At 41.0% G+C, this 72089-nt stretch overlaps 2 protein-coding genes across 6 annotated transcripts; one reads left to right on the top strand and one right to left on the bottom strand.

Moving 5' to 3' along the window:
• Positions 1-14228: 14228 nt before the first annotated feature.
• On the bottom strand, positions 14229-20480 carry TMEM100 (transmembrane protein 100). Of its 2 annotated transcripts, none has more exons than XR_013991856.1 (3): positions 17826-18178; positions 17391-17539; positions 14229-15905 (listed from the first exon to the last, which is right to left on the bottom strand). XR_013991856.1 is itself a non-coding variant. In XM_081027460.1 (3 exons), exon 3 carries the CDS (start codon positions 15837-15839, stop codon positions 15435-15437), a length of 405 nt encoding a protein of 134 aa, XP_080883586.1. In that variant the 5' UTR covers positions 15840-15905; positions 17391-17539; positions 20355-20480; the 3' UTR covers positions 14229-15434. The 2 variants fall into 2 exon arrangements, 1 of the variants encoding a protein (XP_080883586.1); XM_081027460.1 differs by lacking the exon at positions 17826-18178 and adding an exon at positions 20355-20480.
• A 23586-nt stretch (positions 20481-44066) lies between these two features.
• On the top strand, positions 44067-69606 carry PCTP (phosphatidylcholine transfer protein). Of its 4 annotated transcripts, none has more exons than XM_081027458.1 (7): positions 44067-44315; positions 58947-59028; positions 60379-60496; positions 63056-63135; positions 66063-66234; positions 67141-67208; positions 68358-69606. In XM_081027458.1, exons 3-7 carry the CDS (start codon positions 60454-60456, stop codon positions 68421-68423), a joined length of 429 nt encoding a protein of 142 aa, XP_080883584.1. In that variant the 5' UTR covers positions 44067-44315; positions 58947-59028; positions 60379-60453; the 3' UTR covers positions 68424-69606. The 4 variants fall into 4 exon arrangements, with proteins under 4 accessions (XP_080883584.1, XP_080883583.1, XP_080883585.1 ...); XM_081027456.1 differs by lacking the exon at positions 44067-44315 and adding an exon at positions 56769-56935; XM_081027457.1 differs by lacking the exon at positions 58947-59028 and having other exon boundaries at positions 44072-44315.
• The last annotated feature ends 2483 nt before the right edge of the window (positions 69607-72089 follow it).

Genomic DNA, 72089 nt, shown 5'->3' with positions numbered 1-72089 from the left:
GGCCTCAATCCGGTGTCATTAGAAGAGTTTACTAGAGGTCAAGGCAGATTTGCTTGTTTGTTAGACGGTTTTACCAGCAGCATTGAGAAAAGACCAGAGCAAAATCCTTGAGTTCTAATGTATGTTAAATTCACCTGGATTGCTTTAAAAATAAAGAACCAGGGTTCCCAGTGAGTTAATGGAATTGAGCAACGTTCATCAATCGCTACTAATATTATAAAAAAGTATCCAGACATTTAGTGCCCCCAGATGGAAGTGTTCAATACTTCATACCACCTATAAAGTGTTCTTGTCAAAAACATAAATCTGAATCTGATCAAGGCTTTACATTTAAATGATAATAAAAATTATGAATAATTATATGATTATTAATAAGTAAGTAATACAACACAAATAAGTAAAATATACAATATGTTGTAAAATTAATTATTTTATAACATTATTATATAAATTACAGGAAATACAGGGTGAAAAGAAATGTTAACTGATATCACAAGGATATAAACAAGAAAATACAGGTTGTGGGAAATTCTACAACTTTATTTAACAAATAAGTGGGAAGTGGTTGTAGTGGAATGAATGATAGAAGAGGAAAAAACGAAACAAAAGTATCAGCCAATTGCAATGTGGGGAAGTTACTTTGGTTTTTGATTTAAAAAATTATGAGACAACATGGGAAATTCAAATACTGACTAGATGCTTGATATAAAGGAAATATTTTTAATTTTTAACGTATAATAATTATATTTAGATTTTTTTAAAAGTCTATCATTTAGAGATACACATTAAAATACTTACAGATGAAATGGTATGATATGTGGTACTTGCTCAATGAATCAAGTAAGATTGGCCATGGGTTGATAATTATTAAAGCTGGGTGATAAGTACATGGTAAGTCATTATATTTTGCTTTTACTTTTGAATATACTTGAAATTTTCCTAATAAAATTGTACTTTAAATTCCAGTCCCTGGCTTTTACCCTGTGAAGATTCTGATGCTATAGATCTAAGGATGTACTCAGAAATCTCAATTTTTAACAAGTGCCCTAGAGAATTTGGATCAGGGCCCCTAGATCATAATTTGAGAAAATTAGACTAGACAGTGCAGTGTGGTGAAGGGAAGATCAAGTAAGAGAAATTGGCAGTGTCTTTAATGGAGTCCGTGCTCAAGATAAATATTTCCCAATTTTAGTTGATGATTGTTTACAAATAATTGCCCCCAATCTTAACAGTGTTTGTGTATAATAATCACTCAGGGTGTGATTACTGGCACTATTTCCTGATGTGGGCCTTTTTTTTCCTATTAGATTTTTGAGTCCTCTAATGCTTGCCTCAGAACCAAGGCGAATTCCCTGATTAGATAATCATCCTTGCAAATGCTTTCTTCTGAATCACAATGGTAGGAGAGATGTTGCCAGGCCTTCCAGGAAGGGAGAGACACCCAGTTGTGACCCATTAAATTGGCATCAGCTCTCACTCCACCCCTTCCAGGAGGAAAGGCTCTTATAACCCTGGGAAGGGGAGGGAGCTGAAAGGTGACCCATCCATCCCAGTGCTGTCAGGTCACATCACATCTCACACGCTCTCCACCTCATTTCTCTTTTCACGTTTGAGACTTTTTCAACTGCAAAGTGCCCTAGGCCCTGGGGTGTGTAATGAAGACGGGGCTGGCTGCGTCATAAGGCAAACTAACTACAAATCGGAAAGTCCTGCCAGAGCCACTCTGAACATGGCTCCCTTTCCAGCAGTTAACCTGCCAATGACCCTCCCAGCAAAATCAACACAAAACATTGTGGCTGGCTGAGCCTCCCTGGGACTGCAAGTATGCTTTCCATCCAGGCAAAACTCTGCTATCTTGCCAGCAACTGAGAAACAGTCTTCCAGAGGACTCTCTTCTTTATCGTGAGACATTGCAGCCTTCAGACCTGTCTGGCATCAGCTCCCCTCACAGTAGGTAGATGGAGTGGCTGCCTTCCGTCCCTCCCCAGTACACTGTGACCTTGCTTCTCCTGCACAATCCAGGGAAACCTCAATGTCCTCCACTGATAAGGCAATGAGACTACAACAACCAGAGATGGACACTGCTCATATCCTGATTTTATAGACAGAGACCTTCAAGTTTAAGTTTTCAGTGATTTACCCAAGATCGCTCAGCTCTGGGTAAGAGCTAGAATCAGATCATCTTGCTTCAGGTTTTGTGCATTCAGCTCCCTCAGAGATTCTTTGTTATCTGCCTTAATGCAACCAACTTGCCTTTAAAATACTATCTGGCTCATCCTCTGTAAAGATAACCTACCTGCCCGCCAACATGGGCTGTGTGCATTTCCCTGAATACACACCCCCTTGTTCTCATATAGTTCCTTTTTCTTTCGCTTTTCCTTCATCCTGAAGTGCTTTCTTCTCAACTCCAATTTTCCTAATTAAAACCCTGCTCCAGTTTCAGATCCTTTTAGGATTCATCCCCTCACTCTCTTCAAAGGGACATTTCCTTCCTTTGTATCTCCATCACTGTCTGATAAAAATTGTAACTTTTTTTGTTACTCACATTTGTTTCCTTTTCTTGTATTTTTCTTATTGTGGCATATGGCCATATGTATACTTGCCTTAAGATCCTGTCACATTGCAAACTCTTTGATCCCAGTGACCATTTATTATTCAACTTTTTATTTCCTCTAGCATTTATAACAATGCTTTGTATATACTAGGAGCTTTAAAAAAATCTACTGAATTGAATGTATGCAATCCTGAAATATATATAGAACGTACTTTTCATTCATCAAAATGTAATTAAATGTAGAAGGGACGTTAGATGCTGCAAAGAATTAACCCTCTGATGAATCCTTACACACTTAAAACAAGAACTCCTTAAGCAACATCATAATTTATGTCTTTGCTAAATCTGTTTTTGCATATACTGAGCACGTTGAAAATGAATTGCCACTGTGTTTTGAATGTCTGGTTCAAAACATTCTCCATGTTATGTAGATGAAGGAGTAGAGACTAGAAGACAGAGCTATAGAGATGCCTGGGAAAGTAAGTATAGTCAGATGTTCACCCCAAACTCCCTTGCTCTTTTGTGATTCCGGATTGGATTGCGTGTGTGAGGAGGGAAAGGGCAGCCCTCTGGGGAGATTAATAATAAGGTCTGAAGGATGAAGATCAAAGAGCAGCTTTGGCTGCAGACCATGTAGTAACCGGCAGTGGCTCTCTGATCTCCGTGTGCCTCCATACCCCCTGTAATCTCACACTGCATTTTGCACCCATTCTTGGGGTCAGCACTCTTCTCAATTACTCTCCTCCCTGATGTCTCCAAAGTCCCACCTTCTGCAAGACTATAGGTTGCTGTTTATCTGCATATAACCCACTGCCTGGCCATCAGACAACAACACCAAGAAAAGTTTTACAAGCCAATATGAAACCAATTTTTAGTTAGGATGAAAGTTCAGGGACAGTTTGTTTAAACTTTTCTTAAGGCATATATCCAAAATGAATGATCCTCATTAGTCTTCTGTAGTATTTACCTTCACTAACCTATAGCCACGTCTTAAACCTTATACAAATTTGCCTCTTAAATCATCTGTTGCATGTTGTCTGGAATTTATTCCAAAATAACCTGGTGGTAAAGAAGAGTTGGGGGGAGGGTACAAATGAACCACAAGTGGCCTTGAGTCAATAAGTGTTGAAGCTGGGTGAGAGGTCTCTGGGGATTCATTATACCATTCTCTCTTGCTTTGGAATATGTTTGAAATTTTCCTTATTAATTTTTTATTAAAAAAAAAGTCTATTTAGTCTTCAAATCCTGCCCCCACAGAATTCTGGACTGGTTCATTTTTCTGTTTTAGAAGATAGGTTTCACTAGGTCGGGTCATCTGCTTCCTCTGCTTTTGTTATTAGTCCAGCTTGTTTCATCTTCTCTTCTTGACCTAGCTTGGTAGAGCAGGGGTCCGTCTGCTGGATGAATCTCAAGTACTATCCACAGAGTGGCCCAAGAATCTTGGGCTGTGCCAACCTGAATGCTCAGACTCCTTTTGTAACCATTTAAAAATATGCCATGGTAGCGGGACTTCCAAGCGGGGTTTTATTTTCACTGGGGATTTCAAATACTGCCCCTGGGCTGCAAATAGAAACTAGGACGGTGGCTTGTTTGCAAAAGTTGCTGAATTCTTTTTCCCTTTCTTCATTTCTTCTCTCTCTCTCCTTTTTCCTCAATAGGAAAAGCATCGATTGGTGGGCAGTTCCCAATGTGAGGATACAAAACTCTCCGCTGTTAAGTATTTCCAGGATAGCAATAAGCAAAGCTGTTTAGATGACTCTGAATGACACAGTAAATTGGCACCCTGTTCCCCCTTTTTGGTCTGGGAAGACCAAACTATATTGTTGGTCTGGGCAGAAAAGATGCTCAAAAATCTAACTGTGAGACCCTGTATGAAAAGGTGACATTCACGTCGTACTTCACAGGTGTTTTGGGCACTAGCAAATCAAACGGGGAATTTCTTAAATGATATAAGCAGACAGACTTGCTATTTGATCCACAGCAGAGTTTGCCCTGCACAAACCAAGTCCAAAATATGATTCCGCTCTGTGGGCAGTTCCTTCCAGCATCGGTCAGGGACAGGTGTCCCTTGAAAGCTGCTCTCACGAACGTCTCCTGAGCTGTGGCCTTTCTCTCCAGCTTGTCTGGTTCCACGAGGCTAAAGAGACTCCTTGAACAACCAAGAAAGGCAAAGTAAAGAAAAAGAGCAGTCCAACTGGTGAGAACCCTGAGCTGTGGAGGAAGAAGGCCAAAGAGGCTGGATTTACAACTGTCAATCACCCCTCTCATTTTGCACAGGAAAGACATTTCTTTAATCCACCTGTTCAATTATTTATCATGCTCTGTGTTTCCTCTTAACTGTCACTCAGGCAAAGCCTTTATGTTGTAAGGGGACACCCTAGAATTTGTTAATGACCTTAGGCAAAGTGATTGACACTACATCCTGGAGTCAGATGTTCCTAGTGACGCAACTTGTCCTGCCAGTAGCAGAAAAGCTTCCTGCCATGATTAAGTTAGAACTGTGAAAGTGCGAAAATGTGTTGTCAGCCGTCTTCTGATGCAAGCACTTTTATTATAGAGTCTAGTGAAGCAGCACAAATCTTGCCTCTAAATATCCCTCTTCTCTCTGGACTAGCCTCTGTGTACAGAAAGGCAACCTGCGCCGGACACTTGAAATACCAATGGTCACTGTCACGCCTTCTCCAAACATACACTTTTTCTGATTCTGCCCCTTCCCCGTTTTCTGTTCCTTTTTCTGGCTTCATACAACAATGTGATCACAACTGGTTTATGATAGGCAGGCTGCCGGTCTCCAAACTCTCATTAACTACACCAGTCAAGCAAAACAAGAAGTAACCTGTGCTGTTTTTGAACTTGAAATGGAAAATCATCCGTATTTGCTTTTCTTGATAGGAGGCTGAGGTGGAACGAAAGTATAATTCTAATTATTTTTGGACATGGCCTACATGTCCCGATAAAAATGCTTGAGGACCTGAGAGCAATGGGTGTCAGATCTGCTGTGACTCAGATCCACGGTGTTCTATTCCATGTTAGAACAACACAAAGGGCTATCTCTACACCCCATACTTGGGATATCTCTACTACTCTTTAGGGTTTCTCAGCAAAGAGACTTTTGGGATGTGGCTGCCTCCTGAGTGAATAGTCACAGTTATTACTGATTCATTAATTTACTAATGTTGTAATACAACTAATGCAAGGAGACTAAAACACACATAATGCTATGACCTATAGAAATTTGTGATTAACTTAGAAAGGCAGGGGAAACCAATAGAAAATATATTGCATTCCTAGTACTTCTACACTTGAGACTCTAATAGGTTTTTATTCCAAGTTACTGTAGGCATTTTGTTCCCATGTGATCTTAATACCAGAGGTGCTGAAATCACTCCCACTATATGTGGTTAAAACATAGATGGGAAGTCGACCCTTTAGGCTTTTAGTGCTTTTGTACGATTATGCTTGAACTACCTTAGCCAGACTTATTTTAATGCCATCACAAAACGTTTCTTTTTATTGCTTACATTTCTACTACGTAGGTGTGCTCAACACAATGTAGGTGCTCTGTAAATTCTGGGGAAGTGAGTGAGCAAGTGATTGAATGAGTGGAGAGGAACCCAGTCTCAGAAGGGAGGTGTCCTGCATCAACAATTCCCTGACATTGCTGAATCCCAGAATCAATTTTAGCTCTTTATCTTTATTTGTAGTGTTTCTCCATTACAACATTGTTTCTATCCCCCTCATTCCATGTCCTTTTAAAGTTAATTATTGCTCATTATAATAGTTCAAATAATATAGAATCTAAAAAAAATTCTCCTTTTCCTTAAAATAACACCCCAATGAAGTAAATGCTCTTAATGATTAACCATATAGTCTTCCATAATTTCTCTTGGTTTGAACAGCCTCAAATACAATTCTAACTTATTTTATGAGTGATACCACATGTATTAATTGATATGATACTAGTTGAAAACTTGCTCTTTCACATACTGTAATGCAGTTACCCTTCCAAATTAATATTACTGCATCCCAATCTGCCTCATTCATTTTATTAGCTACATACTGTATGGAAGATAGATGTACTATAATTCATTCAAAGTTTGTTTTGTGTATGTGTGTGCGAATGCTGGACATGCAGAAATAAATATTCTTGTAGTTCTGTTACATCTGTGACTTTTAGATAAGTTTTCAGAAATGAAATAAATTGGAATAATACAAATTTATTCAACAATAAAGTTGGAGCATACACATTTAAGTTTTAATAAAATATGGCTGTATTACCTGATTCCTCTCCCTTACCAACACTATATTATTCAATCTTCTACTTTATTGTGAATCTATTGAGAAATAAAAAGGTATCATTGTGGTTAATAATTTGCATTTCTTGGGACATTTTGTTTGTTTTTGTTTCTAAATATGGATCCTGTGTCCCACTTTGGGTCTGGATCTACTGAACCAGAATCTCTGGGGTCACCCCCTGAGAATCCTGGTCTTTATAGAGCTTCTAGGTGAGTCTTATGTGGTCAGCACTTGGATAGGTCACTGAGCAAGACTATCTCTTGAACGAGACAAAAGCTCTATTGAGATGTAAGCTTCCATTATTTTAAACAAAACAAAACAACTCTTCAAAGCAACAAGAGCTGGTTAGAAAAAAATGTGCATTGTATAATTATGTTATATTTTCTACATGACTTAAAACTATCCACTTTACTTCAAAAGTGGGTGAAAATCTCCGTTTACTGCCTTCAGTTTTTTTGTTTTGTTTTTTTAAATGTCTGTGTCCAATCAGGAAGAAAAATACAGCACAGCTATAGGTATAACCAAATTCGAGACGTGTGGACACATCCTTAGGTGTGTGGCCAGGGAGCACAGAACCTGAAAGGAGGGCATTCTGTAGGAACTTAAAGGGCCAGGTTAGTGAGGCCGTGGCAAGATGGAACGGAAAGACAGAAGACCTGGATCTGGTGTCAGACTTATTTCTGTCATGTATGAGCTGTTTGATTACAAGCAAACCATTTAACATATCAAGACTTTGTTTCTTCATCTAAAAATGAAGGTAATATTTCATAGAGCTTCTGAAAGGAGTTAGTAAGGCCATGTAGGTGAAAATGGCCATGTAGGTGAAAAGGCTGTATCTACATCAAAGCACGGCCCTCTGTTAGTGAGATAGATAGCATCGAGGTGATTTCTGAGATGCGTACATTTGGATATAGACACACTGAGCAGAAACCACTTCTGGCTGAGAAAACAAAACACTCTTGTGTACCTGCATTTGGAAGGGATATGTTCCTGTCGTATATACGACCAAATGCAAATTTCTGTGTCAACACATTTTCTCTCAGTCTTTACAATTTCACTCATGAAATAAACTGGTGTTTTTCTACTAATATCCCATTTTAACTGCTGTTTTTGGGGTGGCTTCGGTAGTTTTATATGCCACGCATACTCACTCAAAGCACATGTCAGCTATGCTTTAAAATAAACTTTTAGATAATGGTACATGGACATAAAGCACTTTCTATCTATTAAGTCAATAAATACTGCATCCCTATGCGATGTACCATTACTATTCCCATTTTGTTGATGAGGAAACTGAGGCATGGAGAAGTTGACTTGTGCATGGACACACAGCTAAGAAGTAAAGCTGAATTTCAAGTCCAGGTAGTTTGTCTCCAGAATTCATGCTTTTAACTACAGTGCTTCACTGTCCTCAAGGAAGATAGTTATTGTTATGATCACAAGGAGGAAGATTTTATGATAGTATTTTTTATTCATGATCCCTGTAGTGCTCGTAGATTGAAGTCAAGTGATTCTGCTTGATTAGACCCTGAACATTTGACTTGCTAGTCGTAAGTTTGAGTCCTATGAGTACTGGAGTGACTAAGCCTCTTTGCTTGGACAGAATCTTGCAGTTGATAACAAGTTATTTCATTTTTGCCTCACAACAATCCAGTGAGGTGGAAAGGCCGAAGACTAGCTTTCTTCATTGCTTTTCAGCATTGACTCATGGTGTTCCCTCTGGCAGTGTCCCTGATTACGCCTCCTCTTTACTCCCCTTACCTGACTAACTCCTCTATATGTCCTGGTCTTATCGAGTCACCACCTGCAGGAAGCCTTCTTTGATTGCCCCTGAAGTGTGGTACGTTTCCCTGCTATGCACTTCTGTCACACCCTGCCTCTGGTTTCGGACAGAGACTAGCTGATATACTGAGTCTTGTATTTTCCACAGAGGAAACTCCAGGAGACTGAGTGTGGGAGCATCAGCTTTGGTGGCAGAAGATGTGGCCAGGGTCCTGAGTAGTCCCATGTTCACTAACAGGAGTGTCTTGATATATGTAAGATGCTACAAACATGTGGAGGTTGTGATAAGAAGACCTGGCTTCAGATGGCAAATGATTCAGTAGTCATCTATGTTTTTAGTCCTGGTTTCTCAAAACTGTTACTCACTGTAGCTGCAGCTTGAATTCTTGACCCTGTGTTGCTCAGCTTCTGCTTGAGACATTTATTTAAGAATCAGGTCTTGAAAGTTTACGGTGTACCAGAGAATATAGGATAATGGTTAAGCGAGTGGGTTCAAGAGTTTGAACTCGGAGCCTACTCTACTAGCTCTGTGATCTCAATTAGTCGGCTTTATCTGTGGCTCAATTTCATTACCTGTAAAATGAAGATAATAATAGTACTTACTGCACTGAGTTGTTGTGAGAATCAGATGAGATTCATTCGTGCAAAACTCAGAGCATAATGTTTGGAGCACAGTGCTATTGTCAGCATTGTGAGCAAAACTCCCAGTCTCTAGTCTGGTTTCCTGGTCTCCAGAACACTTCCCTGAGAATTTGTCTTTTGCTGCTTTGCTTCTTCAAAGCCCAAATCAGAATCTTATTTTTCCACTCTAATTTGTTCTCCCATCTCTAGCCTGCTCTGCCCTGTCACAGCCCAGTTCTGGGGCTGCACCCCCTTTCTTAAATAGATCCTTTAAAAGCAAGTGTTACACCGACCAGAATGACTCAAATGGAAAAGACAGAAAACATTTTTAAAAGCGATGTAGATATATAATGCATCCAGCTCTTTCATGTCGTGCAACCATGTTTGAAAACTGTCTGGCAGTAAAGCTGAACACATACCAATCCTTTAATCCAGGAATTCCACTCCTAGGTCTATGCTCAACAGAAATATGTATGTGTGTACCCCAAAAATCATGGAGAAGAAATTTCACAATAGCACCATATTAGTTATCAATTACGGAATAACAAATTACTACCAAACTTAGCCCCTTAAAACAACACACATTTATGATCTCACCGTTTTTGTGGGTCAGGCACCTGCGACTGATCTAGCTGGGTAAAGGGCCAATTTATCCATTGGGTACAATATGTACAGGGTCCACAGTATGTGCAGCCCACATACCTGTCAGTACAATTTCCTTCATGCAATAAGTGAAGCACATCCTCCCCCTGCCCCAGTAGAGAAAGGGTCCATGGAGACAAACGTGCCTAGGGCCCACAAAATTCATAGAATGAGGCTCTGGCGGGCTCGCTCTGGCTTTGGGTTTCTTAATGAGGGTCCAGCCAAGCTGTCAGCTGGGGACACAGGCATCAGAAGACTCTACTGTGAGAGGATCCACTTCCAGGTTCACTCAGGTGGTTGCTGGAAGGTCTCAGCTCCTCTCTGGCTGCTGGCTGGATGCCTCAGTTCCTTACCATGCAGGCCTCTCCATGGCTACCTGCACGTCCTCAGGATATGGCAGAAGGCTTCCTCCAGAGCAGAGAGAGAGAGAGAGAGAGAGACAGACAGACAGAGAGACAGAGAGACAGAGAGACAGAGAGACAGAGAGACAGAGAGACAGAGAGACGGAGAGAGAGACCAAGGTTAAAGCCTCAGTGACTTTATAACCTAGTCTTGGAAGTGACATACCATCACTTCTGCCATATTCTACTGGTCACACAAACCACACCCGGGATGATGCAGGAGGAGTGTGACTACCAGGAGGAAGGGGGTCATTGAGGGCCATTTGGGGTGCTGGCTACCATAAGAACTATGTTGAATAGTTAGAAACTAGAGACTAGCCAAATGTCTATCACCAGTAGAATGGATAAATAAATGATGGTGTATTTCTACAACGGAAGTCTACATAGTAATGAGAACGAACCATGTATAATTCCATGCAACATGGAGATAACTCCCAAACATCAGGTTGCATGGAAGAAGCCAGGCCCAAAGAATACATACCATATAATTCCACTGACATAAAATCAAAAAATACTAGGCAATTCTACTTAGCATTAGAGGTGAAGAGTGTGGCTCCCCTGGAAAGAGCACCACTGGAAGTGGATTCAAGGGGGGCTTTTAGTGTCGTCATCTGGGTGTTAGTTCCACAGGTTTGTTTGTGAATTTGATTGAGCTGTACACTTTTCTTTATATATTATACTTGAAAAAAAATCTTTCAAAAGTAGGTGATAGAATACCTTTATTGTCTTCCGTTCCTAAAGAGACATCCTGTAAATGATTTTGGTTATAATTAAGCATATATCTCCGATAACTATAGTATTCATCCTGGCTGTAGGTCTCACTTGCTGTGAGACCTTGATTTAACAAGTCTCTTACCCTCTCTGAACTGTGGTTTGCTTCTCTGCTGAGCTGGGTAGACCCTCTCACTTCTAGCCGCCACGTGTGGTGGGGAATATCCGGGAATATCAGGTATAGTTGAGGAGTGTTGTACACAAGATTAAGTACTAGAATCAGGGAGTATTGTAAAAATCAAGTATAAACAAATTACCCTTGAAATTCCTTAGATAAGCTTTAAATCACTGGGATGTCCTTGGAAGTTCAAAAGCTGGGAACCAGAAATTTACTTCTTTTGTTTCTCTTTAGATTCTGCCCGGAGCTTCCTCCCGGTGAGACAATGTAGGACAAGATTGGCTTAAATGGCAGTGGGTGTAGGGGAAAGGATTTCTCCCTCTCCTGGTCTTCTTGTTGTTGTTGTTGAGGGCACCTATTAAATATTAAATACACCTTTACAATGACGCTAATGTATGTGAAAACCCTGAAAATTATACCAATATTAAGGAAATGTAAGTTATGACTCATCTTTGGAACAGGTGCTTTCCCCATATTATCTTGGGTCTAGAAAGCCTTGTGGATAATGTCAAGGTTAAACACAGTGACTGATTAAAGCTGTTTAACCCAAACAAGGGGCTGCTTGATGCTAAAAGACAGATTGGGAGAATATGAGGAGAGAAAGAAGCTGAAGTCAGTATTAGATATTATTACAAAGAGCGATTTTACAATTATATAGTACTTCATAGTTTACAAAATCATTGTTTTAAACTTTGCTTTTTTTTTTTTTTTTTTTTTTTTTTAATTTTAAGTGTGTTTTTCCAGGACCCATCAGCTCCAAGTCAAGTAGTTGTTTCAATCTAGCTGTGAAGGGCACAGCTCACAGTGGCCCACGTAGGAATCGAACTGGGAACCTTGTTGTTAAGAGCAACGCACTCTAGCCAACTGAGCTAACCAGCTGGACCCAAAATCATTTTTTAAAAATTAACTTTATTTTAAAGATGAGGCTTAACTTCTCAAGATCACCTGACTAGTTTAACAGGAGAGCTAAGATTCATAACCAGATCTTCCAAATTTAAAACCATAATACTTCCCAGGAGACCAGTATCTGTCTATCTCAGTCTCTCTTGTAGTATGTGTGTGATGTGTGGAGGGACAGGGAGATTTACAAACAGGGAAGTTTGAGGATTAGTGACCTGGCCCTCCTGGGTTTACCTTCTGGCCGCTTGCACGATCTACCTGAGCTTCACCACCTACTCTAGGCAAGACTCCCTAGACAGTGAGGTAGGAAAAGCAGTTACCTGGCTGGCTGTGGTTCTCACCTGGACAGAGATCTGCTGCACAGGATGAGGTTAAAAACTGTTCCTGTGCATTCTGTGATGTGTGGAGTTTAGGGAAAATCCTGCTGGGTGATACAGCTAGTTTCTGATGCTCCAGGATGGGGTCAGGTTATCTTTTTTCATACGTATATGCCTGCATCATGCTTATGCATGCATTTAACATCTGCTTATCACTATATCATAAAAACATTTGTAAAGACAAATCTTGTCTACTAAAGACATATGTTATGAGATAATTGCGATATTATAATTCAAGTCTAGGTTGGACTAGGACCATTTCTGTGAATAGGACTATCTATTTGCAGGGGTGTTTTCTCTCTAATGTGATTGAAGTCTCCCTTGACAGGGCAAGTCCTTTCCATACTTTCAAGGAGAACCCAGAAATAGCCTTGGTGAAGTGGCTTAGGGAGGAGGGTAGGGGTGAGCTCGATGGAGAGTCTTCTCTGAGTCCTCACATCCAGGAGAAATATTTCTATTTCCAGATAGGATCCCACAGCAGTCATTACAATTTAAGTCATTCCATGGTGTTTCTTTTGGGGCTCGGGTAGCAGCATGAGGCCCCCTGGTGGCCTGAAATAATTCATGCGTTCACTTTCCAGGCGTTTTGAAGGGCAGGTATGGCTGGAGAAGTACAAGGGTAGGAAACATTCAGCTAAACCTGGTGCTTTTACAGGGAGAGGCAGACCAGAGTAGGATGACCTATTTTGGGAGAGTTGAGAACCAAAGTATTTTCTTGTAAGAGATTAAAACAAATGGACTGTAATTCTGGATAAACCACTCACTTTCTGATTTTTCATTCTTTAGTTCATTTCACAAATAACTTATTGAGTGCCTACTCTGTGCAAGACATTTTATTAGGCATCACACAGGGGTAAAAAGACACAGAGACACATCATGCACATCTAAGGAGCTTTGGAAGAGGATAAAACACTGATGCCACCAACATGCTAGAAAATGAAAGTTGCCATCAGAGATAAGTAAAGACTCTTGAAGGAACAGTTACTTTCAGATAAAGAGGAAGGCTTTTAGGAAGAGGTTACATTTAAGCTGACGCTCTAATGAGATGCCTGATTGAGATATATTGAGACAGAGAGGGAAAAGATGGCATTCTGGAGGAGGAAAAACAAGTATGAAAAGATATGGAGGCAGGAAAACGGAAGTCTGACCCAGGAGGGGTGAATAGTCTGGTGAACTCATAAGGAGTTTTTGGGTTGGAGTGAGAGTGAAAGCTGGATACATCTGTTTGGATCAGACCATGGAAAACCTTGAACACTTGCCTGAGAACTTTCTGCATCAAGCAGTGAGGAGCCTGTGAATCTTTGAGCAGAGTAGAGGCATCAAAGCACAGACTCCCTCCCATTGAAATAAACACAATGCCACACTCTAGTATTTTGTCCAGAGGAGTGTTGATCTCTGTGTATTTAAGATATTATGGTGGATTCTACTATATCCAGATTTTTACCATCTGATCTTCAAAACCAGGAGAAACTAGGCCATTAAGGCATCTCCCCTTAACAAAACTACCTGAGTACCGGGGAACAATCAGTGCCAGACGCACCTGCCATACTTAATTAAATTCTTTGCTAGAATGCCTTTCATCGAAAGTGCTAGGCTAGGCTTGTTTTGTTTTGGTTTGTTTCTCCAAGATATAAAAGTGGCTTCATACCTCATTCTCTTTCTACTCAAGTTAAGTGTGGTTTAAACTACATGGACCAGGAATGTTTCTGGCTAGAGTTATGGGGTAGAGTCCTAGCTGTATGTGGATTAGTGCGATGTCCACAGAATTGAAGCAATAACCTTACTGAAGTTTTATTAAAACTTACTCAGTTGAGCAGCCTGAGAATCTACACAGTGCCGGGCATGTAGATGGTGCTCAAAAATATGTTAAGCAAATAGTTCATGACTGAGTCAATAAACATGTAAGACACATTTAAGAGCATGTTATAAAATTCCTGACCCCAGGCATTGATTTCCTACTTGTAATAATGTAGAAATCTTTTAGAATACCGTAAACATTATTAGCAGTACTCTTTAGAAGTCATGAAAAAAATCATGTGATAATGATCAAATAAAAATCTTCCAGTTAAGTTAGGAATAAGCAACATGCCCAGTTGAGAGAAATACAATTGAGACATTGCAGATGAGTCATGGTAAGATGGGCAATTAGTACTGAATAAAAATAACTACGGCAGAAGTAGCCATTTAAGAAGTTTCAGCAGCAATGAGTATGTATTATTTCGAATGAAATGTACATTAAACTTTTATGTAAAAATCATCAAAAGTGCTATATTAGATCATTTTAATATTAACTTAACCCCCTCCTCCATGTCATCTAGCTATGCCTTTTACCTATTCTTTTTTGACTTCTGACACATCATTATCATCATCTAAAATTGTCCAATATTAAAACATAAAAAATATTAGTTTATTCTTCAAGAAAAAGTACCACCAGCTATGAGTTATTAAAACTGAAAAATAAAACAGATGCCAGAGAATCAGCTTATTGACAAAAGAAATTATCATAGAATTTCATAGAAATATGCAAAGTCCAAGGCAATTTAGACTCTTAGTAGAACATTTTTATGATACAACTTCTTAGCCGTGTGGGTTATTTCTCTTGGAGGCAGGTCACGAGTATGCCAGAACTTGATTATTTTCTCATCTTTTCTTGGCTACTTTCCAAGGTGAACTAAATGTTGTCTAATGCTGCACGCCTCCCATGACCCCTCAAGTGTTTAATGTAGAGAAAAAGCTGATGTTTCAGTCTTAGAAATAGCCCTTAAAATTAAGTTTGTCATTAAAAAAGATACAAGTCATTCCTCACCAATGAGATCTCCCCCCCCAACCCCTGTCCACCTTCCCATCATCAATCCACCCCCGTTCCTCTAGTCTGCTCCAATGCCAAGTTCGTTCTCTCCCACACTAATTCTGGGTGAACTGGCCAACCCAGGGAGAGGCCACATACATATCCCATTTGGTCTCATTTAGTCCTAAGCAAACAAGCTTCTCTGATTTGCCACAAGAACCGTCTGACTTTCCCTTCTCTTGGCTTTCTTGCTCCTCTGTCTCACCTTCCAACACAAGGCGCTGGAGGCTAACAAAAAAAGTCCTGATGACAGAAGGACCAGGCCTAAGATGGAGATGATGGAGCCGTGGGAATTGAAGCTGTAAGCCACTGCAGTGACCACTATCCCGGTGATGAGGACCACCACAGCAAAGGGGATGATACAACGGTAGCAGGAAAGCTCAGCACCCCCGGTAGCGGCCATCAGCTGAATCTCACTGACCAGGGGGACTGTGGTGACCACAACTTCGCTCTTGGGGTTCTTCTCCATTGTCCCTGGCTTGGAAGACTTTGGGGTCCCAAGGGTCTCCTTGACGGGCTCTTCAGTCATTTTCACAGTAGAGTTTTTGTAGCTGAGTTCACCGACTACACCTGGGAGGCCTCACCCGGGTGGAAGCTGTGGAGGAGAAGATAGGAGATGTCAGCGAGAGGCCTCAGAGTGAGCCCGGCAAGAAGAAGTAAAGAGCTGGGGAATTACCACTGGGTTCTTTTCCAGGAGGCATGGATGCATGTGAAAAATCAACCGTAATTTCTTTTTCTAATCATTTGCCCTGGGCAAAAAGCAAGATAAAGCAGAGAACTATAAAGAAAGGGAAGATATGAAAAGCAGGAAGCACTTCACAGTGTTTAATACACCCTGGTGGTCTACAAATGATTTATTAGATTTTCCACTTGGTCTATTGCTTCTTTTTCCTCCCAGCACACAGAAAAGCCTCAACCCTAAGCCAAAACGGCCCCATTCAAGAGGCGACTGCATTATAAACAATACTTCGCACAGTTCGTTCCACAAATCTTAGCAACTTAGACTCTGCCAACGTTTCCGGGCATAACACACATTCTTTCCAAACTCTCACCCATTCACTGCCCACCAAATCAACGTCAAGACCTGAGGCCAGCATACGAATGATGTTCGTTTACATCAACTTGACAGTCAACAAGTCTTTATTGTGTAACTATGAGACACAGTGCGACACGCAGCCTGGGACCACGGGGTGGACACTGTTCCTCAAAAATTCGGTGACAATTAGGATAGGATTTGTGGATCTAGAATGTGGCAATATCCTCCTATCCATTGGAAAGGAATGGAGAAAGGAAAATTAAGAAAAAAAAATTCAACAACTTTGTAGGATATCATTTTATGATTTTTTTTTAAATCAACGATTCGAGTAATCAGCTGTCAATTCCCAAATATTCCATTCCAGTCAACAAGGAATTTTGATAGTACGTGTACCATGACATGTTGAAAATGATCGTCATGCTAGATTTTCAGTAAAGTTTTACCACTTCATGGTTTTTCCCCCAAGCCCTTGTGTAAAAGACTTGATGCCGTGCACTTTTCTAAATGGTTTGACCCTGAACATTTCTGGACAAAACCTGAGATTCTTTTTCAAAAGCATCTGGTGGAAATGCCAGCTAGGAGAAATCAGTGACAACTCTTGTCTGCCACTCAGACATGTCACATCATTCTCTTTTGTCCCCGAGAAGCGGTCTAGAAGTTAAGGGATTAAGCAGTTGTAGTTACCAAACGAGTTTCAAGGAAGATACTTAAGTCTATTTCAATGAGATTAATACTTTGAAAGTGTTAGGCATCCACTGAAACCAAATGCAAGCCCAAACCAAACTTCATAAGTTCTTTCCTGCCTTGGGAGGTCAAAAATGTCACTCCCTGCGCAATGAAGCTAAATAGTAGAGCTGCCTATTTGCATGTAACTTTTAGTCACCAAATTAACCACTGCTATCTAATGATACCCTCAATACTGGCTAGGCCAGTAAAAAGATAGTAGAGATTATGTCTGAAAGCAAAGAAAAAACTCTTCACCCCAAAGCTGAGACTTAAGCTAATCTAAAAATGAAGTTATGTCCCCAAATTATGGACTCGTACCTCAGAGAGAAGAAGCAATCCATTACCAGGGAAACCACGCGTCTTGGGAGGGAAGAAACTGCAGGCTTCAGCTTCTCTGGGTCAACTTCTGGGAAAACAGCCTGCCACAGCACGTTTGTCAATAAAAATGACAGGATGAGGAATCTCCTCTGGGGAAAAGAAAAGATACAAAAAATACTGAACTATATGGTTGGTTTTAGATCCTGGAGTTCTTTTTTTCACTCTACCTCTGTTCCTAAATGACGCTTGTCTTTCCCTCTCTCTCTCCCTTTTTATTTCCTCCCCCTCTGATTGCCCCTCCCTGTCTTTTTTTTTTCCTTCCTTCGTTCTTTTCCTTGCCAGCAGATTCTGAGTTTTGGCTTCCCCCAACTCTGCTCAGTGACATGATAAGTCAGAATCATTCTAGAATCCCCAGAGACAGGAGCCAGCTTTTACTTTTATTTCTCTTGCAGCATTTACTAAGTAGACTGCTTTGCATTACTCATTTTTTCCCCAGCCAACCACCAGATCTTCCTCTCATCAGGCAGTTTCATAGAAAATCCCAGAGTCAGCTTTGCAGACCCAGCTGAGGGGACAGAGCCGAAGGGACAGACACTCTAGGGTGGCAGGAACAGCTGTGAAGTCATCGGGCAGCTGAATTTAGTCTCTAAGCCAGCAAAAATCCATGTTCCTAGTTTTCCCTAGTGTGCTTTATTTACATGTATGTGCTGGCCATTTGAAGCTTAAACCCCCCTCACTTGATGGTAATTCACTTAGGAACGTGGTGGGAAATACAAATGTTTGTAGTTAAGAGGGAAAGCCAGTCCTCTTGATTTAAACACAATTACTTCCTATTTGGGCTAGGACTTAACTTTGGCAATGTCGAAATCATCATCATCATCACTGTCATTCATAGAGTGCCCACTATGGGCATGGCATGTGCAATATGAATGCATTAACATTAATTCTCACTAATTACACATGAGGTTATAACTGAGTTTATAGAGTTTATAAATGAGGCCCAGAGAGGTTAAATAATTTGACAAAGTTCACACAGCAAGAGAACCACTTAGTTTGAACCCCAGTCTTTAATGGGCACAAAAAATCACGTGGCGAGCTTGTTAAATGTAGACTCTCATTCAGGAGGTTTGTAACACACTCCTGGCTGAAAGCTGATTTGCTTCTCATTGGCCTACTTTAAGGAACAAGGTATTTTAAACATTCAAACACATACGGTTTGACATGTCACCTTTTCAAGCAATGAAGTTAAAGGTCTATTTCCCAACCCCTCTCCCCAAATGGCATTATAGGTTTATAGTTTATCAGGCAAGCTGTTTGAAATTTTAAAGCCCCAGATTGTCTTTCTGAAGGGAGAAAAAGAAGATAATACTGGGAGACTACTATAAACTGGTCCCTATACTTCTACAGCGAAACAACCCATCCTCTACTTTTTAATCTAGACAAGTTTTAATAATGTCTCTTTAATTGATACAGCGAGTCTACAAATGTAAATCGAATCTCAGGAGAGATTTGTTTTCCTTCTTTTTCTTGGGTTGTAAGATTTCTCCAACTGCTGGCAGAGGGCTTGGATGTTCTCGGGCATCTCAGCTCTGTTCTACCATAGCCAATAGCTGCTCTTTCAAAGCTTGTCAGTACCAGTATCTTGGTGAGTCTGTCATAAAAGGGAGAGGGATCATAAAAGGGAGAGGGACCAGGGACCAGAGCTTTTTTTCTTTTTTTTTTTTCATTTTGTAAACTAAAGTTGAAAAGTCCCTGAGGCATGGCTGAGTGGGGGAAGCCCAGCCTACTGAGGAGAAGGAGTACCTGGCCGGCCTCAGCTGCCACCACCCTCATACTTTTAAAAGGGGGTACATAAGTAGACACAGCCATCATCCAGGAAGACTGCTGTCACTTGGTGTTGACGACAAGGTATACATAGAAGCAGGACATGTCAGCATTTGCCAACATTGCCCTGAGAAGATGGTGATATTGGGGATCACGAGCTACATAACTTGGAGGTTCTTGAGAATCTCCTTATAAGAGCAACAGTCCTCCCACCTGTGAACTGTGGCCTTTGGGGGAAATTCTTCTCTACTTCCCAGCACGGGCCACTCTTCCCCCAACGTAGTTTGATAATCCCACTGAAGGGTGGAATGTCACCTTCTCCTGCGGAAGATCATGTTCCCCCATTACCAAAGTAACAGGTACATGAATCAGCCTTCTTCTGGAGAGAATCCAGAGGCACCTTTTCCCACAGCGAGCCTTTGACTGACTGACAGGGAGTGAGTGTATCCATCCTGGGAGCCTGGGCAGGTCTGTTATTACTTCTAATACCAAAGCTTTCAAAGCTTTGGTATTACACATGAATACCAAATAGCGGCTCAGGCTTCAAGTCTCGCAGTCACCCTAACTCTTCTCCACAGAGGGTACGTCTGCCTAGATACACAGATGCACATCTCCAGAGTCTAAGTCGCTAATTGGTGATTTATGTTGGTAAGTACCAAGCAGTAGAAAGCTTTGTGATAAAGAAGAAATTGCATCTGAAGAATCCACACCTATCATGACACCCACAGACACATGCAGTTTTAACTGACTTTTACCTTTTCCAATTGAAATTCAAAGAGAATTCATAGTGATCAACGCCTGGATATCTTGGAATGTTTCCCCCCCCCCTTCTTCCACTCTGTGCCTGGAAGATATGAAACACCCCTGGGGATTCTTTAAGGGACACCTGCCCCCAAATGCAAACTCTCATCCACAAGGCAACCAGCCTTCTTTCTGCAAGCCTTCTTTCAGAAGGGAAAGGAAATCTTTCTGGTTCTTTTTAAAAACACATGGCTCCAGGAGATTCCTTTAAATTTGGAAAACTTTTAAGGAAGCTTCCAATGCATAAATTAAATCTATGACCCCTCCTCTCTCCACCCCTCCATAGGCATTCAACATTTCTCTCTCAGATCTTTCAAAAAGCAAGTCAAAGATCCTTACCTTCCCCAGCCAGACTCGGACTGAGACAGCTGCCAGCTCTGGCCAACGGCAACCCAGAGAGGGGAATGCAAATCACAGTCCTAGGGACTGTAAACAAAGTACTCAACAGGCTTACGCACAATTAAGGGACCGGAGAAAAATTGGTGAGAGGAAATCCCTCAAATGCTGCACTTTTTTTCTAGGATTGCCTCTTTGAGAATGCGATCCATATTTGTAAAAAGGGAACCAAGTGTGAAAAGAATGTCCTCCTTTGTTTTTCTCTCTTTATATCCTCATTCAGCCTTTCATTTTCAAGGTTTTCCCCTATCCAAAGCCCCCCTTCCCCCCCCTCCCCTCCCTGTCATGATTCTATCCCTTCTGTATTTCTGTGACCCTGCAGAAAACATTTTAGTAATCCTTGTTCTATACTTCTAGGTGGGTCTGGGGTTTGGAATGTGTATGGGGGTGGGGACTGGGAAGGTAAAGCAATCTCTTTCGTTGTGACATGCAAGTAGTAAGAGAAGTAAAGGAAGAGAGGATTAATGGTGAAGATGGCATTTCGGGCCTTGTGTGGACCCTCTCCCTAAAGTCAGAGGAGTGATCTTATCAGCGCTCTTTATCAGAGAATGGCAAGGCACCACGGAAATGATGGTTTACTGGAAAATGACAGTGAACTGAGAAGGGCACCTTAAACATCAGAGCTAGGAACATTTGCTGTTCCAGACAGAACTCCCCCAAATTTGAAATAGCTCATTTTACTTGGCAACAAGACCAGAAACAAAGTTATTTAGATGAGGGGCTATAGAACAGGAAAAGGGCACAGAAGATAGTTAAGTACCATGACAAAAGGAGATTTTGCCTATTTCCCTTCTGTAGAAGCCACAGGTTCAGTCTCAAGGTTCGAAAGGGTTTACATTCTGATTTTGCCATAAAGGGTATGCTGCTGAAGACCTGGAAATGGCTCCTTGGGGAACACTCAAGCTTTGCACTTTGTGAGGAGCAACCCCATGTGCATTTGATTACTCGCCCCATATTTACTTTCAGTTTGCTTTTGCACAGTGTGGTTGCCTTGGCTAATTTCCAGCAGTCCTGAAGATGCCAGTTCCTGTTCGGCCCTCTGTTCAATCACTGCATGCCTTTGATCTCGGCCATCACCCAGCCCAATTGGATTCAGTGAGATTCGGGAAGCTGGCCAGTTTTTCTCCTTTCCAGTGCTTCTTTTAAGGGTGTGTCTGCATTTGTGTTCTGAAATCATGGACATTTGGGAAAGTGATCTGTGCTTGCGTGTTCTTTTTGGATAACAGGTCACATTATTATTGCTTTCCCCACCCCACCCCAAGGCACTTTACTTTGAGATCTAGGATATTAAAGAGAGAGATCTGATAGTAACAAGAGGAACAATGGCTATGCCTTAGACACAAATACATATTTTATGACTTTCTGGTCAATTTCCATGTACCAGAAATTCATAAAATCCGCATGGCTATAGAAATGAAAACATACATCTTTAAGGTGAACATCCTGGTCACAATTCTCTTACCCATTTTGCTCTAAGTCATTATGAAAGATCACATAAATATAAAAAACAGAGTTGCTGAAATCAAACAGACACAGTGAGATCTTAAGGAGGACTGAGTAAATCATCTCTTATTTCAACAATTGTCATTCTGGCCTCAGATGAAAAGAATTGATTTTCCTGTTTCAAAATCTCAGGATATGCTGAAACTGCTGTGATCCTGGTACATCCCCTTGCATCTTGCATGATCTTTTATATTTATGTACATTATATTTTGGAGGCTTAAGATGAGGAAACTCAAAGGTAAAGAGTTATAGCAAATTGGGCCGACTCTTTCCCAAGACAAGTGCATATTACTAGGGTCAGCCTCCCACCGTGGGTTATGGGTCATGTATTTGGGGCCGTTTTGGAAGCTCACCATACTTGCCTCCCTCCCTCCCGCCAAAATGGAAAGGAAGGGAAGGGAAGGGAAAGCAAGGGAAAGGAAGGGAAAAGAAGAGAAGGGACAACCATGGCCTTACCCCTTTGCCACACCTTTTGATATCTGATAGTTTGGGGCCCTTCTATGCCTTTTTACACACACAATCTTCCATTAGCCTCTGGTGACAATGTCACTTGTCCTGCCCGTAAAATGACATGCGGATTGTGTGATCCCAATCCACCGCTAATCAGCACATCAAGGCGTCATCATCAATCTGGTGCTTCTGGGGGTTTTTACCTGCAACCTGTAAAATTTTCTTTCAAAAAAAAACCGCTAATAATCTATGACATCCTGTAAGAGTCAGGTAGCTTTTTTTTTTGTTCCGTATTCAGAAGGCAGAATATACCTGCTGACCTGATCAGCCATCTCCCAGTTGTGTACCCTGGTTTTCAAATGCCTCACATGGGATGGCTGCATCAGTGCTAGCCCTCCCCCAAATAGCAATAAAAAATACAGTTGAAACCATAGATTTTAAGCTCCGTGCTTGGGTAAGAGAAACGACGAGTGTATTTTCATAATTAGCTTTTGCTGTCTCCGTTTTTGTAACGCTTCTCAAGCACCTACTAGGCAGCGTCTGTAATACAGACCCTATTTCAAATATTTGTATTTTAATTTTATTTATGAAGAAGCTAAAACTTAGCAGCACTTGCCTGGGATCCACTGCTAGGAAAAGATGCACTGCCAAGATTCAGGTCCAGGTGCTTCTTCTCCTATGTTGTGCTAAGAGGACTCTGTTCCTTATTGTTTATTAGATTAAGTATTATTAGGAATACCCTAACTTTAGCCTAAGTCCCATTTTCTTGGATTCAGGATGATGCGCTCACTAGGTTTAGTTTTGGAAAAGCTCTCTGAAAAGGGGCACCTGTTGCTTCTAGGATGATGGAGCCATGTGTGTTGCCTCAGAGTCATCTGGATATTGAAGTAGAGCTTTGTTACCATGCAGATTTGGGTAGGATTGAGACCCAGTCCTGGTGACAGAGTCTATGGAAGGTACCGGGAAACAGGGGCATTTCAAAAGTCACCCAGGCCATTCCTCAGTGTTCAGGAACATTTTACTTCCACTGATATTTACTGGATTCCTTTTGGATGCCAGAAACGTGCTGTGTGCTCCAGCTGAGCAGAGACAAAGAGTAAACAAGAGATCTCTGCCTCAGGGAGCTTACAGTCCAAGAAAGATAAGGGGCTACCCCTGCAGGTAATTTCTTTGCTGGAGGGAATAACAAACTGTTCTGAAAGGCCGGGGAAAGAGTAGATCAATTCTGGTCTAGGCGAGAGGGAAAGCTTTATGGCTGACCGGCATTTGACAGTATAAGTAGAGAAGACGAGAAGATGATTTCTAGGTGGAAGGGATAGCCTATATATAAACCTAGCTCAGAAAAGCGTCAGTCTTCTGCAGCGAGCTTGGAGCAGACTATGTGGCTGAATTTTAGAGAACACGGGGCAGGCAGAATAGTCAAAATAAGACTGCAAATGGTTTATGGTGAGATGATTATCTCACCACACGTCCAGTTTGGACTTTCTTTTGAAAGCAATGTGGTTTTTGAGTGGGATGACATCGTCAGTCTGTGCATTATCAAAAGTAGCCCTGCCTTAGAGTGCTGGGTTGCACTGGGGAAAGTCAAACCAGGGAAGGTGGAACATATGACTGGGACATCACTTAGGAAACATTTGTGATTGTCCAGGTGAGAAGTGCTAGGCGCCTGATGTTGGGAAATGTGTGCAGCTGATAAGTCACTACGATGGGCAGAATCTGCAAAACTTGGTATGGAATATCAGGAGGGGAGATTATCAAGGAAGAGGGAATTGTAAGGTTTTAAAGCCTAAGTGATTAATAGCTTAGTGATAGTGTCAGCAGAAATAGAAGGCCAGGGCAAGAAGCAGGTATGAGTAGAGGTTATACACTTAATTTTGTTAGCACAGGTCTCCACTTCTCCAGTAGAGAGGCAAATACTAGAGAAAGTGGCATCACTACCTGAGTGCTAATTCGTGAAGCATTGTCTAAGTTGCCAAATAATGCTGTCACAGGCTCACAGATAAATTTTCCACTAAAATTATGAAGGAATTTATAATTTACTTTATTCTATACATACATACACTACTGCACACACACGCATGCAGTATACACACATGATTTGAGACTTCTAACTTTTTGCATAGACAAGAGCATACATATTTTAAGAATTCCATTACAGCACTTTAGTTGCACTGACTACCTGCAAAGACTATATTGATCCAATTTTAAAGTTCAATTTTAAACTCATTGAAAACAAGAACACGGCTATGCAATTCTTTCTATACAGTGCCTAGAGTAAAAAAAAATCACCCCAGAGATGTTTTCTGGGAATGAAATATTTTCTCTTCTCATTAATTGCTACTCCAAGGTACTACTCATGTATAAAAGGACATATAGAAAGTTTTAATTTCCCTACTTCACATTTGGAGAAATAACCTTTCCTTTGCCAAGAACTAATTTTATGTTGCCCCACGAGTTAATGCTTTAAAAAAAAAAAAAAAAGTCCAAGTCCACTGTGGATTTCTTTAGAAATCCACTTTGACTGGTAAGTCTCCCACAAATTCCTGAAGGATAATTTGAGTAGTCGTATATGTGTTTATAGAACCAAATAAATGAACATATAAATAAAAGAATGACTCTATATTGAAATAAGATATGAACCTGAAAACTCCGATCATTTTTCAAATGGGTTATTTCAAAGCATTCAGGTATTTAGTGCTAAGTACATTAATTATTCAATTTTATTAAACATTCTATTATTCCCTTTTTTGGTATCCTTTGGGTGGTGGGTACCATGTACATACAGCCACAGGTTCCACCTAATAATAAACATAAATATTTCATGAGCATTTACTTTGTGCTGCACACCTCTTACAGATTTATTATTTCATTTAATACTCACAAATAATCCAAGAGGTAGGTGCCAGATAATTCCCATTATACAAATGAAGAAGTTAAGAGACCTGCCTTGGGAGGTCACCACTTGGAAAATGGTGGAGCCCAAGACTAGAACCAAAGCGTGTTTGACTCCAAAGTTTACCTCCTAATCCTTACGCAGTATTGTTTCTGTGATCAGATTATGTGCAGACTTTCTGTTACTCTTAAGGAGTTTCTACTCATCTCAAAATAAACTCTCGGGTTTTGAAATGATTGTTTTGCCAGACAAAAACATGCAATCACCCTCCCACGGAATCTCTGTAGCGGTCCACCAATTGAGACTAGGAACAGCTCAGGAATCTGGAAGCATTTTTATCTACTTAAAATGTCTTTGATGTCCATGGTATGGGTGGATAGTGGGAAATGGAACCACATACCCAGCAGAACTGAGTTCAAAATAGAACTATTTATCTTATGAACTTATGTTGATCATGTCAATGCAGAGAACAGATCTCTTGCTTTCTTTTTTGAGATAAAAATGTTCAAGTCTTGCCCACAAAAGAGATGGCACTTTTCTTTCTCCTTCTTGTTTACTTAAATAAACTCTACAGGAACTGGGCATTATTGTCTTTGTAAAAGCAATTGTAAACTTGCTGAAAGTAATGATCCCAAAACGGGGCATGGCCACAGAATGAGAACACAATGTTTCCTCCATCGCGCTTAGAGACGCACCAAACCCGCTTTGAACTCCAACAGCCACTTGCACCTGGCCAGTAAATCTGCCGATGATAACGTTGGATGACTTCCAATTTGATGGACTCAATAGTCTCAGGGGAACCTCTCTCCCTGGACTTCTTTCTTGCTATTTATTTTCTAAGTTAAACTTAGTTTGGAAAGTTTTCTATACAGCGCTGATATGATGTGATTGATTTTTTTTCCCTCTAGGGTCACAGGGTAAGGTTTTGGATCGCCTCCACAACAAAATTAAAATTTCTGACTCTCCACTCTGGTTGTGCAATGAAAACAGCCATGAACTGAAAGTCAGGAAACTTGGGTTTCAATCTTCTTTCCTCTTTGTGGCCTTTCCAACCTCTCAGAGTGCCCATCTGTCAGTTCTCAGGGTCCTGTGTGTAGAGCCTTTACTATTCTTTGCTTTTATTCTATTTATAAGAATCCTAGCTGGGCTCATAGTATTAGAGAACTTAAACAAGACAACTTGGGGAAATAGCTAACACCACTACCCAAGCTACCAGCTGTCGGAAGCCTCTTTTTAAATAAATGTTCCCGAGTGCAGCATCTGTCAGTAAAGCCACTGACCTCTTACTGTGGACATTTATCTATTTCCCTGTGAAGAGAGTCACAGCATCTGGCTCAGAGACTGACTGCTGTGCAAAGGTTTTCTTCGCTTCCAATCAGAAATTCCAGCTTTGCGGTGTTTGCACACGCATGTGCACTCTTGTGGATCCAAAGCCAATGCACTAAGGAGGGTGAGGTGTCCAAGGAGATCCATAAAATCATAAATGGCAAATTGAATTTGGAAGTCAAGCAGCAGGAGCCAGAATTCCCACTTGTGGAGCCTTACTCTGCTGTGACTGACGTGACGTGACGTCAGTCCGAGACCTCAGTTCACAGTTTTATGTAACAGGACACAGAAGCAGCCAACTTTAGGGAAGACTGATAGGAAAGCCCAAGGGTGAGTCTTTCTGGGAACAGGAAGCAGGTACCGCTGTACCAACAAGGCTTTGGGATGGAGAATTTTGACAGGTTTTGTCGAAGCAATTGGGCTCCCTAGAGGCTGCCAAGAGGGAGTACTCCTGTCACATGGAGTATGCATTTCCTCAGTGCTTCTCTGCAACCAGGTCACGTAATCCAAAAAGGAACAGCTGTGCAGCTGTGTGACTTGTATTAACGCAGCAGATTCCTTTATAAGGGTCTGAACTCTCACATGATGGCTTAGAGCAGAGAAAAGGAGAAGTCTCTATATTTCTCTCTTTTCAAAATTCCTTTTTATTTACTTTGTAGTGGGATCACAGTCTTACCATCGTCAAACAAATTCTGTACATCAGTGAGGACATTGAGTCCCTGCGTCAGAACTACACAGGGGACTTATAAAAACTGCAGGTTTCTGGGCTCCACCCCAGACCTACTGCATTACTGCATCAGGATAATTAGTGTGGGGTGTGTGTGTGTGTGTGTGTGTGTGTGTGAGACGGAAGGTCAGGAATCTGAATTTTTTTTATCTGCGTCCCAAATGAAGTTTGAGATCTTCTGCTTAGCATTAATGTAGCAAGCTGTCGAGTATACAAGCCTCATTATGCCAACCCTCTGGGTAAAACCCATCACTGGTTCCCCTTTATCAACTATCTGGAACCTCAGCCTTACACACCAAGCTCCATATGAACTCATCTCTTTCTTCCTTGCCAGCCTCACCTCCAGCTTGGATCAAATTACAAATTACAAATACAAAACACTATTTCATGTTCCTCATGTCTTGTTGGCTTCAATTCTGGAGACTTGAGGTGATATCTACTCATCTTTCCTGACTGCCTCAGCATGCATCCCTGCTTTCCTGATATATCCTCTTCCATCATCAGACCACGCAGGCCTGGGTCCCCTTCTGCTGTCCCCATACAGCTCTATGCCGTGGTTTCTCAACCTGGGCACCTGAACATTTTGGGCTGGATGATTTTTTTATTGAGCTATAATTGGCAAATCACATGATGTAAGTTTTAGGTGCATAACATAATGATTCAATATGTGTGTATATTGTGAAATAAACACCACAATAAGCTTAATTACCACCCATCACCATATATAATTACAAAATTTTTTTTTCTTGTGATGAGAACTTTTAAGATCTATTCTCTTAGCATCTTTCAAATATACAATACAATATTATTATTTATGTTATTATTTATAGTCACCATACTATGCATTACATCCCCAGGACTTATTTTATTTTATTTATTTAAATTTTTTAGGACTTATTTATTTCATAACTAGAAGTTTGTGCCTTTTGTCCTCCTTCACCCATTTCATCCATCCCCCACCCCCTGCCTCTGGCAACTGCCAGTCTGTTCCCTGTATCTGAGTGTGGTTTGTTTGTTTGTTTGTTTGTTTTTGTTTTTGGATTCCACCTGTAAGTGAGATCAGATGATATTTGTTTTTCCCTGACTTATTTCACCTACCATAATGCCTTCATGGTCCATCAACATGGTTGCAAATGGCAGAATTTCCGTCTCTTTTATGGCCGAAAAATATTCCATTGTGTGTGGGTGATTCTTTGTTGTAGGGGACTGGCTTATCTATTGAAGGATCTTTAGCAGCATCTCTGGCTTCTCCCTATTATATTGCCAGTAGCAACTCCTCAATTGTCAGAACCAAAAATGTCTTCAGACATTGCCCAATGTCCCCTGGGGAGCAAAATTGTACCCAGTTGAGACCTCTGCTCTACGCATATGTTATAGCTCTCACCAAATAATCTAGAATGTAGCTGTTTGCTTGTTTACCTCCTCTAGGTTTCTGAGAACTTCTCAAGACTAGGGGCATACAAGATGAATCCCTGTGCCAAAGCACTAGATGCGTATAATATGCATTTCCTTCACAAAACTTTATTGAGGTGCTAGATGTCAGAAGACCTCAATTTTAGCTTACCTTGGTTGGCTCTACTGATTAAAATGTCGTGACTGTGGACAAATCAGTTATCCTCTTTGTGCCTCAGTTTCTCTCATTTGGAAAATGGGGATAATAACACCAGCCTTGCCTTGTCTGATTTTTATGTGGATGGAGTGAGAGTGAGTATGTGAATGTGTAAAGTGCAAAAAGAATCCTGGTTAGGACAACGTGTCCTAAGGGAGGCTCCTGTCATGTTTGTATTCTCTGGGCACAGAGTCGGGATGACATTGAATGTTCAGGTCTATTCAAACAATATAATTCTCTGTAACAATATCAGGAAGTTTCCTTTAATTCAAAACATTATAATTACAGAAAACCTTGTTGAAATAATTGAACCTGCAATAATTGAACCTGCAATACGGAATGAGACCAACACAATTACTAAATACCATGTTTCCCCGAAAATAAGACCTAACCGGACAATCAGCCTTTTGGAGCAAAAATTAATGTAAGACCCAGTCTTATTTTATAGTAAATTTTACTATAGTAGTATTTTACTATAAAATAAGACGGGGTCTTATGTAATATAATATAATATATAATATAATATAATATAATATAATATAATATAATATATAATATAATACAATACAATACCGGGTCTTATATTAGTTTTGCTCCAAAAGATGCATTAGAGCTGATTGTCCGGCTAGGTCTTATTTTCGGGGAAACGTGGCAGTTATCTTAAACATAGTGCCTTACAACACCTAGGATTCTCTAAGGGACAAATGCACTACCCCTGATGTCCGTCATGCCTCCATGGACCCAAGAAAGACTCAGGCTTCAGGGAGCCTTTTCTGCTCTAGGCCTGTCTGATGTTCTGTGTTCTCAAGGGGCTGCCAAACCCATTTTTTGTACCCTATTCTGGACTGGTTCTTTTATGCTCTGTGCTGTGATGGGTGTTTCCTTGTTTCCTGACCTTTAATATAAGTGATGGGAAATCAGCAGCTTTTACATCTGCAACAGCTCAGAATTCAGTCTTTGTAGGGAGTCTCATCCAGTCTTTGTAAAGGAGATTTTTTCTTCTAATACCTCCTGTGGAATCCCTCTCCAGTTATTTATTACCTTCAAGAAGGGTCTCTGTCTCTTCCTCTCTCTCTCTCTCTCCCCTTCCCTACTTTATGACTTCCTTTCACAATCTGTGCATTCTATCACTGCTGCCTCTGTTCTCCTAGCACTGTGGTGGGCTGGCTTATATATCTCTCTCCCTCTTTTTTCCAGATTGAGTTCAGCTGAGAAGGACCCCTGTCACGTGGAAGTGTACTGTGACGCTTGGTGTGTGCCACCATCACTCTCCTCCAACTGCAGCTGGCCCCGGCTATCGCATTAACTATTTCTTGCTCTGAACGTGTCAGCTGCAAAAGCACTCACAAATTGTAAAATTCTATACAAATGAGTCAAAAACTCCTATACCCATATACTTTTAGGGCTGCCAGAGTGCTTGAAAAATATCTAGTCTACTGTGTTTCCCCAAAAATAAGACCTAGCCGGACAATCAGCTCTAATGCGTCTTTCGGAGCAAAAATTAATATAAGACCCGGTCTTATAGCAAAATAGACCGGGTATTATGTTATATTTATTATATTATAGACCCAGTCTTATATTATAGTAAAATAAGAACGAGTCTTAATTTTTGCTCCAAAAGATGCATTAGAGCTGATTGTCTGGCTAGGTCTTATTTTCGGGGAAACACGGTAGCTCTTTCATTTTAAACTTGAGAACACTGAAGTCTGAGCAGGTTAAATGACTCACACATTACTATTTTCTTTGCAGTTTCCACCACCTCAGAAAGCCAATCTGAATTACTCTGTTACTTTTTTTAATGCATCAGAGCTAATCTTTATTTTCCAACTATTCTTATACTTCATGATCCTTTCTTTAAGTTTAAAGTGATAATTTCCTTTCAATACAGGGTTTGGGGATGTGTCATCTGAAAGAGGTGATATATGGTTAAAATAGTGAATTCTGTGTATCTGTTTTCATAGTAGCATCTGGTTTAGAGTGATGAACAGGTTTGTGTGTGTGTGTGTGTGTGTGTGTTTTATCCCCAAGACACAATTTCTTTTCATGCAAATTGAGAATAGCTCTAATTCGATTCCAAATTTTTTTCTTATAATTTCTTTTAAAAACTTCTTAGATTACCAGGATTTGTTTGTAACAGGACTGCTGTGTGTGGACATTGGCACTGTTCATTAGCTACTAAAATTTTTCTATTTGAGAATTTGGGACAATTTGCAATATGGATGCACCTGTTTATTAGTTTACCTCAAGAGCTCATTGAGGGCTTTGTTGAGAAGCTTTTGGCAGCCTGCTGTAGCCTGAGAGTCTAGGGTTGCTCATTGCTGATTCAAAAAGTGTTTCCTGGGGGACTTGGATCAGTGACAAGTAAAATAGGTGTGTGTGTTCCGGGGGATGGGGAGGTCCAGGGGAGACTGACATAGGATTTCAAACCTTTGTTTTGCTAAGCAAGTATTTTATTTCATTTTTTTTAAAGAAGACCATCATCATCCACAACCATGACTGTTTCTTAAAAGCGAGAGTTCTTTAAGATGGAAGAAAAAGCAGGGTATAATCTCACCACATGCTTTTTATTTTTGACATTTGAGTGCATGTCTCCAAATTGGCATTTGGAAACCACCAGATTTAGGTTAATTAATCCAAGAATTAAAGATGTGAATTATAATGTCAAATCCTGTACAAAAGAAAATAGAGAATCCAAATTCTTTGATTTGTGTTAGTATTAACGATTGCTCATATTGTGTGTCTCTTTAGTGGGGTCAAGGCATTATTTATATCGGAAGTTTCTAGATTATTAGAGAGAAAATATAGTGAAATCAGTATGCCCAGACACATAGGTCTGGACAAGAGAATTTCTAACTTTGCCACACTCCATCAACCACTTAGCCTGTTTGTTTCTTCATCTTTAAAAGAAGGATCTATTTCACAGGCTATTCTATGAAATGAAATAATAAATTTGAAAGCATTTCACAAACTATAAAGTGGTCTGTAGCTGTGACATTTTGTCAGTATCTCCAAAGTTTGTGAACTTTTTCTTTAGTCAAAACATTATCAAGGCTGTGTTAATCTGTCTACAATGTCTGATGAACCTTATCAAAATACATTTTATGTAAGAGACTACATAAAGTATATGTCAGGCCTGGCATAACATAGGCAGTCGATTATTTTTAATTCCCTTTACCCAGTAAAAGTACATTTTAACTCTCCAGATAATGTAATGCCAAACATTTTGCAATTATAAGTGACAGGCAAACTGCATCTATGATCTTTTTGAACTTTTCTTGGATACATGAGTGAATAGGAAATCAAAATAACCTTTAGGTTATGAAAGCTTTCAACTCAGCTGTACACCAGCTTTTTTACTCCACTTCCTCCTATCTTTCCTCTGCGCCCTCTAGCGACTGAAAGTCTGTATTAAATTAGCAAACTTAATTGTTTTGATCAAAAATACAACTTTCCCCAGTCTGTGACTGAAAGTTATAACACACAAAGTACCACTTTAAGGAATTATGGTATCCTCCTTCCTTTTTAATGGCTCCCAGGAACCCTAGTCATAATGTAAAAATTATATATTATAGATAGATATAAGTAGAAAATAAAAAATGTTAACTCCACTTTCAATAGAAATGTCAACACTTTGCTATGTCTTCAATTTTCTCATGCTGTATATAATTTTTACAAACTTGTTTTTAGCACTATCCATATATGGCAAACATCTTTCCATGTCATGGACCACCAGAAAAGGCTACATGGTGTTCCATTGCAAGAATGCCCTGTAATATCTTTTATATCTTTATAAAGTGCACATTCAATATGCTTTCAGCTTTTCTCGTTGCTGGTTTTGTTTTGTTTGTTTTTTGTTTTTTTACTTTTTCTCTTCTGAGCAATCTAAGTGCCCACCAATAGACAATTGGATAAAAAAGATGTAGTACACATATACAATAGAATGTCACTCGGCTGTAAAAAAGAATGAATCTTACCATTTGCGAGAACGTGAATGAACCTAGAGTGTATTATGTTAAATGAAATAAGTCAGACTAAGAAAGACAAATAACACGTAATCTCACTTATGCATGGAACCTAAAGAACAAAGTAAACAAACAAAACAGAAACAGACTCATATATACCGAGAACAAACTGATGGTTGCCAGAGGGGAGGGGAGTTGGGAGGCTGGGTGAAAAGGGTGAAGGGATTAAGAAATACAAATTGGCAGTTACAATGGGGATGTAAAGTACAGCATAGAAAATATAGTCAGTAATATTGTAATAACTATGTATAATGCCAGGTGGGTACTAGATTAATTGGGGGGATCACTTTGCAAATTATATAAAAGTCTAACCACTATGTTGTCCACCTGAAATTATTATATAAAATAATGTTGAATGTCAACTGTAACTGAAAATTTTTTTCTCTTCTGACCCATATTCTCCATAAAGATATATCAGAAGCTAGAGCCAACAATGATAGTACTCCATGATTAATATTGGGGGCTAAAAATGATGCACCAGTACTCAAGATCACAATATACTATATTGCCAAGTATTTCTCCTGCCTCTCTCCATTTCCAGAACTGCTTATCCTTTTCTACTAACTTGCATAAAAATATATCTATCATAAGCAAAGGGCATAGAATTACATTTGCCATGTTCAACCCCCAATGAAGCAATGACTGACTGTCCTATATTATACGAAAAATCCCAATTAGTGAAGCTCAAGATAAATTTGAGAGCTCTCTCAAGATTCATAGGAAAATAATTAATAATTGAAAATAATGAAAGAGCAGGTAAGCAATAAGGAGTCCAACAGGTATAGTCTGTGTAAAGTAAAAATTCCAGAATAGGAAATGGGATGAAGAGAATACAGGCAAAAATAAGAGCAACAGAAGAAGAAATTATTGAGCTCAAGAAATAATTGAGTTTGAAGTTTTAAAAAGATTAACTGACAATAAATGAAACATATGTCTAAGTAGGTCCAGGTGAAATTCTTGAATATAAAAGAGAAGTCAAATTTTCTGTTTGAGGCTTTTAAGAGAAAACCAGTAGTTTTTCTAGAGAAGGATACAAGTCTAGCTCTTCTCCATAAAGCTAAATGCCAATCCTGAACATTTATAGAACTTTGAAGATAAATCAAAATTAAGAACTCAAGGATAGTGAAGACATAGTTTTTAAGTACTAAAAATGAGGAAAGAAATCACACTTTGCAAACATTTTGCAAGGTAAAAATATTATTCTTGAAAGAGATGTTATGTTGTAAACCACAATAATAGTAATTCAGGTTTTCATGCCAAAATAATACAAGCAAACTCAGGAAATAGCAGAGGTTAGTGAGAGGCGGTACATAATTTTTTATTTTAAATTTTATACAGGGAAAATTGTAATAGCAATTTTTACAGAAATAATTGTTTTGTTCTTGATATTAATACATATGATATGTACATTCAAAAACAACCATTAGTAGGAATTTCTTCTCTCTCTTTTTAATTTTTTTTATTTTTACTTTTTCTTCTTTTGTGAGAAAGGCAGTTGTCTATTCCTGCATAACAAACCATCCCAAATCTTAGTGGCTTCAGGCAACCATCATTGTTTATTCTGCTTGTGAATTCACAGGGCTCAGTGGGGCCAGTTCATCTCTTCTCCATGCAGTGTTAGCTGGGGTGGGCTACTGGATCTACTTTCAAGATGACACACTGGTAGAGCTGGCAAATTAGTGCTAACTGCCAACTGGGAGCTCAGCCAGGGCTATGGGCCAGGGGCCTTTCCAAGGGACTTTCTTCACAGGCTGCTTGGGCTTCCTCCTGTCATGGTGTCTGGAAGACAGGAAGCTGTCCTGATGATCTGGTTTTGGAAGTTACAGAGCATTGCTTCCGATGTGGTCAGAAGCCCACTCTGATGCAGGATGAAGGGGCCTAGATGCTACCTCTTGGTGGGACAAGTGTGAAAGTCACATCAGAAAAGATTATGTGGGATAAGATATCTTGTTGCGGCCATTTTTTTTTGAAAACTACCATTTGTCCACTTTCAAATTACTGAAGGAGAACAAAGTATTTTAAAATCTACTCATCCATGGCCTTATTTATTTACCTTAATAGTTATGAGAAATGGCTAGGATTTAGAAAGATCTGGATTTGAATCCTGTTTGTAATATTTACTTTCTGTATATCTACAGATGTGTCATTTAGGTTTTCTTTTTCTTAACCACCTGTTAAATGGAAAAATTGATATACGACTCAGAGGTTGTGATGAGAAATGTACTTTTAAGTACTGAGCATTAACCCTACTCATATTAAACAGTCAATAAATGGTAGTTTTAAAAAATACAAGGATGGCTGTGTTATCACTGTTTACATTGTACCAGAAGTTCTAGCCCAGTGATTTTCAAGTTTATTTTTAGCAGTAGAACTCGTATTCCCTCATAAACTCTTTTGCAGAGCCCCAGTGTAGAAAACCGGTGAAAGCGTAGCTCTTGTTTGTGAAGCAAGAATTGGGGTCCTAGAACTCTACCTACTAGTTTACCCTCCTTCCCACGATGGAGCCAAAGGCATCTCCTCGGACATGTTGAAAACCACTGTTTCAGCCCACATAGTAACCTGGAAAAGGAAAATAATTGGTACAGCTATTGGAAAAGCTACGGCGAATTTATCTTTCTTATTTCTCCTGAAAATAAGATTGTCTATGTAGAAAATTGAGGAGGACAACTTACAAACTAACGGAACAACTAAAAGAATGTAGTATGGTGGTGGTCAGTTGATATGAATATATATTCACATATACGAGGTCAGAAAATTAAGTTTGCGAACTCACCCTAGAAAAAGAGTGACATACCTCATTACTAAATATCACTACAGTCACCTTCAAAGTCCTCCCCTTGGGAAGCTATGCACCGATGCCAGCATGCAGTTCACGCTTCAAAGCAATTTTGGAACTCTTTTTCTGGCCATCAGAGTTGTCGTCATTTTACCCTTATGTCCTCAATGGCATCAAAATATCTTCCTTCCAATATTTCCTTTATCTTCCGGTAAAGAAAGAAGTCCTTGGGGGCCAGGTCAGGTGAGTAGAGAGGGTGTTCCAATACAGTTATTTGTTTACTGGCTAAAAACTCCCTCACAGACAGTGCCGTGTGAACTGGTGCATTGTCTTGAGGCAAGAGCCATGAATTGTTGGTGAAAAGTTCAGGTCGTCTAACTTTTTCACGCAGCCTTTTCAGCACTTCCAAATAGTCCACTTGGTTAGCTGTTTGTCCAGTTGGTACAAATTCATAATGAATAATCCCTCTGATATCAAAAAAGGTTAGCAACATCGTTGCAACAAGTTCGTGAACTTAATTGTCAGACTTTGTATTTGCATACATATATATATACATGTGTATGTACATCTATGTATGTATACATACAATTCATATGTATATATATGAAGAGCAACAGAATTCTTATATTGCTTCACAGAACAGATACGTATGTGCCAGGTGTGTGTTGGTAACCGGGGAGGCTGGTGAGAGGAATGAAAGGCCTTTGCTGCTGAACTTACGCTATGATGGAGGAGACAGATGCCTCCCGAGTTCCAGATCAAGATCAGTGCTGGAAAGCAATTCGCCTTTGTTTGCTTTGTATTGTTTTCCACTGGTCCCTACTGGGGCACAGGTCCAGTCACATGTGGCAATACATTTTATACATGATAAAAGAAACAAAAGCCTGAGATAGCAAATAAAAGAGCCTTGGGGAGGAGAGTCTGTGGAAAGGAGATTCAGGCTGATACCTGAAGGACGAGAATGAGTGAAGAGCGTGGGGATGGCCGTTGAGGCAGAGAAAATGGCGAGGGCCATGATTCTGAGGTGAGGAAATACCGTGTTTCCCCGAAAATACGACCTAGCTGGACAATCAGCTCTAATGCGTCTTTTGCAGCAAAAATGAATATAAGACCTGGTCTTATTTTACTATAATATGAGACCGGGTATAATATAATATAACATAATATAATATATAATATAATATAATAAATATAATATAATATAATACAATGTAATATAATGCATTATAAGACTGGGTCTTATATTAACTTTTGCTCCAAAAGACGCATTAGAGCTGAATGTTCGGCTAGGTCTTATTTTTGGGGAAACACGGTACTTAGCATGGCCCAGAAACTAAAGAGAGACAGACTGGAGCCCGATGAGTGAGGGGAGGGTGGAGAAGATGGGGATGGAGATACAGGAATGAATGGCCAGGCAGATGGCACAAGATTCTGCAGGCTAGGGTGAGAGGACAGGATGTTATTTAATGCAGTGCAAAGTCTGTGAACTATTATTATAAAGAGAAGAGTGACAGGATCAACTCAGCATTTTACATTTTACTACAGCTCTCTCTGTCTGTCTGTGTGGAGAATGGACTCCAGCAGGGAGCTCAACCAGTTAGAAGGCCCCTGAGCAGTCAGGGGAATAGTGGTGGTTGCTTCGTCTAGGGTGGGCAGTGCAGATAGAAAGAAGTCAATGAATTCAAGCTATGTGGGCAGTTGAAAGAGCAAAAATTGTTGACTAATTATATATAGGGTTTGAAGAAAAGAGATGAGTATCATTGTAAGGTTTTCAAACTTCCAAAGAAATCTGATTTGTCCACATGGACACACCACCCTAGTGAGATAGTGAGGCTGGAACTGGTCTAAATTAAGTCAACTAGTCACCAGAAGCGTCGTCTACATGCCCAGAGAAAGACAGCCAGGCTTCGGATCCAAACGTGAGACCTCCACTGTAAGACAGGATTCCAGGTGTACGGGGAAAAAAAAGGCACCGATATTTATGCTGATTAATATGAGAGTGCAGCATTGCAGGCTGGGGAGCACAGCCACCCACGGGAAACCTTAGACTCTCGGTCTGAAATGCCCTAATGCTGAACTCAGATCCCCTGCAGTGATTAGTCAGGGCAGCGGAAGGGACTTGTAATACAATACTTCCAGCGCTCTCTGGAATCCCCTTACTGGAAGGAAGGTGGATGATGACTTTATTCTCTGATCCCTGCCAAGATCCAAGCATACCTAGTTTTCTGAGCTGTCAATTTCATTCAATAACATTCACAGAAAAAATACGTCACAACAGGCAAAGCTATAAATTCGTCTTTCCTAACACCTGATTCCTATCTTATTTATTTCATTTATACTAGCAGGTGAAATACACGACGGACGCTTGGTCCTTAGGGATCTGCAACAACATGGTTTGCTAACTGAATACCCAAGTTATTACCCAAGACATCGCTTCTTTGTGCCTCAATTCTCTCATCTATAGAAATGGTGGGTTAGATAATGTAGAACACACACATAAAATTATTTCTCTAATTAATGGTGTTCATGTAGATAGCTCGCTAAGAATGAGAATTTGTATCTGATGCATCTTTTTACCCTACAGGAGCCGGGATGGCCATAAAACATCAAGTCTCATTCTTAAGGAAGTTTCAGGTCATTTATTTGATTTATTCTTGTATCTATTAATGTAGTCACTTGTTTGGTAAATATCGATCAATGGTTAATAAATAGTCATCAAACAAATGAGTACATGAATAAATAACTAAGAGAGTAAATGAACTCAATGCGATATCAGTCTTTTTTCAGTATTACATTTTATAGTTTTATGGCTGTAATTGTTCATGGAAAGTCTTTCAGGAGTGAAAACCTTTACAGATATAATTGGGTTAGAAGCTGTATTCACAGCTTCACGTCTGTAGGTCCTATATCATTAACAGGTGACCAGCACGGAGTAAGCAAGCTCTGGAATCATGAACAGAACAGGCTCCAAACCTCAGCTCTGCCTTTGACCTACCCATGTGACCTTGGACAAGTGACTTCAGTTCTCCAAAATTTCAGTTTCTTCATGTAAAATCTGGAGATTATAATAGAACTGATTTCAGAGTGGTATTGTGAGTATTAAAAGAAAACACTTAGTATAATTTCTAGTTCATAAGGAATATTCTGCAGGCTTAAACTATTATTAACCAACTTACAGGTTATTATTTTATAAGCTTTGGAGCCCAGTAACAGCGAAGTCACCCTTCTTTACATCTCCACTGCCCTAGCAAGATAAAACTTGAGCATTTCAGTAGGAACAGACATTCAACTGAATAGAACTGAATGGATTTGGATGGCCACAGAAACAAATTAAAATCCACTCATCTGCAGAATTTAGAGATGCCTATTGAGACAATATATTCCATAAGTATTCACTTTCACTTTCCACGGTGCTTTTATTTGTATTATCTGTGTATTCCTCTCAGCAAATCCTTGAGATAAATATTATCATTTTTATACCACTGTTGAGTAAAGAGTTTTTAAAAATGAAAGTGATTTGCCCAGTTCTTAAAGTGACTAGAAGTCAGATTGCAAAGCTAGTTTTTGGGACCATGACTCTATCTTGGGGAGTCCACAAACCAAATTAGTTCTGTACTATGAAAAACATCCCTAGGGAAAGTGAGAAGTTCTGATCTTTACCCAGATGTTTTATCTATGATACCATGTATTTTATTCGCTTCTCAGTTGCTCCGTGCCTAGTAGCTTTTACTGGTAAATAAGAACAGATGTGCTTTTAGTGCCCCAATTGAAAAACAAATGAACAAAAAACCACTGATCAATCGCAATGGGCAATCTGTGTATGTTCTCTGTGCAAAATTAGGCATTTGTGAACATTCATTCATTCATTTTTCATAGTATACCAGAATGGTGCTTTCATTTACTTCAGCTATTTTTTAATGGCAATTATAGTATTATACCTTTATTAGAATTATTTTGTTTAAATTACAAATATACAGAAAAGTTCAGAGAATAGTATAACACACATGAACCCACCACTCAGCCTGTACAATAATATTGTGCTTTATTTGCTTCATATTTTTTTAAAAGATAAAATGTTACAGCTACTACTGAAGTTAACATGAATCGTCCCCATTCAGTTTTCAGTTTTCAGGGCAGTGTATAGTCCATCAACACTATGAAGTGTCATTATGCAACTTGCTTTCTTCATTTAACAGTGTTTTCAAGATTTATTATTCATGATGTACAAGTAGATTCTTTTTTTAATTTCGAAAGCTAGGTAATGAATATACCACAATTCATTTGTTTATTCTGTGGTTGGTGGGTATTTACGCTGTTTCCAATTGTTTGTAGCTAAAACAATGTAGCTAAAACAATGCAATATTAGCAGTTTTCTCAAGTATACTCACAGAAGTGGAACTATATTGGGCCAGACAGTATGTGTATCCTCAAATTTAATAGGACTTTTCTAGTTGTTTTTCAAACTATTTTTTACATTTTAACCAGAACATTTTCTATCAGAGCTTTTATTTCGCTGTATGTTCACGAACACCCAATTTTTAAATTTTTGTCAGTTTTATGTAAATGAAATGGTGTAATTTATTTTGCATTCCCCCAGTTACTGTGGCAGTTGAACAGCTTTTCACATGTTTATATGCCATTTGGGTTTTTTCACTGTTCATATTTTCAATTGCATTATTTGGGTTTTTCTTATTGATTTCTAGAAGTTCTATGTGTATTGTCAACATAGATCCTTTGTTGGCTGTGTGACTAACAAATATCTTTTACCAATCTACGTGTTGGGCTTTAATTATCTATAGTGTGTAGTGGGATGAGAGTTCTTGCTTTCTAATGTACACAACAATCATTTCTTTTATGGTTTGTGTTGTTCTATGTCTTTAAGAAAAAATTTTTTTTAACTCTTAGGTCATAAAAGTTTCCTGTTATACAATCTTAAAATTTCAGCATTTTTCCTTAGACAATTCTTTTATACACCTGGAATTTATATTTCTGTATGGTGTGATACAGGGATCTCATTTTTGTATAAAGATACCGTTCCAACACCATTTTTTTAAAGTTGTCCTTTTTTATATGTCAAGTTTCAATATACATGAGGATTTTTGTTGTTTTATTATTATTTTTTTCCCTAGACCTGGATCAATATCGCACTATTTTGTTATAATCCCTAATATCTGATAGGCCAGGTTTCTTCTCCCCGCCCTCCACACTTCAAAAAATTCCTTTCCTACATTTTCAAATTGCTTAATCCCTACACCTACCTTTCCTGTAAGCTTTAGAATTGGTGTGTCAAGTTCCTTGAACACCCTTAAGGATTTTTATTTAAATCTCATTGGATTTATAGTTTGGATTGATAGGAATGGTCATCGTTAAAATGTTAAGTATGTCAGAGGGGTAGTGGATAGGGGGGAGGAAGGTTGTCACTGTGTGAGAGATATAAATGATAAATGTCTAACTATTACGTTGTTTTATGCACCTGAAACTAATAAAAAAATGGAAAAAAAGTAAAAAAATAAATGTTAATCCTAATCCATGAGTATGGCATTCATCAGGAGCAAGTGCAGAAAACAAGAAGCCTCTAGGTATTTTAAACAGAAAGGAATTTGATGCAAGGAATTAGCTGCTGGCTATGTTCCTGAAGTAAATGTGTATTTGCTTTGTTTTGTCTTTTAGTTTTCAAATATATGGGGTGCAAAATTGGCTATTTTTGTAACATTTTTCTTTCTTTCGTTTCTGCCTTGTCACCAGAAAATAATATAAATTCTTTCATGTTTATTGAAAACATCTTTTGTGGCTTAAGGGATCATTAATTCTAATGAATGTTTTATGAGAGTTTGCAAATAATATGTGTGTTCTATTTATTAGGTTTTGGGTTCTATACATGCCCTTTAGATCAAGCATATGAATCATATGCTGAAGTCTTCCATGTCTTTACCAATTTTTTGTCTGCTTGATCAATCCATTTCCTGGAAAAGAGCCTTAAAATGTTCTTACTGTAATTGTGAATTTGCTGATTTTTCCTTTTACTGATGACAATTTTTGCCTTACGTATTTTAGATTATGCTGTGAAATGAATATACATTGAAGATTTCAGAATTTCAGAAAATTGTGTCCTTTATCATTAATTCATGAACTTCCTTCTGTTCATTTTTTTTCTTGATTCAAAGTCTATTTTGTCCGATATTTTTAGAGCCACACCAGCCTTCTTTTGTTTAGGGTTTACGTACTTGTGTACATTTTCCATACATTTACCTCTACATTTTGTGAGTAATTATATTTAGTTATGTCTCCTATAAACACATATACCTGGGTTTTCTTGGAATTTTTATTTTGAATAATTTCAAATATACAGAAAATTTGAAGGACTAGAACAAGAAAAATATAACTACCCTTCATCTAAATTAATTAGTTGTTTATACTTCGTCACTTTTGCTTCTTTTTCTATCTACATATCAATTACATATTTTTTTTACTTAATTATTTGAATGTAAATTGCAGAAATCTGGAGTGGTTACCAGATTACCCTTCCTTTACTTTCATGTATTTAAACTATGTATTTAAGACTATTTTTGGTATATTTTATCCAGCATTTCAATGTTTGAGGCCAGGAGCTTCAGCTTTAACTGTTATATTGCTGTAAATTTCTCTATAGAGTGTTTTTCACAAAGGAAACAGGCTGGCCTAATCACCGGCAAACGCTGAAGGAGAACAGGATTTTTTAGACCGCTTTCCTATACTTTTCTAAACCTTTGCACACACAAAAAACTATTTTTTAATATGATTCTTTTTTCCATTAACCGTAATAAAATAAACATGGGTGTAAATCTCAACATACCCCAATATCCAGGTATTCTACCTTCTGAGTTTAGTAGGTAAACACACTTTTAAACACAAGCAATTAATACACCTTAAGTTTCCTGCCTTATATATCTTGCATAATGCCATTTATACTCTCAAGCTTGTCTTCATTAATCTATTGTTATATTGTGATAAAGGTGTAGTTTCATTAAAGCACACCTTTATAATGGGATTCCTTCAAGATACTTGAAAACACTTCAGAGCCAGTGATTTTTGGTGAAATTCCTTTTTTAAACAACCGAATTTTAATTTAAATATAATATAATTTTTATAAAGATGAGACAACTTAAAAGCCTTTCTCCCTTCAAAGGCTTTATAAAAACAGTAGGGAAGTCTGTCTCTAATCTCTTGTGCATTTAGTCCAAGAAAATACAACACCCTTCCTCCCATCCTCATTAAACAAAACAGAACCAGCATTGTATTGAATAAAGCAGTAATTTAACTATGCTACCAAATCGGACCTTATTTCTCACCTTGGAAACTGGCAATAACATAGAATTTGCCATCAACTTCAAGGCTTTCTTTCAGGTACAGAACGAGAAACACTTCAATATAGTCATTAAACAAGTAGGAATTTTTATGGTATGTTTACTTTGACAGGAACTGTGCAAACATGTTCTATGTTTATTTCATGTAGTCTCCTTCATTCTAACTAGTTGCACAATCCTTACCCCATTTTACAGATTAGGAAACACGGGTTTCCAGAATTTATTGGCACTTGTATGGTGTTATATTGTTTTGATGTTTAAGCTACCTACTTTATTCAAGGCCAAGTACAGTCTGGTGGTAAGAAATATAGTAATACTCAAGGGACCTGAGGGAACAAAAACAACTTTGAGTTGAAAAAGATCTAAATTATTCAAGCTGCAGGAATCCTTGATGGATACCACAATAACCTTTAGATCGTCTTTCACCCTTCAGGGTGGCAAATTACCTTGTAGATCCATTATATAGTAGGTTTCTTCATCCTTTCCGTGCCATGGGCCCCTTCGGCCTTCTGGTGAATCTCATGGACACGTTCTCAGTAATGTTTTAAAATCCGTAACAAAAAGAATAGAAATCATAGTGAAATATAGTTCTAGCATCCGACCCCTGTGATTTTTGAGTAAGTCTGCGTTGTCCATCTCACCTCCCCAAACCGCTCAGAAACTTTCCCTATCTTCAGAGAAGGTAAAGGAGAAACACCCAAGCAGGTCTGGAGGGTATGGGGTGGGAGGAGTACGGGCTACTGAAATGTTTCTAGTGTCTGAGATGACATTCGTGTCTTCCTTCTTCCTTCCGTCTATAAAGAAGCCTCCCCCCCCCCCCGTCCCCACCATTTCCTTAGCCCTTCCATCTTTCCCCTGATCAAGTCCAATATTTCTCCTTTTACTTCTTTTCCATCCTCTCTAGTCTCTTGCTCGGCTCCGCCCACTTCCCGAGGCCCGCCCCTCTCTGGCTCCGCCCCCCCCCGGCTTCTACTCCCCATAAATCCCGCCTTCCCCTCGATCGCTTCTCGGTTCTCGGCCAAACGCGCGGGGCCACCCTCTCGCCCCGCCCCCGAGCCGACCCGAGCCTGTGGGCCGCCCTCCCCGCAGGGTGAGCAGCCGGGGCTGCGGAAGGATGGACTGCGCGGCCGGCCCGTTCTCGGAGGAGCAGTTCCGGCAGGCCTGCGCGGAGCTCCAGCAGCCCGCGCTGGCCGGGGCCGACTGGCAGCTGCTGGTGGAGACCTTGGGCATCAGCATCTACCGGCTGCTGGACCAGGTAGCGGCCGGCCTGCTGGAGGACCGCGGGGTGCAGCGCTCCGGGGCCAACCTCCCCGCGGGGAGTGAGGGGCTTCAGCCGCTGAAGTCAGTACCCGGCGGGTCTTCTGGAGCTGGGAGGAGCGAGCGCAGGGCCGGTGCCTCCCGCGGACCTTGTACCTTGTAGTTGGGAATTGGGGGTTGTCCGCGTTCAGCCTCCCCTCTGAGGTCCGACTTGGGAGGGGGGGAAGGTTGTTAGAAGTTAATGACCAAGTCAAAACGTGGGTCTGCTGATTTTTAGCGCCATGCATTTGCTTGCAAGGACTTGGATTCCCCCCTCCTGGCTGGGTGCCAGCGGTGTGTGTCTGTGGGAATCCTAGGGTTTGCATATAGGTGGAAAAGAGACTGGATTCTCCGGAGACTGGATGTGCAGGGTGGCCGGTGTGTGTGGAGAGGAGTGTTGCTGAGAAGGGACCCATTATCACCTCTAGTGACTTGCTTCCTTTGGCGGCTGCCCCTTCCTTGTACATTGCACTTTTTAATAACTTTAGTCTAAAGCTTCAGGGAGGAAGATTAACTGAAAATGTAGGAGGAGTGCAACTGGTTATTAAGCAAGTCTCCAGGCGTTCACTGAGGCCCTTGGAACCAGGTAGCCATCCAGGTGGAAGGGTCACATTGCACCTGAGGCCTGTCATCATTTGTTCTGTATGATAGTAGCTCAAGACAAGTAGGTTAAAAGTCACCCTTAGGCAAGATAAGTGAAATTGAGGTTTCTTGGCAGAAGACCTGAGTTTTATAGTGTTACTAGAGCCAGGAGGAGCTCTGAATGTCTGTGTGTACCAGGGCCATTGGGTAGAACAAGACGAACAAGAAGTTCACACTCTAGAGCAGACAGAATTAATTTCCTAATGTAATTTCAACAGTTACCTTGGTGCAAAAATGGACATGTTTTCAGGCAAAATCCATTTATCTTCTGACGATTCCATTTTCTGTACCAGCCAGATCCAGGCATTTGCCAAGTTTTGTCCATTTGGTTGCTCAGACATATCTGACACCTGGCCCGTTTCCCTTCCCTTTTCTTTCCTATACGTTTGCCACCTTGGATGGCACCTTTCACCTAGAATTGCAGTGACCTCTTAACTAGTTTCCCAGCCTTCCATCCTACACATTATAGCCCAATGAAACACCTGAAAGAGAGGCTGTGACCTTATCCCTCCAATTTCAGTGGTACTGTTAATTGCAGAATTAGTAACTATTGTACTAGCTGATGCATTACATGCTTTCTTATGTTCCAGGCACTGTGTAAGTGTCTGCTGGTATTGACTTACTCAGTCCTCACCTAAGGTCAGGTACTATGATTACCGTGTTTTTACCTGCATGGAAGTGAATTAATGGGAAGGTTAAGTGGAATGTTCGAGATTTGAACTGGGATCAGAACTCAGTTGTCTAACGCCAGACCTGTGCTATAAACACGCTCCTCCATTGCCTCTCTGAAAGAATGCAAATGTAGCCAGAGGGGCTATACTGAACTACTTTGGTCTGAACTCCCATTTCCAGCTTTTTCTCCCATGACTCATCCATCCAGCCAACCCAGACCACTCCCCACATCCTCCCACCCCCACAGGGGCCTGTGCTTTTTTGCTTTTGTGCCTTTTATCTCACAATATTCATGGCCTGTGAGCTGAGACAGTGAGTGGCTTTGTGGTGTATATTGTTTCCATCGCGTATTGTTATGGATCGGGGGTCACCTCCCTCCTCTGGGGAGAATGATAGTGATATTCACAACAGTTCCCGTACTGTATGTCTTATTTCAACCTGTTCTGGTGATGAGGACATTGATGTCAGTTACAGGTGCTCTTTGGAAGAGAGCTTCTATAAGTTGAGAGGGCCATAAGATTCTAGTCTCAGAGCTAGAATGGAGGGCCAGTGGCCATTTTGATCTCCACCTGTATTAAAATGTCAAGAAGCTCTATTGGGTCAGGGTACAAGCCCTTTCCTAGAACCCTTACTGGCCTCTAGCATTATCCAGCATTATTTGCTGCCTGACCCACTTTGCTAAAGCCTCTTTTTCTTTCCAGGTTGACTCTCTTTACCTTCCTCCTGGAAGAGAATTCCTTCTAAGCTCTAGTTAGTAAATCTTTTCTTCTGAACGCCACTCCTCATCAAAAATGAATTCCGCTTGTCCTACACTAGGCCCAATCCTGCACCTATCTTCCCTAAAGCCCCTTTCTGTCTTGTGGGCCAGTGTTGTTTAATCCACCATGCATGTTGTCTTTTCTTCCATATACCCCCAAACCATTTTGCCCACACATGTGGACATGGCCTTAGTTCCCCAGGACACAACTGGGGTCAGACCAGAAGACCCTGGCCTGTCAAACTTCATCTTGATTAATCTACCTGACCGTTGCCCCAGAAGATTCCAGGTGAGGTTTCTCATTGCAGTCTTTTACTTCTGACTTTTGAAATTCCTCCCAATGAGGTAAATAGATTGGACTTGCTTATACCCTTTAATGTTGCAGGGTGGGCGTTGATCCACTTAACTTTGAATAGTGCTGCATTAAAACTTTTCTGCTGCAACCCCATCAATATCTGCTGCATACACCCTATTTAAAGATTTACACTGTGCTGGGGTGAGTCCCTGATTCTCCCCATTTTCTTGTTAATAACTCTTATTTCTTGGCATCTGTAAGACCCATAAGGGGAAACCGAGATAGGTAATCACTTGGATAAGGCTTCTTGGATTGCTCGATTTTGCAGCAGTCAGGTTGTATGAAGTGTACATGCAAAAGGGTCCCTCTTCATCAAAGTATTTACCATGACCTTGTCGCCAGTCTAACATGGCTTCATTAGCTGCTCCATCAGGGGGTACCACCTGCAATTTATAGGATAGGAAGAATCGGACATCCTCCCTGCTCAGGGTAAACAAACTTTCCTATCTCCAAAGGAACACCCACTTTAGTGGCTTTTATCGAGTCCCCCAGAATGGGTGTTTCTTTGGAGATAACCTTATGTGTGTCTGGCTCATGTATAGCCGTCTATGATTTGTCCATAGTGAGCTGTGATTGTGATATAATTTGTCCATAGTGAGCTGTGATTGTGATATAAAGGGTGCTTGCCAAAGTTACTATCACATGTTTTGAAAAGACTGAAATAAGTGTCAAAAGCACTTTAAAACGTTTTTAATGTAACATCAATTACATTTTATAAATAAAAAAAGAGCGTAGGTATTTTTTAGTAGACAACTAATTCTGAATCATCTTCTTGAAAAGATTTTTTGACATGCGATGTTTTGTTACTTTTTCATTTTCTCTTTTTCTGTTAAATCACAGAATTTGAGACTTAGAAATTTCTTTGAAGCCATCCTGTCCAACACCATCACCGTTTTGTTTTTTTTCGTTTCTTTTTCTGCCTTCTTTGCCTACGGTTTCCTTCCTCTCTTCTTCTCTTTTTTCCTCCACAGGTTGTAATGGTAATAACTTACCTTGAGTGGTCTTTTAATTTACATAGGCTGTCACATGTAAGTTTCATTATCCCTCTAAACAAATCTGGAAGATAGGGCTTATTTTCCTATTTTACAGGTGGAAATATAACCCAGAGTTGTTAAGTGAGCCACACAACACCTCATAACTAGAGATACACCTGTCTACTTTGATAAACTCAGAACCAAAGATACAGTTTGCTTCAAGACAAGAGCTATATTCTCTTTCTGGAAGTTAAGCAAAACTAGGCAAGAGCTGCCAGCCTGGGTTTTGGAGGCAAATAGTCCTGGGTTAAAATCTCTGCTCTGCTTCACTATCTCTCACTTTTATTTTAAGGGTGGGCGCAGCTCACAGTGGCCCATGTGGGGATTGAATTGGCAACCTTGGTGTAATCAACACTGTGCTCTAACCAACTGAGCTAACCAGCCAGCCCCAGCACCACTATCATTTATCCATTCAGGAGATACTCATTAAATCCCTCACAGGCACTGGGGATAGATAAGCAGGGAACAGAAAGATGGAGCTGCTGCTTCAGTGAATGAGCCTCTTAAAAAATTAACTACAATCACTGGTGAGAATAAACTCATAGTATATAATGAAATGTCAGATGAAAAATGCTACGAAGCAAGTAAAGTGGGATGAAGGGACAGAGGATGGTATGGGGGGCAGGGGGTAGCCAGGGGTGATGTGATGTGTTTTAGATAAGGGAGTTTGGAAAGCAACTCCATGGAGGTAACATTTGAGCTCAGATAGAAGTGAAGTACAAATACTGGAGGAGAAATATACCGGAGCATGTTTCTGAAAGCTCAGCACATCACAATCACCAAGTTCTCCCCTAGAGTCTCGGGTTTAATTGATCTGGGGTGGGGATTGGGTGGTCCTGTTGGAAAGCTCCCCTTTCATACAGGGGTTGATTATTCTGCTCTCTCTGCGTTTGCGTGTGTTTGAAATGATTCTAATAAAAATGGGTGTGTTTGTTTTTATTGGTGTTGTTTTTGTTTTTAATGTGAAAGCTTTACAGGAGATTCAAAGGAGCATGCTGGGTTTTCAGCCACGCAGTACAGGGAACACTGAGGCCTAAGTCCCTGAGCTAGGCTGTGCTTCCCAGGAAGAGCCAGAAGGCCACGGGACTGAGGTGAAGTTGATGTTGGAGAGTGGCCAGGGGCCAAGCCCCACTTACTCTCGGGGTAATAGTGGTCAGTCCCTTTTTCATGTTGAAATCCCAGCTCCATTTGCAAAACAAGGAGAATACTTACTGTTTCAGGATTCTTGTCCTCTCAACAGTCATTGAGTGCAATGATATGTGGCAGCGTGGTTCTCAAACTTGAGCATACATCAAAATCACCTGGAGGGGCTGTTAAGTTCAGGGTCGAGACCCCACTCCCAGAGTTTCTGATTCGGTAAGTCTGGTGTGGCGCAACCAGTTGCCATTTGGTGTTGATGCTTCTGGTGTAGGGACCATACTTTGAGAACCATTGATATTTAGGGAGCATCCAGCCTGGGACTCAGGAGGGTTTTGACATTGAGAGGATGGAGAGTGCCCTAGAGATGAGAAGCAGTGGAAACTGAAAGGTAACAGTGAGGAAAAAAAAAGAGTATCAAGACAAAAGCAATATTTAAGACTCATTCTCCCTGATTTTTAATTTGGTGACCACTTGGGAGTGAATGTGGTCCCCTGAGCGACGCTGAGAAGTTCTTCTGGCAGAGAAGGGCCAACAGATGGGTTCCTTACAAAAGCCTTCCCAGTGCTCTGCAGTCAGGTCTCGCTGGAGCTCTGGGCTGTGTTACCATGCCAGTAGACACGTGACATGCCAGTGTACAGTGTGAAACCAGCGTGCAGAGGCGCACATCTTCAACTTACCCCAAGTAAATGTTGGACTGAAAAGATTTGGCTGATGACTTGTTATATTTTTCAATCTAAATATCTGGCATTGTGAGAAGGAACTACTTATGTTGTGCTTTTGTCCTTTAATAGGTCTTCTAATCGACCACTTTGCTGAGAAGCAGACAGTCCTTTCCCAGGAATTTCTCTTTCCATGCTGTTGATTTCTTAAAATTCTGAAAGCCTGGCATGACTGGAAAATTTTAGCCAGGCTGGGCTGAGAGAAAATTTGGCCTTTCAGAGGGAAGCACAGATTTCAGTCCCATGAGAACAGATTTACCTCAATGGGTGAGAAGTTTCCACTGCCATTCTATTCTCCAAGTGGGATCATGATCTTCTTTATTTCTGGATTACAGGACTGTTCTGCTCCCTTCTTTCACCATTCCGCCTCTCTCCTAAGGGAGGAGTAGTTAGCAGCATGAGTGATAGAACGCTTATGGAAACCAGGACACTTACTGAGCCATGTTTTACTAGTGGGTGGGGCCGCCATGTTAAAGGTGAGCACCCATGTGTGGCATTCTACTTCCTGCCACAGACCAAGGCCAGTGTTTACTCACTCTTGCGCTCTCTCTTCCATCTTCCTTGAACACACAACTGGATAGCTATGTAGAGCCTCAGTTCTCCCCCTCCTCACTTCTCTCTCAGCGTGAGCCTGTGGTATGAGGCAGGATGAGAATGCTGGTCCTAAGATTTAGACTTGGGGGCATAAGAGGAGAGGGGTGAGTAGGAGTCCCCATTTCCATCTCCGGGTGTAAGCCAGGCTTCGGGTTCTTACCTTTTACCAAATCTCTGCATTTCCGGGTATAAGCCAAGCTTTGGATTCTGTCTTTTACCAGATCTCTGCATGGGGATTACAGGAGGTGGCTAATAATAAAGCAAAACTCTGCGTTTTGTTGGGCCTTGGGAACCCTTTAAGAGCAGAAGAGACTTGTTGGGAATGATTTGGACATTGGATCCTTGGATGTAATACCATACCAATACATGGGTGAACCAGGGGCTAAATTGGGGCAATGCCAGGTGGAGGATGGTTCTTCCTTGGTCTACCAATCTGCTGTTGATGTCAGAGTCATCACCTATGGGTGGGAGGAGAATTCTAGCAGGTTTTCCAATAAGCATGGTTTGTAACTCCAAAGGTTTACCATTCTCTGACATTATGTTGGGAGACTATTTTCCCCTTCAGGGAAATTATGCAAATAAATATATTCTTGTAAGAAAGGGAGAATCCATACAAATATGAACCTTTGACTTTTCTGGAACTTTTAGTGTGTTTTTTAGGATACAAAAGTTTAGAGATAGACATAACTGCCTTCTCTTGCCATTTAGTTTAGCTACCTTTGAGTCAGCTACCTTTAGTTTAGCTACTTTGCCATAGCTACCTTTGGGTTATCTAAATATACACTAATGAAAATTCCAAAATATTTGTTCATGTACTCATTTCAGTAGTCTTTCAGAACCTGTTGTGTGCCTGCCATTGTGTTAAGCCCTGGTGGTTCCTAGTGAATGAGACAAAGTCCTTACCTTTCAGAAGTTGTAAGACAATAAAACAGGCAATTTCACATTCCACAGAACTGAGTTTCTGACCTACATCACATTTTTTCCTCCTTGAAAATCTTTTAACATTTCTTCCAGAGTAGGTCTGCTGCTGGCTGAATTCCCTCCATTTTCATTTATCTGAAAAAATATTTTTGTCATTGGATATAGAATTCTAGGTTGGTGGCTTTTGTCTTTCAATACATTATGTATTTTGCTCCACTTTCTTTTTCCCTGGATGGTTTCTGACGAGATGTCTGCTGTAATTCTCATCTGCATAGGTAAATGGTTCCCCCCAGCTTTTCATGATTTTTCTCTTTATTTTCTGAATTTGAATATGATATATTTAAGAGTTTCGGTATTTATTCTGTATGGTGTACTCAGGATTGGATGGTTTACTTTGAATAGTTGACTGGGCTTAAATGGTGAGCCCCCATGTGATTCAAAGTAAAATATAAATATATTTGGGGCTTAGGACACAAAAATTCCTGTCATCTGTGCGATTGCAATATGACTGTAGTAATTCAGAGTTTTCCTGGGTTGTATGTTTTGGCAGTGGTGGTGGCAGTGGTCTAAAGCAGGGGAAGGTCATGTAGAAGATGTGACTGCCCGTTTGACCTGTGAGTTGGACCCGGGCCTCTGCTCCTTGCCCTAGGCTTGGACTGTGCACACCACTTGCCTTCTTGTACTAGAAGAGGTCCAAGGACACAGCCTTGAGATAGAGATATGATGATGAGACTGTAGACTGTAAGCATGACTGAGCCCCAGTAAGGCTTCTGTATGAACCTTGAAGATTTCGGCGTGCAGGTATGGAAAACTACTCATCTTGCAGCTTCCCCAAACAAGCTTCATCTGTAAGTTCCCTTGCTTATTAAATCTGCCACCTCCCACCGTGGGGTGGTCTGCCTCTTTCTTCAGTCTCTCCCTGCCCTCCTTGTACCAAGTCTGGTTTCAGATTACATCCGGGAAGCTCCTGGCCAGGTTTGTGACCCAATAGGGAGCGCCAAGCCTTTTCTGTAAAGGGCCAAATAGTAAATATTTTAGGCTTTGCAGACCAAGAGGACATTATGTAGGTACTTATATAACCATTTAAAAATGTAAAAACATTCTTAGCTTGTGGACTGTTCAGAAATATCCAGCCTGATAGATTTGACAACCCCGGGTCTAAAGTATAGTTTTGATGCTTAATTACTCTGTCATTTTAGGATTTATGAGCCTAAGAGCCTATCTAAGTCTCATTTTCCGCATCTGTACACTGGATATAATTCCTGTTCTGCCAAAGTTGTACAGGGATCCAGTGGAAGGATATATTTTGAAGCACCTAGTAAATTAAATGGTGTTTTGTTGTGAGCTATATAGCTAGGGTGACCATATGTCCCAATATACCCGCCACAGGCCTGGTTTACAGCTATTGTCTGGGTGAAAATTTTTATAACACCCCTTTCACACTCAAAACTGCTTGTTAGAATGATAAATTATATGGTCACTCTAACTACAGCTATACTTACTCTGACTGCTTATTACTTAACTAGCAATACGTTTGGAGACGTAAGAGACAATTTGGAGGCAATATACACCATGATCTCTGCTGTCAGATTACTTGCTTCATGTCCACGTTCTACCATTATTAGTTGTGTGATCTTGGGTAAGTTTCATAACCTCTCTTTATTTATTGAGGTATCATTTCTATGAGTTTTATTGAGATATCATTTATGTACCATAAAATTCACTCATTTTTAGTACAATTCAATGATTTTTAGTAAATTTATGGAGTTATGTCACCTTCACCACAATCTAATTTTTTAATAGAACATTCGCGTTATCCCCCAAAGAAACCTCTTGCCCATTTGTAGTCATTCCCTGTTCCTATTCCCAACTCCAGACAACCACCAATCTTCTCTCTTTCTCTCTAGATTTGCCTTTTTTCCAGCTAGTTCTCAGAACTTCGTTAAGCTCCAGTTTTCTTGTCTGAAAAATGGGTTTACTGGTGGTCCTTACCTCATATTATTATCATTGTGTGGATTGCACGGGATAATCCACATGAAGCACTCAGCCCAGTGTCTGATATTCAGTAAGCACTGAATATCATTGTTATTTTACCTAGCTATCTGCCATCCTAAGGGGTTAAACCTACCCTGTTTTCTTAGAGAGATCTAAAGCATTAAATTAGGTGTACTGTTTCTTACTTCATACAGTCTTGGCATAACACGTCCCAGTAGCAGCTGCAGCTTTCACTCCTGCCATTAGAACTGATTCTCTTTGATGAAAAACGCTTACTTTTTATACTGTCTAAGTCTTACTTGCCAGAGTGACTGGAGTTGGATGGCTTCTACCATCATAGATGGGGGAGGCTACCGGTCCCCCTGAGGAATGGAAAGCAGCTCTTCTGTGAGAGGCAGAGAAAATTCCATGCACACTCAGGGTGGCTCATCAGGCTATCTTGTAGTTAGTGCTATAAATGCACATAAACACCGTAAATTGAAGAGAATGAGTGAGTTCAAGTGTGAAGTGGGTAGGCGGTGTGGGGGGTCCACCAGGGATTGCTGCTCTGTGGGAACTGCAATGTCAAATGACAACATTATGACATTTTGATATTTCTCACGTATAAACATGTTAGTTCTTCCAGAATTTATTATGCTTCGGATAAATAAATGTACCATAACTGGCACTGATGTTTCTCAAAATATTTTAACTCTATGAATGAAATTGAAGAAAGTGAACCGTTTTCTTTCATACATTTGAATAGCCGTTGCTAAGAAGTAGTATAATATTAGGTTGGTGCAAAAGTAATTGCGGTTTTTGCAATTGTGGTTTTTAACCTTTTAAACCACAATTACTTTTGCACCAACCTAATAACTTGACGTGGAGAACAAGGTATCCAGAATAACAGAGCGTCTCAAAAACTAGCAATTTCAGTAGCAAGTTGCTGAGCCATACCTCCACCCCCCTCCATTTCTTCATTTATAAAAGTGGAGATAATATGATGCTCATGGCACAGAATTATTGAGAGTATTAATCACCAAGCACAGTGCCTGGCTTAGAGCAAGTAATCCATAGATGTTAGTTTCCCTGAAAAAGTGCATTATGTTACAGTTCCGAACCCTGAGTTCTTCAACCTGGAAAAAGGAAATCATCATGTCGACCTCGTGGATGAAAATAGTATCTAATATGTACTAAGTACTTACCATGCTCTAGCACCACAGTAAGAACTTTAGATGGATTATCTGGTTTAATCCTCATAATCATTCCCTTAGGTAGAAACTCATTAGACCCACTTTGCCTCGGAGGAAAGCAAGGCTCGTGGGTAGATTGTATCCCGGCTGTGACTCTGAGCCCTTGCTGTAACCACCAGGCTGCATATTCTGGCTACAAGGTTTTTGAGACAACTCTTTGGAATAACACAAGGAAAGAGCACAGCCCTAGTCCTTTGAAAGTGAGAGTATCCATCCTTTCTCCCTTTATGTGGAACTCTCAGAAGCAGCATCTAAAAAATACCTTTTCCAGTAATCGGAGGCCTGTTGGACAAATACACCAGGCTTGGGGATTCAGGGCAACATCTCAGTGGGAGGTCAATGCTGGGTGGTCTTGGCAGGAGCACTGTCTTGTGAACCTGAAGGAACAGGTTCCCATCCAGGCTTTGCCACCAACAGTGTCGTCTGCTGACTCTTGGCAAGTCACTGACGTCTTTTGACAGAAAGGGTGCCTTTCTGGCTCTAAGATCTGATGTGATGCGTCTTCTTTACCTTACTCATTAACTTGTGGTTCAGAATAATGGTTTGGAGAAAACATGAGGACAGAGTAGAGCTAAATAAGGAGACATTGTGGGAAGTAGAAGGGGCTAGTGTCCCCCCTTTCTGGCTGTCCCAGTACTAACTGTAAGACTCAGGCCGGGGGGTTAGCCTCTCTGAGCTTCGTTTCTTCGTGTAAAGATGACAGTCACAATGATGTCCCTATCTACATCACGCAGGGCTGTATTCAAATTTAGATGAGATCATGAATGAATCTAAGCCTGGAAACTACCCCGTGCTGAGAGACAATTACTGGTATTATTGAAAGTATTTATAGCAGGTTAAAGTGATTGGAAAACTTCAAATACAAGAGTACACGGCTGTTGCAGTGACTGCTGCTGACAGGTCACCAAATGAAGCACATTCCAAGTCAAAAAGCCAGCCCATGCCTGATTTCTTCTCAGGGCCCAGGATGTAGCAGGTCCCAGCAAGTTTATTATTTTTTTTCTGAGTTCCTCAGTGGAAGGAGGTAGCACTTCTTATAACCGAGTGTGTGGAGTTTTAGACCTCTCTGCACAAAATTAAATAGACTTCTATTTAGTGTTCATTAACAGTGTCCGTTACCTATTCTCTTCCTTGCTAATGCATTTTAGTAATGCTTATGTACTTCTGTACTGTCGTAATGAATTTACACATACGTAATCATTTCCCTATAAATATTCCCAAGTCTTATGAACACTTCTCTCTCTCTCTCTCTCTCTCTCTCTCTCTCTCTCTCTCTCTGTCTGTCTGTCTCTGTCTCTGTCTCTCTCACTACTTTTCTACTTCAGAGCAATGTCAACTGAAAAACAAAACTGGACTTAGTAAGGAGAGACTTTTATTCCAAAGCATTATTGCAAATTGGAGGGAGGGATCATTGTAATGAGAACACTGACCGTAAGATCTGTGAGTGTCTCAAGAGTTAGGCAAAAAGAGATTTTCTTTTACAGGGAGGCGTAAACAAGACCAGAAACCACATGTGGGGAAGTGGGATGGAAGGTGGCATGCTTGGATAGTAGATCAGAGGCTGTTTTACCCTAAGGCCACTCTATTCTCCGGAGGGCTCTATGCTGGCTCAGGCTGAGGGTGGGCCAACGTGTCGGGGCCTGGACAAAGGAAAGAAGCGGAAGCAGTTTGCTTAACAAGTATTTTGTTCTGATTGACCTGTGGGGTAAGCCGTTCAGCAAATCATTTATGAGGCAATGAAAAGGAATTTAGAAGGTCTGTGTCTGGCCTTGTCATAGGCAAGCAAGGGGGGCATCTGTGAATCTTCTATCGAAGTCAAGTGGGGAATGGAGGTTCTTTACAATAAGCTCTTTTCTGGAACACAGAGTGACGGAGCATTTCTTAACCTTCACTGTTTTCCGGGATCACAGAACTCAAGTAAAATTTATTGTCAGGAAGGATCACTTGTATCAGTTAGGCTTGCTTTTAGCTGCAAGTAACCAAATACTGGGTTAACAATGACTTAAGCAAACAGGGGTTTATTTTTCTCACCTAACAAGTACTTCAGAGGTCCTGGCATTGGTTTAGCTGATCAGGAATGCCAGTACTTCGCATGTGTGTTACCTTTTCATCACAAAACACTTGCTGCAGCTCCAAACATCCATATGAAAAACAGGAAAGAGGTGTCATTTGGCGACCTCATCTGCATAGGAGACCAGGAAAGTTATTAGCGGTGCGCAGAACCAGAGGGATTCTCTTAGCAAGCAAGAAGGAAATTTATGCCCTACCAAATCTTTTGTTTCTTCTTGTAATTGTGTTCTACCCAAGATACAGAATCTCTGTCATTGAATAAATTCTTTTACTGTCTAAAGTGTGGAAAGTTAAATGTCCTATAAATGGAACATTAGAAAAGAATGCAGCATGTTTCACACGTGATCAAGAAATGGAGCCATTCTTCGCTGTGGTTTTCTAGAGGAACATTAGGAAAAGCCAAGAGACTTCTGAGGAAACTTATTTGGAGTCATTTCTTGAAATGTTGGTAAGCTGAGAAACAGATCTGCAATACATGTTACAGTTTATGTCTCAAATTTTAAGGAGCTCGATCAAGAATAAAACTTTGCCCAAATGAAGCTAAGCTTTATGAGTTTTCCTAGCAAACTGTTTGTTTGTCTGAACAACGGCACTCAATCCTCGTGAGATCCTTGCTCCTTTGCTATTGGTATAAATTGGTATGAACTTTCTTAAAGTTTTGTAAAAAGTATAAAGAACCTTAACATGTTAATACCCTTTACCCTACACTTTATCTCTAAGGAAGCTTTCCTAATGAAAAAATTACAATTATGGACCAAAGTGGTCCACGTGAAATGCTAGATTATTCCAGCAATATTTACATTTGTAAAAATATTTGGAAACAGAAATAACTTAGGGGAATGATTAAATTAGGTGTGAGCTCTCCGTAGCCTCAATATTATATTGTTAAATGTAAGAATACAAGCTGTTTATACCATGTTGTTCCCATTTTGTAACATAGGGAAGTATTTATTTACCTAAAAGCAATATGTCAACTATTACTAATAGATATTTGTGGATTATGGGGTTACATGCCATTTTTATTTTCTTTATTGTTTTTGGTCTTTTCCAATTTTCCTATACTGAATTATTTCTATAATATAAAAATTTCACCGTATATTTTAAAAGGCAAGATAAAAATGGGGGGGCATCTTCGCTAAAATCCTTTTTTAAAAAAGAAGTAATGGGTGAACAAGTGCTTTGATCCAAGAATTTAGGCGGGGCTGTTCAGGACTTGAAAAGAACATTTTATTGATAGACTAGGAAAGGTGTTATCCAACAGTTTGTTCCTTGGTAGTTCTGGCATTTCTCAGTTCTGCCACAAAGGGAGTGTTTAAAGGAAGTCGTCACAATAGTGCATTCTTCTGTATTCACGTAAATCACATCGTTCTATTTTTCCCTTCCTAGAGGGCTTCTGTTTTCTTTTCTGTGATACGTATAGGACTGAGGTCACTAGGACTGGAACTGCTCTCAGGAGGGGCAGGGAACGAGTTTAAGGAAACCGTTTGTCTTAATTTATCCAGATAACCAAAGAGAACTCATGTAAAGTTGGGGAGATAATTATCTCAAGACACAATTGTCTCTTTTTGCTCAGTATGTATAGACAATAGGGCCCCCACGCTCCTGAACATAGAGCTCATTGTCTGTCTCCCAAAGTGGATTAAAACTTGTATGGGTGTCAGTGTGTGCAGGTATAAACCCTCACTGTCTTTTCCATATATGCACGTGAGGGGGGAGACATGAGGGTGAGGGAGGTGTTTCTCCCAAGGTCTGCCCCCTCCCCCAATTGGGGTATCCATGGCACAGCACTTAAGAGGTTCAGCTCTACCAGCACTTAAGAGGTTCAGATCTACCGGTTTGTCATTTGATGATAGGAGACCCTTGGTATAAAGCCACATACTTCCAGAGCTGGAAAACCCTTGTGAATTCCATTTCTATAATTACCTTCCATTTCTCGCCAGGTACTTTCACGTGTATCTGAGATCCGTAAACTGCCAAGTATTTATCCCTGGGTTATGCCACCTGAGCCAGGACACCTTTGCAGTTTCGTGATCTCTAGAAACATTCACCACGGTGACCCTTGCCTTCCCATACTTTTCTGGCATGAGGATTAAGAGGAAGTCTACACCCGCGTAGGACTACCCAGTAACAGTGTGTTAGCACCTGGAAGTTCAAGCCCATCCAAAGACTCGGTTTGTTTGCTTTTGCATTTAAATGTAAGAGCTATTGGTTTAATCTCAACAATAGAACCTTTAGGCAACATGAGGGTCAGGAACTTGAAGTTGCCTTTGTGAAACGTGAAAAAGTGTAGAGTCGCCAACTCCATTCAGCCTAGAACCCTCGCAGATGAGGATATGGCTTGACATGAAAACAAGGGAACGCTCTTGTAGTTTGGAATCTAGAAATGGCCTTTTTTTCTTTTTTTTTCTGAATAAAAGGGGCTAATGTGATCTGAAAATGATGTTTCTTCCCCTTTCTAGTCCTTTATCTAAAAAAGAATCGATTGCTGAAAAATTCTGTCTTGGGATTGAGAAAACAACGTGTTGGGTTTCATTGTGCCCTGTGAGTATCTAAAATATTAGTAACTTGTACCCTGAGTGCTCGCTGCCTACATATGAAACTCCCACTGGGATGTTTAATAAGCATCTCAAACTCAAAAGTAAAACGCTTGATTACCCCACAGCCCACAAATGATCTCTCCACATTTTTTCTAACCCACTTTCCTGGTTGTTCAAGCAAAGGTTCTAAGAGTTATCTGCAATTCTTTGCTTTCTCTTTCCCCACAGCTAATCTGTCAGCACTTCTTATGGACATTACTTCCAAAACATATCCCTAAATCACTGACTTTTCTCCATCACTCCTGTGACCTCTCTGTTCAAATCACCATTATCTTTTATCTGCACTTCTGTACTGATCTTCTAAACCCCTTCCTTGCTCCCTTAAGATCTGCTTTCTACCAAGCAGCAAGAATCATCCTTTTAAAGCCGTGCCCTGTTTAAAGTTCTTCCCTGTTTAAAGTAATTCATGGGTTTTCCATAGCAGTTAGGACAAAATATTTAACCCTGACCCTGGTTTACAAATCCCTTTGGGGCCCAGCCCCTACTACCTCTCTTACCTCAGTTCCTACCATGCTCCCCCATCTACAGTTCTCCAGATGCCCTGCCTTTTTGTTCTTTGAGCATGCCAATCCATCAACCCGAGGGTCTTCCTCTACTAGGAATGGGCTTTCCTCATCTTTCCATGAATGGTTCCTTCTAATATTTAGAATAAGATGTTCTGGTAAATGTTACCCCATCATAGAGGACTTTCCTGATCACTACATTATATACCGTGTTTCCCCGAAAATAAGACCTAGCTGGACAATCGTCTCTAATGCGTCTTTTGGAGCAAAAATGAATATAAGACCCAGTCTTTATTATAAGACCCAGTCTTATATAAATTATGTAATTTATATAAGACCCGGTCTTATATAAATTATGTAATTTATATACATTATGTAATTACATTATGTCTTATATAAATTATGTAATTTATATAAGACCGGGTCTTATATTCATTTTTGCTCCAAAAGACGCTTCAGAGCTGATTGGCTTGGTCTTATTTTCAGGGAAACACGGTAGAACCCTCCTCCACCAAAACAGGCACTGTTATCACGTAACCCTTCCTGTAGCCCACCAAAGTTACTGGATACTGTTTATAGCTATTACTACCAATGTCTCTAGCTGAATTTACGGCCCATGACAGCAGGGGCCTCATCGGCTTTTCCACCATTGTGTCACCAAGATCACAGAGGTGCTCAGCAGATGGTGTTGCATGCGCACCATCCTCAGCTGTTTGTCATATGCTGTGTCATCCCGCTGTCTCTCAACTTGAGAATCACCAGGTTGTTTCTGCCTATTCTGTTTTTTACAGCAGACTGGACTTTATGAGTATAAAGTGTTTGGGGTTCTGGAGGACACCCCGCCGGCTCTACTCGCAGACGTCTATATGGACTTAGGCTACAGAAAACAGTGGGACCAACATGTTAACGGTGAGTTAACCCCTGCGATTAAAGACAAATCAGTTAGAAAGTAGAATCTGTTGTTATCTCTTCCAGCCAGTATAAAGCAACAGGTTTAATTTCTATATGATGTTTCTTTTTAAATCTTGGCCTCGAAGTCTTAAGTGCTGGGCTGAGGTGTGTCTTTGCTGTTCTTAGGACTTGCTCCTTGCATACTCTTAGATCCAGTCTTCAGTTTTGCTCTGAGGGCTACGTACGTTGGTTGTCATTCTGTATACCTAGGCGTCATGGAAGGCTTCTTGGAGGAGGTGGTGCCCAAGCTTTGTTTTGGAAGTTGAGTCAAAGTTTCATAAACAAGAATACAACATGGATGTGACGGGGTAAGGGGTGAGTGGTATAAGGGCATGCCAGGCCCAGGGAACAGCATGAATAAAGTCAGGCAAACATGAAACAGCATGATATGTTCAAAACTGTGAGCCATTTGGTAGCAGAATCTGGAGCTAGGGTGGGTGGAAGGTTCAGATCCCCAAGGGCCTAGACTGGCCACCAGCCTGCGGTGCTTAGATTTTACTCTGTAAGTGGTGGAGAGTTCTGTAAGGCATTAAGTAGAGGATCATGGGAATGGCCTCTGCCATCTCCATCACAATGGAATAGAACCGCGGAGTTGCCAAGGGGCAAACAAACTCCGAAAGACCCTTGCTGTACTGAAGACTCTTGGTTGCCAGTGGCAAAAAGCTAACAAACACCAGTATAAGAAAAGGAAAACATTTATTGATTCATGGTATTGGAAATGCCATGGGTTTCTAGCTTCTAGGATGGCTGCATCCAATCCTTAAATAATTTCTCCATCTCTTGACTCTGTTTTCTTCTGTGTTGACCTAGTTCCCAGGCAGATTCCTGTGTCATGGCAAAGATGGCTGCCGGATGATCCAGGCTTCTATTCTAACCATGTAAATAACCCCAGAGGAATCAGACCAAGAACTCCAGTTTCCTACTGGTGGCAGCCAGAGTCCCAGGGTTAGCTCTCATCACCTCAGCAAGGACAATGTGCTTACTTCCTGTGGACATTTCTCATAGTTTTGGGCCTCTTACTGTTTTCAAATACCCTTCCTATCTGGGGGGAATTATGACGCTCACTTGTCCAAGGGTGAAACCAGACGTTCTCTGTCCTCGTCTCGCTAGCAGCCGTGGTTCACTCACGTGACATACAAGTTGCCCATAAAATGCACATGTGGCTTCAGTTTGGGAAAGAGCCACAGGCGGAGGCAGGCAGCATGCAGAGTCCATGTTCTGGTAACGGTCACAGCTAAGCCTCTGACTTTGGGGGAAAGAGTTGCAGAGCTTCTGATATTTGGTACCCGGCATAAGCAGCGTACGCTGTGGTGTCTGGTCCAGTGGCAGCAGCAGACTGGCTTCTCTGGAACAATCCTGAGGTTCTAACCCTAAGTCTGGTCCTCCTGGATAGTCTGTGAGCTACTTGTGAGCCTTTCCTAAACCACTTTTCAGCCTCAACCTGTTAGAGCGGCAAGCTAAGCCCCTGGCCAGATGCGCCATCCCAGGCCACGTCTTGCTCACTTTCCCACCAGTCCTGAAACGAATGCTGGGTCAGTTCCGCTTAAACCACTCAATGGAGAAGGAGGGGGAGGGTGACGCCCTGAAGGAGAATTCAGATGCTAGTCCAAGAAGAGAGTCCTGCTGAGCATGTCCTCTCCTTCCCTTCCAAGTGCTGTCGTCAGCCTCCTGTGGCCCCAATGGGCTGGTAAGCTCTTTAATCCACAGTCTACCTCTAATAAATTTTGTTTCGAAAGCTGAATTAATAATTAATTTCCCCCATCAGTATCTCCTCAAGGGACTCTTGGTGACTTCAGCAGCCATGGCTTGCCTTCTTCTCGAAATGGTTATGTAGAAACTCACTGTACAGCATGGGGTCAGAGCATGCACATGTCATTAAATTCCTTTGCTGCCTCCAAGAGATGGCTGCTATGTGCATACAATAGCGTGGTGGAACATTAAAGAGATCTGGTCACTGTAGCCGTGGTATAGTATAAGAAACATGGGAGAGAAGCAAGAAACTGCGGGGTAGACACGGTTGTGCCACTTTCTGGCTGTACAGGAAGGCCACTGCCCTCTCTGGAACCTTCATTTCCCAGCTAAATACACGAGACTGTGTGACGCAGGCCGGGGCTCTCTGTCATGTCCTGAACTCTAAAGAGGGAAGAAAGGTTTCAAGAGCAAAACTGTTGGTACTCTAGCGACATCTGGTGGTCACTCGGATTTTTAAAACCTGGGAATTTATTTTTGGATGCCTGATTGTGTTTCATTGCATTCTATCGGAGACTCTTGTTTGTGCTACCGTATGAGATGAACAAATTTTGTTGGGTTGTGTTATTTTTACTGTGTTTTTATATCTACTGGACTGTGCCCCTAGGCGACAAGCTTTCAGCAGTAATGAATCTACCTGATTTTTCCCCCGAATTCTGTGCCTTACGTGTTAGTGGCTTATATCTTACGAGTGCATCAAACCTAGGTTTCTTGTTAACTGAAGCAAAAGAGGCTTCCAAATGCATTAACTTCTTTTGTTCTCCTTAGAACTCTATGAAAAAGAATGCGACGGCAAGACCGTGGTCTACTGGGAAGTGAAATACCCTTTTCCCATGTCCAACAGGGATGTATCCTTTCCCAAGATGCACCGTTGCTCAACTTTCTAAGTGTTGCTGTCCCCGTGACCATTGCTCAAGGTGGCATGTCCCTCAGGTGTGGACAACATTGTCTTTGATTCTTGCAGAAGCATCTGCTAAAGCTATTGCCTTTTGTGGGGCTTAAGGAGACCTGTCAGAGTGTGATTTCTGGGCCTGACCATGTGGAGCATCTGTGATTGTGGTCATTGGAGGGCAGCTCATACTTTCCTGAGACATTTCTGTAGGGCTTGAAATTATTGGGCCACAGAACTGGGGATCTGGAAAGCACTGTTTATAAAGAGTGTTGAATACACTGCCTCAGTCTATAGAGAGGTAAAATAACAGAGGCAGCCTTATAGGTGGTTAGTGGCAGAATAAGGACTGGAACTCAGGCCCCATAATTCCAGATTGCTCATCCCCCTCCTCTCATTTTATGGACCCCACAGAGATCCCTCACTGACTACTGGCTCTGGACACTGGATATATGCTTCTTCTCAATTTCCACTTTTATGATATGAAGCAATTGAATGGAATGTGGGGAATTTTAGCTGGCACTCCAAGGTTCTAAGAAGACTGCTTAGGATTAGGTTGGAAAGGCGGGGTGGGGGTAGGGTGACTGTTAGGCTATGTTTCGATTCCTTCACTGTTCTCTTCAATCATAGCAGTGGAGGGTTTTACACACTGAATTTCCATATAAGATCCTTTTAGCAAAGGGTCTCGTGTATTGAAAAATGAATTAGGTGATCTTTTCTAGCTCTAAGATTCTATACGTCTGTATGTTCCTAAATAATTATTCTCTAGAAAGAGAATGAGCATGTGGATGTGTTTTGTGTGTAATTGTTTATATATGTCTCAGTATACGTGTCTACCCTAGCTGCCAACTAGATTATAAACTCCATAGGGTTTGTTTATTGGCACAAATTCCACGTACTGCTAGATAAATTTCCTCACACATAGTGTGTATTTGAACAATTTGTGAACTACTTAATCCCTGAGATTTGATATGGTTTTCTCTAATCCTGCCAACAACTGTGCAAGGTAGGAAGGTAGGTACCATCATCCCCATTTCAGATAAGGAAGTTCACAACTTGGCTCAGGTTCACAGAGCTAGTAGGCAGGTATGGGACCCAGGTCCAGCTGTCTCCAGAGATGGTAATCTTGCCCAGGGCATGATCCTACCTCTCTGACCTCACAGCGACCCTGCTGGGAGGTATTCTCAGGAGTGGACACTTGGGGGTCCTTAAACTTCTATTGCACTGGCTTTCCAATGCCATTCAATCCCATAATGAGATTCTTAGTCTTTATATATGCGTATATGTCTCTCCAATAAGGGTGGTTCAATATTTGAGAACTGAGAATAGTGCAGTGGTAAAAAACATTAGTTTTGGAGGAAAGATCCCAGGTTGAGTGTGAGCCCATTTTCTGGTTTGCTGTGTGACCTTGGGTAAAACCTGTCATGTCTCTAGGTCTCAGTGAACTAGTGGTTCTCCGGTCATAGGTTATAGGGCACGCTGGGACTTCTAATCCTTCAAAGACCTCTGAGAAATTTTAATCAATATATCAAGTGATTTTTTTTTTCCTCAGTGGAGTGTTAGGTAATGTCTATTGCATGAGCTGAGTAAGTTGTGGGAGAAAGTGGGACAGTATTTGCTGTGAGGTGGGGGAGAGGAAAACCAGAGCCAAAACAACATCATTTCTTCCCTAAAACTTTAAAAACTTTACATTACTTAGAGAGTGGGGGCAATAGAGCATTCTGCAGGGTGCCTGAGTGAAGGGTGGGACACCCATGGGTGCTATGGAGACTCTGAGGGGGCATGGGGCTGTGGTTGTTGCTGTTATAGTAAGTGTAATTGTGTTATACTTCCAGTGATTTTTTTTTTTTATTGTCTAAGGCTTTTAATTCCTTCTAATATGAAATCTAAAATTCTGTCATTTGAAAGTATAATGGACAAAGAGTTGAACCTTGTCCAGCTATGGAAGTCTAACTAGGTTTCGAAGTCAGATCTGGGTTCAAATTCAGGTTTCATCACATCAGCTGGGCGGTGGGATTTGGGGCAAGTTTCTTTCCTTTTCTGATGGAGTTTTGCCATTTTGAAGACAGGGATACTTATATTGAACTCACAGGGACTTTGTCAGGATCAAAATTGATGCTATAAGTAAAGCACACAATGCTTATTTCATGGTAAGGGCTCAGTAGGGGGTGACTGATTATTAGGATTATCTTCCTGAAATAATGGCATAGACATAGTGGTTGTTCTGTGTTTACTGAGATGAAATGGCTTTGTTTTTCTTGGTGAACCAGTGTTAACCCAGGGAGGACCTCTGCCTACTAAATATTCAGGTATTCATGTGTCTTCCTATGGTCTCCAGTTGTAAGTAACATTGCGTGACCGTCGTGTGTGTGTAGAAGTCAGTAATTAGAGCTTTTGGGGGAGGGCAAGACAAAGTGGAATGACCCCATTGTTTATCGAGTACTTATTATGCTTCAGTCTTTCTCTAATTCCTCCATCAAGCCTACCTGCTGGACTATGTTACTCCCTTTTCCTACATAGGGAAACTGAGTCTCAGAAATGTTGAGTAACTAACCCAGGATCGCACAGCTCATAGGTGGTCAATCCTCTGATCTCTCCCAGCACCGTCTTAGAGAAAGGAGGAGTGGTTTCCCCACCTAATTAGAAGCATCAAGCCATCATTCACAGGTGGGTAACGCCCGCTCTCAAATGAGAATACCAGGTGGTAGGAAGCACCACCTTGCAGTGCAGGTAGAGAGACAAGGCAGGTAACGGAAGTAACAGTACACGTGGGAAGAAATGCTAGTGGGAGGAACAGCATTCCCTCCCTTGCTTCAGGCCTGTGGGCCTTTCCTTCTGCCCGTCTGCAATGCTGGCGTTGATGTCATGCCTTGACTGGCGGTGCAGTATGTGTACATCCGGGAGCGGCGAGAGCTGGACGTGGAAGGACGGAAGATCCATGTGGTCCTGGCACAGAGCATCTCCCTGCCGCAGTTTGCCAAGAAGCCAGGCATGATCCGGGTGAAGGGGTACAAGCAGAGCCTGGCGATTGAGAGCAATGGCAAGAAAGGGAGCAAAGGTAAAGCCAGGGCTCATGGTGGTGCACTGGCTAGCACTGCCCACGTGAAGGCCATGCTGATTGTGAGGCATGTAAATGCATGAAGCTTGTTCCCTGAAGTCAGGGAATGGACGGGGGTACAAAACAACCTAGGGATGTACACCTGGGGAGAGACTCAATTTGTCTTACGTTGGCAGGAGTGCAAAGTGGATGTTTAAATCTCACCTCTTCTTTTACTGACTCATGCATTGTCCAGATGAAATCTCAATGCATTGTCATGCATTGTCCAGATGAAATCAGAAGATCAAAACGAACCAGAAGGCTTTAGAAATGACTTCAGGCTGGTCCTGTGGATACATACCTGGCTCTCATGCCTCCAGGTCTGGGGGTGGGTGAAGAGCTAGCAGGATTATCTCAGGGACACAGCTCCCGCCCAGCGAAAACACAAGACAAGCTGGGGGCAGAGAGCCAGGCATGCGGCCACCTGCTCTACTTGAATGAATGGCCTTGTGTCTGAGGCAAAATCTGGACCATAGTTCTGATCTGTCACTTTGACAAGCCACCTAACTTTTCTGAGTCTCCATTTTATCATTTATAAACTGGGGTTTAATTTCACCAACTCCTTAGGATTGTTAGGATAATGAATGAGATAAATAATTAAATGAGAAACTATATTCAAGTGTCGAGCATTTGCCAGGTGTTTAATAAAGAGCTGAAAAAATGTACCTGTGGCTATGTTTTCAAAAATGTTTGTATATACATATCTTGAAAGACAGGGTAGAGAAGGAAAGTCCATCTGAATTCCATGTTAACCTCCCTCATTTTCTGGGTCTGAATCTGAAGGTAGAAGGTTTGCAGGGCTTGTCGCTGTACCTTTCTAACATGTTTTCTTTCTCTTTTTGAATTGTTCTTTCTTTTCCCCTCTAGTTTTCATGTATTACTTCGATAACCCGGGTGGCCAAATTCCGTCCTGGCTCATTAACTGGGCTGCCAAGGTGAGATCCTAGGAGGCAGGAGGGGGAAGTGTGTTTGACAAATGTTGACTTAGCCCTTGGGGCTGTCAGGCTAAAGAGACACCCTGTCTCACGCCTAATGAGGCTCTTTTATGAAGCAGCTTGGTTGAGTGACCACGGGTAGGACTGGGGTTGCCAATACCCAGGAAGAGTCTGGGACAAAAGACAAAGACTCCTTAGCTGGAATGCCAGCCCCTCCCTGCTAGTGCCCTGAAACCCCGCCAGGCTCATTCTCTGGAACCTCCGGACAATAGCCGGCTCCTTGTAGGAACAATGGTTCCTTTGGGCCCTGTATCTACTTATGGAGGAGTAAGACGGCTGACCTGGCCCGGGAGACAGACGTCTCCAAGCCTGGGGAAAGCCTGTAGTCTTGTGACTGTGGTTTTGTTTTGTGGTTCTGTAAGGAAAGGGAACAACAGTGGTAGCCCAAATCACTAGAGACTGCCTAAGAGTCTGTCTTGGGGGGGGGAGTGGAGGACCATTCAGCCTGCTTTGTGCAAGTTTTACTTCCTGGCTGGGCTTCCCTGGGAGAGTGACAAGGCACATAGGGTTTGGGTCAAACCCATGCAAATTTGAATCCTGGCTCTGCTTTGACTGTGTAATCTATGGAAGCGACCGAGTTTTTCCCTTTTAAAAACGGAGGTGGATATTACCTACTTCACAGAGTGGGAGTAAATAAGACAATGAGTGGGGAACGTTTTGCACTATGCTCAACTCGAGATCAGCAATAATACATCCAGCGTCTTGCCCCCCCCAGTCCTTACCATTTTCTAATTCTGTAAAGCAAGTCCTTTTCTTTCATTTCTTTGGAAGAAATGGATAACCGAGCCCAATTCCATCTCCTGTGTTTTTTTCTTTCTTTTCAAAAAATGGTGTCTCAAAAATATCTTAACTTTTTACTAGCAAAGCCAAAGTACAGGCAGTGCAACAGTGGTCTCTGTCACCTAGTCTCACCTATGCCCTGGATCTTACCTTTTGTCTGTACCGGTGGCACCATTCCTTTGAAATCCAGTGCAAGGCCCTATTGTTTTTTATTACCCCACAAGTCATCTGTTTACCACAGACACATCCCAAAGAATCAGGACTGACTGCTGTGAGGACACAGAAGTGACAGTCTCCTTTGTTTTGCAGAATGGAGTTCCTAACTTCTTGAAAGACATGGCGAAAGCCTGTCAGAGCTACCTCAAGAAAACCTAAGAAAGGCAACTGGGAGCCTTGCGTCCGTGGAACGATGTCTCTGGAAGTGCCACAACCCACGATTGCTCAGCCTTCCTTTCACTTTTCCGTCTTCAGAGGTGGCACACTCTCCAGCATGGCGGCCCTGAGTGTGTGTGTGTCCGAACCCCACTTCCTTGTCCACTCTCTCTGCCCCAGAACCAGCTGCCTTCTTCCACTATTGAATATGGGTCAGATTAGGGAAACTTTTGCTTGTTTGTTTTTTAAAAGGGACGTCCACAGTAGGGAACACAGTCATTCCATTTTGCCGTTTTCCTTCTGGGGTGGGGGGGGATGGGTGGGTGGAAGAGTAACATTAAAACGCAAGAATGACCCATCTGGCCCAGCGACTCCGGAGGGCTGTTGGAATTTGCATTCCCTTTAGAGGTGACTCTCAGTGCACCAAGACTGGAAAACTGTTGATGTCAATTTGCCGTAAGCTTTGTGACTTGATTTGGCTGGGATACGAGGTGATTATCCAGTAAGTCTCTGCCCATTCCCACTCGTGGAGGATCAGAAGCTGTTTTGATTTCAAACCATTTTGAAAAACACTGTAGGCCTGACTAAGTACATAATGTGATAACCGTTTTTTTCCCCTCATCATCCACGTCTGGGTTTTTCTCTTTTCTGTATGCTGCTGGGGAAAGGCTGTCCATACCTCACCCGCTCTGCATTTTACTGGAAACTGAGGCATCAGGATGGCTCTGATAGTTAGCAGAAGCCGAGATGCTTTGCACACAGCACTGTGATAAAGTGTCTTTCTTTGTGTGCAATAAGATTAATTTCCCTTCTAGAAGGTTTGGAGATGTTGAAAAGGTAATAGTCCACAGCCAGGGAAATTCTAATCAGTGGCTGGCTGACTCGACGCTTTTTTCTCAGGAATTCTACCTAAGTGGTCTGCCTCTTGCACCACCAAAAGACTTCAAGCTTCCTATGTTTTCTTCTGAATTATGGTAGGGCAAGATATTCTGTGGCACAGCCTTGATGATCTCAGGGAAAAATTTTAACCACTATGTGATGGTACCAAACCTTGATTAACGGGCATAGAAGTTCAGGATGTAGAGCCAGAAGCAGGGGATTTATTACAATGAGATATCTCAGACTGTACGTTTTCTCTCTGGGAAGCAAAGTGTGTTGAACACCAAATAAATACAGAGTGGCTCATACTTGTCCTGTCTGTAGCTTCCTTCCTATCTTGTTCCTTTCGTGACAATGAATCAATTTGGTCTTTTTTGGTTTCTAGGTCGCATCCAATCTAACTCATGGACTTGACCATGAAAAAGAATCTTAGGTTCACTTACGTGGAAGGCGAGGCGTAGAGTTGCCTCAGGTAGGGGTTGATACAGGTGCTCAAACTGACATTGGAATTCAGCTCTCTTCTTCAAGTTATCTTTGATGTTGGGCGATGGTTGGTGGCAGGATTACTGCTAACAAAAAAAGGTAGGCCTACATCTTCCCAGGCTCACACTGAGCCAAAGAAAAGAGACAGCATTTCTTTCTATTAATCTCACACCATCTTATGATTCCCTCTACACCATGTGCAGATCCCTGCCCCGGTCTTTGTCATATGGATAGAATTATGCAACTAAATGAATACTTCATAAATTTACCATTAAAATACCATTATCCGTAATATAGCTGGAACTTAATTTTAGATAAACTACATTACATGCCTCATGTTGGAAAGATCAAATTGAAATTTTATGTATAATCATTGAAACGCAAGCACTAAGATTATAGTCTGAGCAGAAAATCAACATGAACTGGTGTCAGGCAAACTATAAACTTAAATGTTTGTTAAAGTGTTTGATAATTTGCTAAGAGCTCTGAGAGTACTAAGAATACTGAGTTTGAAGGTAAGACAGAAAAAAAATACCGTTTCCCCAAAAATAAGACCTCGCCGGATAATCAGCTCTAATACATCTTTTGGAGCAAAAATTAGTGTAAGACCCGGTCTTATATAAGTAAAATATAGTAAAATACGACCAGGTCTTATATTAATTTTGCTCCAAAAGACGCATTAGAGCTGATTGTCCGGCTAGGTCTTATTTTCGGGGAAACACAGTAGCCACTAAGTTTGCTATAATTAGTTGAGTGATGGCTCTTTTGCATTTATTCCTGCTACTTTGGAGAAGAAGACAGTCATATATAGCACTGAAATATGAGGTTATGTGGGAAACAGAACCCCTGAGCCAGAGGCACAAACAATATAGACCGGGAGGTTGCACCTGAGTTTTCAGAGTAAGCCTTATAGGGGCTGGTTGTATCATTTGGAATTTGAAAGTTATAAGTATAATTGCCATTCCTTAGTGCTTTGTTTCACTTATTTTTCCCAGGTCTGTGTCTCTGAATAGACAATAAGATCTTTGTGGATAGAAACAGTTATTTCACTTTGATTATAGCCTTCTATGGTAGTAATATAGTGGGTATTCAAATGGTAACTGCGTGAGTAAAATGATTTAGAGAAGATTAACCAAATGGTACATTCCCAGAATGACAGCAAACCCATCTATAGCTATTTTATTACATTAAATAATAATTTAGTATTATTTAGTAATTTAATTGAAGTCAAATTATTTCCTCAAGTCATCATTTTGGGGGTTCTAGATTCCCCAGGTTCCCACTGATCCTTCCTTAAAGTACTAAGGTCCTTTCTTTGTTACGGGCTGTCTTTGCTGGTGTGGCTACGGGTTCTATTTTAATGTTTCAGAAATGGTACAGTCTGGACTGAGTCCAGCTGAGATTAGTCAGGATTTCAGGATTTTAATGAAAAAAAGTAGCACTTCTGTTGGTGCTAAATTTTTTCCACAGGCGAATTATTCACACTGCATAATAATTCAAAGTTAATGACCACCATGGAACTGAGGAGTTCCAGCAGAGGGTCACTTCTCTTGAAAATGTTCCTATTTCACAGTGAGAGTCCTGGCGTGGCTTCCTGGCTGAGATTCCTCACCCCAAATCCCCATCTATAATGCCTGCCATTCAAACCTGCTGATTTCCCAGCTGGATATGAGAGAGACAAAGCAGGAAGAGCCCATTTGGTTCTCATGTTTCTGGTAGCACCACCCAGTTGGCTCAGAGAATTATCTTTAAAAGTTTTGAGACATGTATTCACTGAACAGATATCTCTTGAGTCTAGTGACCATCTGGCAAGGGGATAGGCATGGTGGTTTCTGGGATGAATGAGACAGGCTTGGTGTCTGCCCTCCAGGAGCTTATGGTCTTCTGAAGAAGACACAATGAGCAAGCTGTTGGAAGGGTGATGAGTTTTGAGAGAGGACAATCTTTTCTAAATCATTTATTCACTCAGTAAAGGGAGCTAGACGCTGTAAAATTGGGGGCACTAACCAAGTTTGAGGGGTCAGTGAAGAACATGTTGGAGTTGGCTGGGTGAAAGCTGGGGAAGAAAACCGTTTCACAAGGAAGGAACCAGTTGCACAGAACCCCTCAGGTGGAAGAGCAGTCATGTCTGGAGGAATTACCACAGGCCAGTATGGCTGGAGCGATGAAAGTAAAGGAGAAGCATTTCACAGGTGGCCAAAGAAGTAAGCAGTCAGGTCATAGGAGATTCTGAGAGCTATGGCAAGGATGTTGGACTTTATCCGGGAACACCAACAAGATGGAGGGATTTTAAGCTGAAGAGTGACC

This window comes from Rhinolophus hipposideros (assembly GCF_964194185.1).
Source record: "Rhinolophus hipposideros genome assembly, chromosome: 20".
NCBI lineage: Eukaryota > Metazoa > Chordata > Mammalia > Chiroptera > Rhinolophidae > Rhinolophus > Rhinolophus hipposideros.
The sequence above is the reverse complement of the archived record's forward strand: the minus strand, read 5'-3'. Positions and strand labels throughout refer to the sequence as shown.

Coding starts and splice junctions, on each gene's coding strand:
- TMEM100 (XM_081027460.1), bottom strand. CDS start 15,839: ATGACTGAAGAGCCCGTCAAGGAGACCCTTGGGACCCCAAAGTCTTCC.
- PCTP (XM_081027456.1), top strand. CDS start 56,811: ATGCAGCATGTTTCACACGTGATCAAGAAATGGAGCCATTCTTCGCTG. Junction 56,936..58,946: donor AGTCATTTCTTGAAATGTTG/GTAAGCTGAGAA, acceptor TCCCCTTTCTAG/TCCTTTATCTAAAAAAGAAT. Junction 66,235..67,140: donor TGGCAAGAAAGGGAGCAAAG/GTAAAGCCAGGG, acceptor TTTCCCCTCTAG/TTTTCATGTATTACTTCGAT.